Raw genomic sequence first — 72,089 nt, 5'->3', positions numbered from 1 at the left:
GCTGGGCAAGTTTTCTGTTGAGGGCCACTGTCTGGATTGTTGCAGTCTTAATGAAAAACTATGCATACATGTGAGTTGTATGGGGTGCATGTAGAGCTGGAAGGAATGTCTGGTGAGGATTTTAGAAAGATCTTGAAACAGTATTTATCTCAAAAAGGCAGGCATGAGCCTTCTCCCTTCATTATTTCCCAGCTCCAATTTTTGTCTGGGTCTGACAAGAAGGATTTTATCTTGGTATCAGCAACTTTCACATCACGTTTTCCTCTTAGAAATATAACTCTGGCCATAGAAATAAAAGATGACTCTGGCAACTGGAATTAAGATGAATTGGAGGGAGAAAAACTGTGCAGTCTTGAAAAAAATCATTTAACCCCTCTGAGCCTTAGTTTCTTCATCTTTAAAATGGAGATGTTACTTATCTAGTAGGGTTTTGTGACATTAAATAAAGAGAGATCCATCACATGGCTCTGACATTACCTGGTCCTTTGTACTCTTCATGTTTTAAGAGGATTCCTTTTTAAGAAGTCCAGGTGCTGAGTGGATTTCAGGGAACAAAGTTTGGGAGAGGAACCAGGGTGGGGTTACAGACTGAGGTCAGGGCCACAGACATTCAGCACTTGGTTCAGAAGAGAATTAGTAACAGCTGTTCTGTGTCTAAGGATTATTGCTGTGTGTGTATAGGGGAGAGGGAGAGAAAAATTGCTACACCGAGACAAATCATTGTCCAAGAGGGAAAAGCCCGTGTTTTAGAACACACTATCATGGGTACGTTCAATCTCAAAGTGGCTCTGTGGCATATCCCGGAAGAATTTTGGGAAAGAGAAGAAGGGAGATCTGGATAGATACAAAAGAAATGGGGATTTGGAGGCTTGGGAGCAGATAGGGAAAAATTGGGGGTGAGGGTGGGTCAGAGAGCTAGGGATTCTGAGAAGAAATTATGCAGTGAGAAATTCCCAATTGCAGGGTGGGCCAGGGGATTTCAAAACCAGAAATGTCTATTGGCCTAATTATGACTCAGGTTATTTCCTGTTCTGTTCTGTTTTGTATCCATCTCTCACTGTTCTTCTGTATTTTAAGTAAACTATTCAGGAGTGATGTTTGGGGTCAATCAAGGAAAACAGGTGGAATTTTGCTTTTGAGTCATCACAGAACAGAAAGAAGATGGCAGGTATAGAAAATGGAAAGGGTAAGCAAGAATGGGATCTGAATTTAGCAGAATTAAAAAAAAAAGAAGAGAAGTCAGAGATTAAGAATGTATAAACTCTGGAATCCCCAGACATTTGGGGGAGAGGATTAGCTCTGGAATAGTGTGGGCAGAGCAGAATTATTACAAGTTGAAAGGACCAAAGTGATTCCAACTGACCTTTGAGGATATGAAATTTGTCTTGACTATTTCAAGAAGCACAAGGACTTTGGGAAAGATTATGTGGCCTTTTGGGGAAAAGCACCATACAAGTGCCTAACTGAGAAACTTATCCACTTTATGTACAACTAAAAATGCCTGCCATCCATCCATCCATCCATCCATCCATCCATCCATCCATCCATCCATCCATCCATCCATCCGTCATTTCTATTTATTTCTCTTATTGCTCTCTAGACTCCAAACTGAAACAAATGAAAAAAAAAAAAACAAAAAAAACAAAAAAACAAATCAGGAAATCCTCTCCCAATCCTTATAATTTCCACTGAAACATGTGAAACTGAAGACAGTTTTGGCCTCTTTCCTTGTTTTATTGAAGAGTTTCCTGACAGTTACCCACACTGCCAATAGTATCATCCTGAACTAATGTGGTTGGCTTCTTCCTTCACAGTTTGTGGTCTAGATATGGATTAGACCTTAGGATTTATTTAGAACTCATTTCTGCTCATTTTAAGAAGCTATTAAATAATATAAACTACATCTTCAATTCTCTTAGCTAGACCTGAATCTGTTGTAATTTTTCCTTAACTATTGAGATGGGTTTCGATACTTGGAAGATTATGTCCTAAAGCCATTGAAAGAAAATTATTATTTTTTTTCTTGAAAAAAAAAAAACAACTCATATTTTTATCCATCTTCATTTCATTCCAAACTACTTATATGGATGACCTCTATTTCTTTACCAAGTCACTGAAGCTCCCAGTGTGGGTTCGAGCCAATTGTGGTGAGCAGATTTTTTTTTTTTATTATAACCCCATGAGTCTAATCTTGGACTTGAAACTCTAAAGCACAAATAATTAAAAAAATAAGGAGAAGCCATGATTTTGGACTGATGTTTGGAATGTGGAAATCCATAGTGTGGGAGCCTGAGGTTATATAATAAAGGCAGCAGCAAACCTCAGCAAGGCCAGGGGAGAGAAGAACCTGGAAGCTGTAATGATCAGCTTCCCTTCCTGTCCCTGCGGTCCCCTAATCCCCCAGGTGCAGCCACTCAGTCTGCACCTGTGGGCTCAGCCTCGCCTAAGGATCTGGAGGAACTCTAGGCCATTAGTTCAATCAACTAATGACTATTACCCAGTGACTCAGATTGGCATCCTGATTCCCCTGGATTTTCTAGGGTTTATTCCATCCTGACCTTCTGGTGCTGTCTAAAGTCCAGTTTCCTCAGAACCTGTTCTCCCTTCCCTCACCCCAGGCCACCTGCCTGTCTGGATATTGCCACTGTTGTTGAGAGACCCTACTAAAACCAGGATGTCACTTAGAACTGAAGTTTCCAAATGCTAGCTGCTTCTCAGCCTTCGTTTCCCCTACCTCAAGCATCTTCTTTATTTGTCCCCTTTAGCTAGGGTTTGCCTGATCTCTGGGTCCTAATCCATTTTCACCTCTTATTTGGAAACATCTGTGACTTGACCACTGTGTTAAGTCTATGGATACAAAAAGGAAGAAGACTTGTCCTCTGGAAGTTCCCAGCCTGGCAGAAAAAAAACAGCCATGAAAGTGAACAATATCACTCAGTGGGTGAAACATATAAAATACAAGGGAAGACAAGAAGGGGTGTCCTGCCCCTTGGAGGTCTTGAGCTCCATAGAGAACACTTGACCCTTGGAGGATGGGTAGGAGCTGGCTGCATAGATAAGCTAGATGAACATTTCCACAAAGGAGCAATAGCAAGCACATGTGTTTGGAGGTATTCAAGCAATCAGGGAAGGCTAAAGTGTGGGACTGGTGGAAGGTGACGCTAGTGAACTGGGAAGGGGCCAGGCCCTTGAATATAATAATAATGACTTTAGCAATGGTAAGAGTAGAGAAGGATGTTGTTAATGGCACCAAACCCAATGTTTCTTTCCACAATATTAATATAAAATGAATAACTTATAGCATAAAAATAAATAGCATTTATTTCCCCAAATGAGTTTCCTGGGACATTCCTGGGTATTTCCAACATCCATGCTCAGATGTTTGGGAATTTCTGGGTTAAGCTGAGTTAATCAGGCTTGTCAGAACCTTTGATGTATGGAGGTGCTTTGTCACAGGGTGTGCCCAACTTATTTGACTACCTTGTTCTCTCTTTTTGTAATATTGCAAGGGACTAGAGTTTAGAGCAAGATACTCTGGGGACAGAATTAGGGTGTTTATCACAGTCTTGTCCAGTTCAGAGCATTTACAAAGCGCCAATTCAGGAGCCTCGTAAGCCGGAGGGTGCTCACCTCCACCCTGCTTTGTCCTATCATTCATATCCTGCCTAAGATGCCCCTGCTAATCTCTTTGACATTGTACAAGGCTAAGACTGTTGAGTGTCACAATTTCCAAAAGTGAAATACTGGGGAAAGTGACAAAGAGGAAAGAGGTGAACTTTATAAGAGGGCAGTACTAACAGGGGAAGTAGAGAATGGGGAAGAAACTTTAGAATGAATAAAACACTACCATTGAAAACTGCATATGGAGCCCATGCCCCAAAATATATTCTATGTCTGGGCTCATAACATCTGAGTAAAAATGATTAACAAATTAGTGTTTCCTAAACCCTGGAAGGGGAAGATGCTACTTTACTCATTTTTGTAACTCCAAAGTGATCCCCTGTGTAAGGTAGGTGCTCAATAAATATGTTAAATTAAATTTGGATTTTGTCTCTGAGACTCAGTCTTCAGTAGGCTTTCCGGTTTCTGTTGATGTTAAAAATAATCTTTCTTTGAAAAATAGCAATTATTTTTGGGAGATAGGATTATGACAGATTTACATTTTGTTCTTTTTTTTGATTTGCATTAACCATTTTATTATAATAAATGAATTACTTTTATAATCAGGAAGTAACAATGATTTTTTTTTAAAGATGTGACATTATTTCTCCTTTCAAGCAATTTTATAAGTAGGAAGAATGGAAGATTGAGAAAACTCAAATGAATCCAACCATTTCCCCTTCATTTGGTTGGGAAGGGTGGAGGGAAAGGCTGGGGTCTTTGGATCTCACATTTCCAAATATAGAGGCCAGTGTAGAATCTGGCATGCATAACTGTTCTAGAAATATCTGCAGAATTAACAAATATCAGGGGAATTGGTAACACTTACTACACCATCATTCATTTCCCCTCCTAAACATCTTGGCTGTTACAGGATTCCTCCCATGCCTATAGGTGGAGAATGGCTGAGACATATACAAGGCCTAGGCAGATTAAGTGACCTGTTAACTGCCCGGGTTGGGAGACAAATTTAGTTTCAGAGCTAAATCCAGAGATCTGGGCTCAACCATGGGCAGGCCCACCAGGTCCTGGAGGGTCTTCAGCCAATCAGAGCCATGCATTGCTACAGATCCTATGTGTGTGCTGCTTTCCATGAACTATGGTGTTGTTGTTCCAAGCATAAGGCTGCTTGTAACAGATCGCAACTACACAAAACATGGAACAAAAGTAACTTTGAAAAAAAAAAAAAATCCTCGCACACTAGCACCCTTCCTGCCGGCCCTGTTGTGATTTTGCACCGAGGGTGCATTTTAATTGATGGAATGTGCTACACAGCCCAACCAAATTGAAAAGTAACAACCCTCACTTACCATTTGGAGATGTGACGGAAGTGCCAGAAGTTAAACTCTGAGGACTAAGTGAAATAACAGAAGCTCCCTATCCTCTCTTGAAGAAGCTCATTAGTTTTTGCTTTCTCACATTCTGTTTGCTGTGGCCTGTTGCCAAAAATGGCGACGGCAAAGATAATAAGTGAGAGTTAAAAATATGCGGAGAGGAGCTCGCTGCGTGGGGCCCCAGACAGCTGGGGGGAGTGGCTCAGGTGGGGAGGACCCCCGGGAGGGAAGCAGCAGGGGAAGGAGGGCTGAGAGAGACAGAGAGACAGAGACAGCCACACACAGAGACGCATGCAGGGCACTGGAGAGATGACATGAAGGAAACAGAGAGACAAGAGAGGGTCAGGGACAGGGTAGAGTAGATGAGCGGTGGTGTGCACTCTCAGATGGAGAGAATAGGCTTGCTTTGAGGGTGGGGGGGACAGAGAGAGACCTGGGAGATTGAGTGTGCTCTGGGCAGAGGTCCACAGCACTCAGGGCAGGTTCAAAGGTCAAGGACGTGCTGTGGGGACAGGAAAGGGCAGTCACTCACATGATATTGATCTCTCCCAGGAAACTGGACTTAATGTGAATTTTAAAGGTAATCATCAGAATGAAAAGTAGGAAAGAAGATGTCTCAAATGTGGCAAACTGACAGCTGGATAGCCAGCCGTTGTCCCCTCATCTATGTTTAAATTTATATACAGTGCTCCCTGCCTTCCCTCTGTACTCACCAGGTAAGCTGAGAGGCTCACCTGTGGCTCGCCTCACCTTGCCACTAATTCCCTGCATCCTCAAGCCCTGCATCCTCCTGGACAGAGCAGGCTCTTGCTAAGGAAGTGCTGGTTGATTGACACACGGTGTCTCCACTTCCTTCCTTCCTGCAGCTTCCTGCTGCCCCAGCTTTTAGCAAATGCCTGAGCATCTACACTGGCAAGCAGGCCGAGTCCCTTTCCCCAGGGGATTTCTGTTTTCCTGAGAGAGACACGAGAACATCAGGAGCTCTCATCACGCACACAGCACACAGGTCCAGTTAGCGTGATTTGGACCAGACTTTGAAGGATTGTATGTGCCTTTGACAAATGCCACAGTGTTCAGGCAGACTTGGGTCTGAAAGGAAATGTCAGGGAACAAAAAAGGAAAAGGAAAAGAAAGGAAGAAGCCGCTAGCATTTACTCTCGTGCCAGGCACTGTCACATATGTTATTTCATTGAGTCCACACAGTAACCCTAGCATGTGGCTATTTTTATCCTTACGATTTTTTTTTTTTGTGTGTGTGTGTTTTGTTTTTGTAGATAAGGAAATGAAAGTTCTGAGAGGTTAAGGAACCAGTCCAAAGTCCCTCAGCTAGTCAGTGACAGAGCTGCTAGCTTGGGTCTGTTTTTCTACTTCCCCAGATTTCTCTTGAGGCTTCATGAAATTCATCATCCACCCAGGAGACAAAGGGCTGCCGTTAACATCGAGGCAGGCCCGAAACCCAGCCAGGCTCTGGCTGCCACTGCCCTCCCCTCCCCAGAAATGTATTTTTCAACAATGAGGTTTTTTTCCTACAAGTTAGTGATTTTATGGCTCTCAGCAAAAATCTGTGACACCAGATGTTAAATGCAGCAGGAGAAAGTTATTTTCATCATTGGTGAAATCTTGCACAGTGCACTGAGTCTGGTCACAGATCTGACTTCAGGCAACATGTGATCTGATTTCTGTTCACAGAAAGAGGCCTAGCAAGGGCTGTCAGAGACATGCACGGCTGTTTGGGCCTCTGAGTGTTGGGAAAGGAGGCAGCTCAGCCTGAGACTTCTCTTGTGACTGGCTGGTAAACAACACCTGGCTTTGTCTGAGGAACCAGGTCCCTTGGCCAGAAATCCCACAATTACTTGCAGGGGGCTTGACAATAGTGTTCTTGGAACTTGTCTACCCTATGGTCATCAAGTCCTAGCTGTTGTGTCAGTTTGACCCCCTCCTTTATCTCACCTCTGTCTTCTCTGTTCACTCCTACCAATAAGTTCAATCTTATCTGGGTTCCTGGGCCAATGCTCATAGAGACAAGAACTATGAGGCTGAACCACATGAAATTACCATGTTTTTTTATTAAGTAAACAACAGCCAATTACTGCAATTGCATAACATTCATGCTAATATATTGATAATAGTATTAGGCAGTTTTCTGTTACTATAATAAAGTACCTGGTATTATCAATTTTAAAAGAGGAAAGGTTTATTTCAATTCATAGTTTTGGAGATTTCAGTCCACTTTTGGATGGCCCCATGTTGAGAGCCACAGCAGAAGGGGCCCCAACAAACTTCCAGCTGCCAGCTGATTGGCTCCTCTGCGGTGATGCTCATTGGGCTGTTTCCCCACCCTTTCAGACCACGGAGCTGCTCACTGGGGGACTCTTTTGGCTCCACCCACACAACCCAGCCAATCCGCCTCAAGAGCAGGAGGAGTGGGGGAGGTTGAGAGGCTTGTGGGAAGCCAGTGGTGGCAGTTGGGCTCTGAGGGAATTCCTGAAGAGCCTGTGTGGTGCGGCGTGTGTGTGTGTGTGTGTGTGTGTGTGTGTGTTTTAAAAATAAAGTTCGTTTCTGCTTGATAAGTGGCTCGTGAATTGTGCCCAGCCAGACTGCGGCATTTGGTGGCCTGCACTGGAACGACTGAGGGTAAGTGATAAGGTAAACTGCTCGCTCCTGAGGGCAGGGCGAGAGGATGGGTAGCCATTTTAAGATTCTTCTTTCCTTTTGTTTCGCTTTTGTTTTAAGTTGCCTGTCCCTGGAGATGAGTGAGACGGAAGAAAAACCGCTCACATCTGAGGAAAAACTATTTGCGTCTGAGGAACAGATAGGGAGAAAGGAAGGATGGACATTTCAGGAGGATAGAAAGGCTGTCATAATGATTTTTTTTGTTCCATTTTTGTTTCATTCTGTCTCGGTTTTGTTTGGTGTCATCTTGTTGGGTTGTATTATAGTAGAAATATGGGATCAGAAATTAGTAAAAAACAAACCAAAAGAGTCCCCCAATGAGCAGCTCCGTGGTCTGAAAGGGCAGAGAAACAGCCCAATGAGCATCACTGAAGAGGAGCCAATCAGCTGGCAGCTGGAAGTTTGCTGGGGCCACTGTGAGCCAATCATCAGCTGGCAGCTGGAAGTTAGCTGGGGCCCCTTCGGCTGTGATATCAACAGCCCCATTGCATTTGGGCCTGTGACAAGACATCACATCATGGAGGGGAGCACATGGTGAAGCAAGCTACCTACCACTTGGTAACCAGGAACCAAAAGAGGAAGAGGAGGGGCCACGGTTCCAATATTCCTTTTAAGGTTCCCATGACCTACAACCTTCCATTTAAAGGTTCCAGCACCTCCCAAAAGTACCAATCTTAGGACAAAGGCTTTAACACATGGGTCTTTGGGGGACATTTAAGATACAAACTATAGCAGCAACCTTAGTACTGTATCCAGATGGCTTCCCATTGTAAATTGGGGCTCTGCTGTTACCTAGAGCATAGAGCTATTGAAAAGATACATTAGATAATGCCTACAAAGACATTATGATACTGATTGGAGCATAGTCAGTGCTCTAGAAGTCAGTATTGATTGGAACATAAATGTTCAATAACTAGAAGCCAGTATTAGAATATGATGATTATTGCCCTACGTTCTTACCCCATCTTTCCCCATACGAAGACCTGCGCCAAACTCCCGCTTAAGGCTTACTTGTCCTATTCTCCATGATTTAAGTCTGTCTGATAGCCAGACCAAGTGTCAAGTTCCTACCTCAACAAATGTCTCCATCCTGTCTGATTTCCCTTGGCTCCCTTGCTGAGTAGCCCACACCTGCATCAAGGACATGCCTTTATCATCCGACCACCAGAGCATAGCCAGCTTCTGGGCTGGGCCAGTTTCTTCCTTGAGTTACGAGTCTTAGGTTTGCTTCCCACTGCACTCATAGGAAGCAAGGCAGCAGTGTCTCACTGGTCCTTCTGGGGGGACCAACAATCATTCAAGCAGGGCCTTACCAGGGAGTGTGCTTTGCCGAGTCCAAAGGCCTGGTTCTCAGTTCTGTAAATTTAGAAACATGGTATTTGTTCTTAAAGTCAGAATAGAGCAGGGTTTCAGGACAGATTCCTACTAGCCTGGTGTGTGAGCTGGGCCAATTTATTCACTTTCAATGAGAAACAGAGCTGCTGAAGGGATAGGAATGCTTAGGTCAGCACATGGTCTGCCTTTAGGAAAATCTGCAGAGGAAGTTTATGGGATGCTTCCTGAAGAGTGGATCTGAGGAAAGGCGGCCAGCATCTTGAGGGATGAAGTGGCCTGGTGAATGGCACCTGCTTGCAGTAGGGAACCCCTCTCCAGCAGCCAGCTGGAGTCCCTGACTAATTCACTCACTTTCCATTCAGACAGACAAAACCAGCCAGTTCTTCCCTTTAAGGTTTTTTCTTTCCTTCCTTCCTTCCTTCCTTCCTTCCTTCCTTCCTTCCTTCCTTCCTTCCTTCCTTCCTTCCTTCCCTTTCCCTATCCCATGACTCCTCCTCCTCTTTGGTAAATACCATCTTCCACTGTACATGGCAATGCTATTTAATACCACTCACTAACGATTAGCTTTCCAGAATACAATTCACCTTCAGTGCTGCCTTTCTGTGATTATCCAAGTCACAATTCATCTCCATGTGATGGATATTTACTGTGTACCTACTACATGCTAGGCCTGCCTGTGATTTTGCAGGTCATATTAAATTCAGTCTCTTCAATCAGCTTTAAATTGGAAAGCATTTATTGAACTGGGGCCTTATTAGGCCTTGGGGATTCAGTGGTGGACAGTGTATGTGTCGGTCCTCACCTAGTAGTACTATTAGGGGGATTAAGAAGGTAAGCAAGCCATTCCACAACTGTGTAGAAAGGACCAGATAAGGACAAAGTGCTACAAGAACTCATGAGAAAGGTTTTGAGTGTACACCGAAGGTACCTTTGAAAAGGCTTCCTGGAAGAAATGACATGTGGCCTGGTGCCTGAAAGAAAAATTGGAATAGGAGGGAAGGGTGTGTTTGTGCAGGTGTGTGCACCTGTGTGTACATGGCACAGTGGAGACTGTAACTGGAGAACTAGCTGAGGCAAGATTGGTAAAGTGGACAGGGACCAGAGACTACAAGTTCCTGTCACTGATGTTAAGGGTCTGGACACTGGGAAGCTAAGGAGAAGTTAAATTTTTTTAAAATTCTAATTATTATAATGTATTTCTTATGCCAAATAATGAGTTTCTGAGTGGCATTATCATATATTCATATAATGGACTTTGGTCATATCCATCCTCCCTATTACCCTGTCTTAACCCTCATCCTCTCTCCCCCAAGTCCCCTTCGTTGGTAGTTCCCCTTGTACTTTTAGATCATTGTTTTTTTTCCCTTGATTCCACATATAAGACAAAATGTGATAGTTGTCTTTCTGAGTCAGGAGTATTGCACTTAACACGATGATCTCCAATTCTATCCACTTTCTTGCAAATGGCATGATTTTCTTTCTCTATGGCTGAATAATACTCTATTGGGTAGACATACCACATTTTCTTCCCTTTATCTGTTGGTTGGCACCTCCACTTGTTCTATAACTTGGCTGTTGTGAACTGTGCTGTGACAAACATGGGTAGGCAGATACCTCTATTGTATGCTGATTTTTTAAAAAACATTTTTTTTTTAGTTGTAGATGGACACAATATCTTTGTTTTATTTATTAGTTTTTTTACATGGTGCTGAGGATTGAACCCAGTGCCTCATGCATGTGAGGCAAATGCTCAACCACTAAGCTACAACCCCAGCCCTGTATGCTGACTTTGACTCCTCCTAGGGCAGGAGTAGAATAGCTAGATCATAAGGTGGCTCTATTTTTAGTTTTTTGAGGACCTTCCATGCTGACTCCCATAGTGGTCATGCTAATTTGTGTTTATGGAAAAGTTTTAGGCAGGTCGTGAAGTAATCCGATCTGTGGTTTAGGAAGATAACTCTGACTACAGTGGGCTTCAGGGGATTGCTGGTGTCCTTTACTAATACTTTTATAGACAAGCCTCCATTTCTGCTACATATGTTCAATTTGTGGATTTTCTATTGTATTCCATGCATGATTCTGGAATTTGTGATGAGTTGGTGTGGGGCTGGGGAACATTCTGTTCAACCCCTGAATGGGCAGATGTCCCTGATTCCTCTCTCTCCTGCCTGTTGCTAGAAATGACCCATAATGCCCTCATCTGGGACTAGTAATTAAATATTTGAATAATGCCTGAACAAAAAAAGAAGTATTTCTATTAGTGTCACAACACTTTTTTGGAGGGAGAAAAATGGCCCTGAAGATGACATTAAAATAGGAATTATTAACTCTGCATTTGTTTGTTTAGTTTACTAAATGATTTCTTTGTTATAGAGGAGTCCAATGTGTGAATGACAATGGCATCTCTAAATGAAAGGTCATTGATTACTTCATTAATGGAACAGACTCTGGGGAAGGACAAAGATAATCCTGTTAGAGAAATCAGCATGTTCTAATTACTTCCAAGTCGCAGGAGCATCGAGCACCGCTCCTTCCCTTACAGTCAGCAGATTGAGGAAGCAAAGCTGGGAACCTCCTGCCTGGAACCAGGTTTTCCTTCCCCAGGAGGAGAAGAGGGACCCGACCCTGACCCTGACCCATCCTGCACCATTACCTGCCTGGTCTGGTCCTCCCTCCACAGTGAAGTGGGAATAAGGGAACAAAGCATAACTGGAACCGAGCCAATCTTCATTATTGTCCTGGCTTTAACACATGGAGGAATACCTGTGTCTAAATTTCCCTTCCTCTACCTCTTTGTTAGCCACAAGAGTGTGGGTGTGCATTTGTGCACGTGATGCACATGGACAGCAAGGAAATAGCTCACCATGGAACTAGTTCTCAACAACCCTGGGAAAACGGATTGAGAGTCCAGCTTCTTGGGCTGTGTGGGCCACCATCCTTGGCTTCTCTTTTTCCACCCATTGTTCCCAGGAGTTTTCTTCTTTCCCTTCTTTTTTCCACTTTTTCTTTTCTTTCTTCCTCTTTGCTATTCTCTCTTCTCCTTCCCTCCCTCCTTCTCTCTCTCTCTCTCTCTCTCTCTCTCTCTCTCTCTCTCTTTCTTTCATCTCTTTTCAGGAAATATCAGTAAATTTCAACTTACATCCATTCCATATTTATCTATGAAGTACCAACTATGGGGCTATAAAAATGAGTGAGACGTAAGCCATTCCTCCAAAGGGAATACACAAATTCTATAAGGCTGGATGTTTTGAGGGTTCTATGAGGAAAAGCACTAACATTTAATAAGCACCTACTATTGACTAGCTACTTTCTACACATTAATCTTTGAATCCTTAATTCACAGACAGTAGGAATTTTAATACCTTTGTATTCATGAAGAGGTGATGTTTAGGGGACCTGTCCAATGTCACAAAGCTGGGATAAGATCACAGATCCATTTGACTCTGAAACTTGTGTCTCCTAGAGTTTTAAAGTCCAGATATGATAGATTAACCTTTTTATGGGGAAGAAAGGTATCAGTAAAGGCTTTATAGAGGAGTAGTACTGGAGATGGACATCAAAGAGTAGAATACTATTTTTTAAAAATTTATTTTGAATTTTTTATTTTATTTGTTCTTTTTAGATAACATGCAGTAGAGTGTATTTTGGCACATTATATATACATGAGGTATAACTTATTCTAATTAGGATCCTATTCTTGTGGTTGTGCATGATGTGGAGTAACCCTGGTTGTGTGTTCAAATACAAGCCTAGGAAGGTTATTTCAGAATAATCCTACTGTCCTTCCCGTTCCCCTCCCTCCTCCCTTTTGTCTAATCCCATGGCCTTCTATTCTTCCCCTCCCACCCTCCTTTGTTGTGGGTTAGCATCCACATATCAGAGACAATATTTGGTCTTTGTATTTTGGGGACTGGCTTATTTTACTAAGCAAGATAACAGAAGAAGAAAAACAAATGGTCAAAAATATATGAAATATATTTGAAAAATATATTTTTTATATATTTTCAAATATATGAAAAAATGTTTAACATCTCTAGCAATTAGCGATTCCATCTCACTCCAGTCAGAATGGCAATAATTGAGAATACAAGTTACAATAAATGTTGTCAAGGAGGTGGGGATAAAAGTACTCCCATACATTGCTGGTAAGACTGCAAAGTGGTACAATCATTCTGGAAAGCAGTATGGAGATTCCTGAGAAAACTTGGAATGGAACCACCATTTGATCCAGTTTTCCCATTCCTTGGTCTATACCCAAAGGACATAAAATCAGCATACTACAGTAATGTAGCCCCATAAATGTTTAATTCACAATAGCTCATTTGACAATAGCTAAGCTATGGAACCAACCTAGCTGTCCTTCAACAAATGAATGGATAAAAAAAAAAAGTTATACGTTGGTATATATACACACAATGGCATATTACTCAGCCATAAAGAAGAATGAAAATATGGCATTTGCCAGCAAATGGATAGAACTAGAATACTATTTTAATATTTAAGAATTGAAATTTTAGGGGCTAGGCTGTAGTTCAGTGGTACAGCACTTGCCTAGCATGTGTGAGCACTGGGTTTTATTCTCAGCACTGCATATAAATAAATGAATAAAATAAAGGTCCATCAACAACCATATATATATAATAAAAAGAGATTTTATAGTGGAACTAGCTTTTTATTTTTATTTTATTTTTTTTAAAGAGAGAGAGAGAATATTTTAATATTCATTTTTTAGTTTTCGGCGGACACAACATCTTTGTTTGTATGTGGTGCTGAGGATCGAACCTGGGCCGCACGCATGCCAGGCAAGCGCGCTACCGCTTGAGCCACCTCCCCAGCCCTGAACTAGCTTTTTAAATGAGAGAAACAAAAAGCATACAGGGAAAATTTTCATTTTACATACATGTTAAAGGAGGGAAAGTGTCAAATATACAGTTTTGTTATGCAAATTGAATTTCTTAGCTGCAGCAAGGTATATTGGGAAAAATAGACTTTAAAGTCACCAAAACCTAAGTTCAAGTGTCAGATCCACTGCTCATTATTCTACTTCTAGAATCTCTGACAAAAGAGATGCTCTGAGACTTAGTTTCTACGTCTATAAAATGGAAATCATAGTATCTATCAAAATATCCATGAAGATTAAATGAGCAACATATTATAACATGTGTGGCAATAGTAGCTCTTAGTCAATGTTGGTAACTCTTAAGATAACAGCTATACAGTGGGGTCCATGTCCATGAGCTCAGTGTATAAAGAAGGGAGAGAATTCTCAGACCCTGGGAGTGTGGGTGACTTCTCTCAGAAGCAAAAATGGCTCTCTTTGTCTACGGAAACATCACTTGGTCATGTCTGAAAATTTATTTACACCTTTTACTGTATAGTTACAGAACTCAGTTTCCTAAGAAGGCAGTTTTTGAAGAGCTTACTGCCTCTGGTGCTGGCTGAGAGGCTGCTTCACTCCTCTTTGTACCTGAGCTACAATAGGGAAATGAGGGGCTAACTAGAGTCCCATGTGGGGAGCGTTGAAATGCTGTGGTTTGTTGCAGCCAGTTTGGTGTGTGCAGCAGAAGGTCTGTGATGTTCATCACCCAGGAGTCTGGGGAAGTGGATCTGTGGAATATGCAGTCTCCTCAAGTCCTGCCTTGGTGCACCAGGAGCTCAGGCCAGGGTTTCAAGGCTGTGAAAGACGGGATGAGCTCTGTGCATGCTGCAGAAATAGACTGTAACATCATGAGCATCGATTTCTTTATCCCAGGGACAAAACTTAGAGGAGAACAGGTTTTCACAAACCCATGAAGCCAGATTGTGCATACTTAAAGCACTCCAGTTGCTCTCCTTCCTTCAGTGGCTTATGCAGATAATTTGCCTCTCTGACACTCACCTGTCTGACCTCATTCCTACTACTCTCCCCTTTGCTCATCTGGCTCCATTCACACTAGTCCCTCAGCTTTCCAAGAATATTCCAGGCCCTCTCCTGCCTTAGAGATTTGGCTCTGGCTTTTCTTCCTTCCTGAAAGAGGCAGGGAGATAGGTGTGCCAGGACTTGAGGGGTGCCCTATTAAACAGAGTGGTCAGGCACCCCTCATTCCTGGCACTCCCATCTTCCTACACTCCCATCTCCCTAGCCTGTTTTGATTTATTCATAGCATTCATTACTTTCTAATGTTAGAGGTTGAATTATGTCCCCCCAAACTCCTATGTTGAAGTCCTAACCCCCAATAACTCAGGATCTGTCCTTACTGGGGGACAGAGTCTTTACAGAGGTAATCAAGTTAAAATGAGGTCATTAAGATGGGCCCTAATCCAATCCGACTGATGTCTCTGTGAAAAGGGGAGATGTGGACGTGGAGATCCAAACAGAGGGGAGACAATGTGAAGAGATGCAGGTTGTCTGTAAGCCAAGGAGAGGGGCTGGAACAGATTCTTCCCCCGCAGCCTTTGGAAGGACCCACCCTGCCAATACCCTGATTTTGGACCTTCAGCCTCCAAGCAAGACAACCATTTCTGTTGTCTAAGCCACCCAGTTGTGACACTCGTATCATAGTCCTAGCAAACTCCTGTATATTTTCTGCAATTTACTTTCTCAAAATTAAATTTATTCTCCAACTCCCCTGGCTAGAACATATGCCCCATTGGGGTTTTTGTTTTTCTTTTCTTTTTTTCTACTGTAACCCCAGGACCAGAATAATACTTGGCATATATTTCCTGTTCAATAAAAACTTGTTGAGTGAATTTATCAGAAGACAGAGAATTAATGAATGTACTCTCAGAGAGCTTCTATTAAGAGTGTGACCAGGAAGTAGGTCTCTGTCATAATTTGCTCAGTTCATCTCAGTAAGGGTGGGAGGCTTGGGCTGGGCTGTGGCCAGGCTGTCTTTCCTCTGAGCAGGTTTGGGAAACCTGAGCCATTGTTTGGAGGACCTTTATGGACAAGGAGGGTGCAGCCCTCATCAGTGCTCAGAGAGAGTGGCTCCAGATGGAGCATTTAGCACACAGCTCGGGATCCAGTTACACTCCACCGCGCTGCCACAAGCGCTAATAAGGCCCGACGGCTGTCCTGTGGTGAGGCTGTGTGGGGAAGAGGTTACCAATAATAAGGTTATTCTCTTGATGGTTAGCTTGGCAGGGGTGGATGGTGTCAGAAGTGGAGTTGAGTCAAGGTGTGCCGGGCTAGGCTTATGTGGGATTTCTGGGCTCCCAAGCCAGTTTCAAAAGGAGAACTGTCTTCCCCTTTTGCTAACTGGAACATGCCATGATTTCATGTCTTTAAAAGAGTCCTTTCCTTTCTTTGCCTTTTCTTTCATACTGACACAAGCAAAGAACTGAAGGCATTCTTAGAACAGCGTTTATTGAGCATCTACTGTGTGCCAATTGCTGTTCTAGATATTAGCTTGAAGTGAAATAAAATTAAATAGAAGATAAGGGATGGTGTAAAGGGCCCATTACAAGTCAAGCTTAGGGTGAGCATTAAAACAATATTTTTTTTACCCTCCTCTTTCTTTGGTTTTCATGGAGGGTAATTACCTGGGTTAGGAGGCATGGCACATAGAAACAAGCAAGTTTGTTTTTGGTGTCTCATGGTGGCAAAAACAATTTTGTGTTATATGGTATCAGAAGGAGATGTGCCAGGAAGAGCAGCATGGTTAGGGGGTCCTGAGCAGGTGCTGAAGAATGAGAGGGGCTTTGGTAAGGGAAAAGGCACAAAGGCATTCTGGTCATCTGAAGCCTATGTGTGCCATAGGGACAGAGGCACAGCCGTGGGAAGTATGTGAGTGTGGGAGGCCCCCAAGGTGAAGCCTGGGATTGGAAGATGAGGAGCTAGGCTTGGCACCAAGGGCTTAGTGTGCACTGTTTCTTTAAGAAGTCCCTCATAGAGGTAAATTGAAAAATTATCTCCATTTTATATGTAGAAAGATGAAGACCCAGAGAGGGAAGTAACTCAACCCAGGTCTCTCAGTTTCAATCTTGGCCTTCTGATTCTAAGAACAAACTGCCCTTCAGTAATTTGAGACTATATAAATATTATTCATACAACTTTCAATTTATTCATTTACTTATGCCTATACAGATCCATGGCTTATTTTGTTGAGTGTACTGTTATTTGTTAATATTATTATAAAAATTCATTTTTCTTTCAGAAATATTGTATTTTGACAATTTTAGCTTTATAAAAGTTTTATAAATTGAAGAAATCCTATCGTGTATTTAAAAAAATAAAATCAATAAAACAAAACAAGAAATCCTATGAAACATTCCCCAAAAGTTATTTTATCAATTTGATTTTTCTCTCTTTCTAGTAAATATAAATATAGGTATACAATAAAGTTTCTTTTTTTTTCTGCACCATTTGTAAGTTGCAGGTATGATGTTTTTCATTGCTGAATATTTGTATTCCTAAAAACAAAGGGTTATCTTACATATAATGTAATGATCAAAATGAAAAAAAAATTAGGTCATTATAAATATCGAATCCAAAAATCGGATTCAAAATTTGCCAATAATTTCAGCAATATTCTTTATAACCAAACTAAATCCAAATCTTGGGAAATTAAAAAAAAAACAAAAAACTGCCTCTCCATTTTTCTGTCAGTTGCTGCCTCTTGTGAACTCTCTGTTCTGCCCTGGGTGACCTCTCCTTCACTGAGACTGAGCAGGTACCTGTGGGTTTACCCCAGTTTGTAGGCTGCTGTCAAGCACCACATACTGTGGAGCTTAAAGCAGTGGAAATCAATGGTTTCACTGTTCTGAGGCTGCAAGTCCACTTCAGAGGTCCTGCAAGGGCCATGCTCCCTCTGAGCCTGTAGAGGAGCAACCCTCCTTGTCTCTTGGCTTCTAGGGCTTTCCTCGAGATCCTGGGCATTCCTTGGCAAGCAGCTGCCTTGCTCCAGTCCCTGCCTCCATCTTCGCAAGCCATTCTCCCTGTGTCTGTCTTCATGTGACATTTTTCTCTTACAAGGATGCCAGCCATATGGGATAAAGGCCCTCCCAATAACTGCATCTTAACTTTATCACACCTGCAGTGACTATTTTTAAATGAAGCCTCACCCAAGGTGCTGAGGGTTGGGGACTTCAACATATCTGTTTGCAGGGCGCATTACAACCCATAATAAAGTTCCCTAGCTAAAGTTGCACTGCTAGCTGGGATTCTATATTGGAGTAGATTTTGAATTCTGAAACTTCCAGCATATTCTTAGTACTGGTTCCCTACGTTCCTCTAAGCTCTGGTCCTTTCTCACCTCTTTGCTTTTGCTTATGTAATTCACAAGTGGGCTTATCCTGCTCCTTCCTTTCTGCTAGAGTTGGTCTCCTTCTTTCAGCCCCACCTCTGCAAAGCTGTCCCGCTCAATCCCAGCTGGCACTGGCTACTTCTTTCTCTGAACTCTGTTAATAGTTAGGGCCATCCTGAAGTTAGGTTGCCTGTTTTATAGTTCATGATTTCCTGCTTGCCTCTGTTCTTATTTGCTAACCAGGTTATAAATTCCTGATTCTCAGAGATAGAAACTAGTCATGACTTTGCAGCTTCAGGGGTTAGCATGTGCTAAGCACATAGTAACTCTCAAAAAAGCCCTGTTTTCTTTCTTTCCCTTTCTTTTTCTCTTTCTTTCTTCCCTCCTTCCCTCCCTTCCTTCCTTTTTCTTTTTCTTTTCTTTCTTGGTATTCATTTGTTTCAGATGCTACCTGTAGGCCAGGATCCTCTAGAATAATCTGACCACCCAGCTTGGTAACATAGTTGAGTATTGATCTGGTCAGGCTAGTGCTTACAGGAAGCCCAGCTGTGCATTCAGGTGTATTTGATGCATCTGAATAATTACCTTAACTTTCCACCTGACTTAGCACGGGGCCAACCTAGCCCAAATCGCTAGAGGTTTGGGTTTGGCTCATCTAAGGACTGGTAAACTAAAAGCTAAACTGATTGCAGAACAGTGCAGGCCCCAGAGAAAACTCTAAGGGCCCCTTTGTTTCAGGTGTCCTGAGAGAGGCCCCGCCCCTCACTGGCATCCTCCACTCCTGGGGAGCACAATGCTTCTCTCCCATCCCCAAAGGCTGGCAGGAGCCCCGAATACTGTCATTCTGTCCTTGCCAGCTGTTTCCCTTGCTGACAGCACATCCTCTGTGGGGCCCTGGTGTTTCCTCCTTTTTCCTAAGCACCTCCCCTGAGACTTTCCAGGGATGGCAGCAGGGCAGGAATGAGCAGAGCAGATGCTCCATCCTTCTCTTTGTTAGTGGAAGTGACTGTCCCAATATTCATGACTCCCAAGGAAGTTAGCAAGAAATTGAAATTTAGAATCTGAGAATTTTAGGTTGGATGGCATCTTTGGGATGACTTGTGAACAAATGATTCTTGGTTTGGTGGAGGGAAACTGACGCATCAAAAGATGAAGTGGTATGGCTTACAAGGACAGTGTTGGATCTGAGGCTAGGACTCAGGTCTGCCACCACCCAGATCAGCACCGCTTCTCTCCCATGTGCTTTGGAAATCAAAGACAAGCACACCACAGAGACTCGACCCATAACAGGGATGTGGGGAAAGGTTTCCTCTGTGTATGGGATTAAATCCACATACATTGCCCTCTGCTCATCCCTCCAGCCTTATCTTGCACCTCTAAATCCACATACACTGCCCTCTGCTCATCCCTCCAGCCTTATCTTGCACCTCTCTTTCCCTGGTTAACAATCTCTAGTCACCAATGCCTTCTCTCATTTCCAAACCTGCCCTACCTCTGGGCCTTCATGCATGCTGTTCTCACAAGCTGGAGCAATCTCTGGCTCACACTTTCAGTCACCTGGATAATGCCAATTTATTCCCTGAGTCTTAGCTTAGATGTCACTTCCTTAAAGCAGCTTTCCTTGAGCTTTGCCATATAAATAACAACACTGCTAATTGCATTTGTAGGACTATGCATTTACTTTCATGAAATTGTCCATTTGTTTGAAATCTGCTGTTCCCCTGCCTAACCTATACTGTGAGGCTCATGAGAACAGGAACCATGTCTAATCTTGCTGACTGCTTTATAATATGAGCCTGGCACATAGTAGGCATTCAATCTATATTTGCAAAATAAATGAATAAAGTAAAAGACTGGGTTTTTAAATATGATCATGCCAACCTTTCCATCTGTTCTATTTTGTAATTCTTACCATATTATAGAGAACCTACTAGCTCTCTGCTTAGGTGGGTCTGTGATGTGGGTATTAGTATACTCAAGTTTCCACGTAAGGCATCTGAGGCTCAGAGAGGATGAGTACTTGCCTAAGGTCATCCAGAATGTAAGTGCCTAGGCTCAAATGCAAATTTGGTAGGTTCTCAGCTGATTTTTTGAATTATTATTTAACAATGACTCCACTGTCTATCAGACACCTCTGTGTGTCAGAATGTCATGAGGTGCTCTTCACACATCAACTATCTCAGGTTTGGCTTTTGCAAGATTGTGCACTGGACCAGTGTGAGAACCAGGTCTTGGACAAAACTTTGCTCAATCTCAAATCAGAGCTCTGCACTTCAGCTTCACATCCTGGGGTACTTTCCAGGTATGCATTCATTGGGGTCACAAATTTCTCCAGAATCCTGGGTCATATGGGGCAAAAAAGAAGCTATCAACCTCTATTTACCCTGAGTCCTATTTAAAAATTTTTACTCTGAGTGACTGAGAACAAAGCTCATTTCAACAAAATGTTCTGGTACTAGGGGTCCCAATGAGACTCCCGTTTTCAGTCACTTGCACGTAGTTAAGTGGAGACAGTAAAAGCAGCCTAATTACTGAGCCGGTGGGTCGCCCTGACACCTGTAAGACATTTGGTGCAGTGCAGGAAGTAATGCTTCCTTTCCAGTTTACATCACCATTTAATCTAATTATTCCTTCCAGTTTAGCTTTCACGTATTCCATCAAAAAAGAGATTGCTCATTTCCTTGCGAAACCGTATACGTCCCCTGTAATGCTATTTTTCGCCTTGCATAAGTAATCTGAGATTTCCTAGCCTTCTCCCCCTACTGTATTCTGTGGCTAATGTATAAACTTGGAAGAAGTTTCTGGACTGAGAAGTCAAGAGGGTCTCACCTGTGGGACTAGCATTTACATTTCAGGAATTTGAGAGCTCAAAGGGGCCTTTCATGTTGTCAACTTTAAGTCCCTCATTTTCTAACTGAAGAAACTGAGGTCCCAAAAGGGGCAGCTGATCACTGGGCACACTCTTCCTGAGCTTCTGGTAGGAAGGAGTGGACAAATGGGACAATGCTCCTGTCCTCAAGGAGCTTGTAGACAGAGAAGACAGAAATAACTATCATTGAAAATAATTAATGAATCGTAGTGTGGAAATCAATGTGTAAATAAAGTATAGTTTTTTTTTTAAACAAACAGAAGATTCCTTGATTAAGTAGTGCTAAAAATGAGTCACAAAGAATGAAAAATATTTCACTAGGAGAAGAGTGGAGAACATTCCAGGTGAGGGATGGAGCATGCGCTTGGAGCAAAGGAGAGACGTCAGAACAGTTGGAGTGGGCAGAGATCACAGTTGAAGAAGGTGAAGAAGCAGGTGGGGGCTGGTCCACAAAGCCAGAAGGCTTCTAAAGAATATCTGCTTGAGGCTGCAAGGACACATGTTAGCCCCGCTCTTCGCAGGTCCCACCCTTTTGCACTCTGGTGTGCCCTGGGAGGCTGAGCTCTGTAAGTTTTCTTGATGGGTCTCTCCTGCCCTTGACTTCCCTTGGGTCTATCCAGTAGGAGCCCCATGGGAGACTGGAGAATGTGGGGTCTCCCACCATGGTGCCTCCTGATGGGTTTGTGGGTTGGTAGGGTATAGTACTGCCTGAGGCTTCAGCTTCTGTGGGGTCATCACTCCCTATAGGTTTCTCTTTGCCTGTCCCTTCAGGCTTGGGGTGGTGACAACTCTCTGCTCTGGCCAGGTTCAGGCCATTCTCTTGTTGGTCTGCTATTCCCTATCCACTCCTCTTTAGCCAGTTCATCACTAAACTCCCTTTGGTAACTCCCTCTGTTTTCCATCTTCTCCTGCAGGCAGGTTCTTTACAAAAGGGTCTCTGCTCTAAAGGGCCTGCTATGGAGAAGTCCCCAAAGCCAGGACATCAGTGGTACATATCAGTCACTTTGGCTGAAGGGGGTCAGAAGCAGCCAATTGATGGTGGGGCATGAAATCAAGGGAGAGGTGCTAGAGGACCTCAGCGAGGGACCCTCTGAGTCCCCATAAAAAGGCAGCTCTCAATTCCTGCCAGACCCAGAGGTCTCAAAACCATCGAGAAAGTACATGGTGAGGAAGTACATGGTGAGCCCCAACCACTGAGGGGCCAGAAATTAGTATGTGCAAGCCCAGGGAAAGCCAGGTACATAAAGCCAGACACCCCAAGTGCCAAGACAGGTACCCTGCCTGCAGCAGCCAGAGATTGAAATATCCATTGGTAAATTCCAGTGTCTAAGTTGAGTAATTACCTGTGATAGGTCAGAAAATCATAGGTTTGCCTGAAATTATGTCCAGGGCCAAGGAATGATTACTATCCCCACTAGGCAGATTTATAGAAATCATGGGAGATGAAACACCCATAATTGCTTTCAGGATTACCCTCTATGAGGTCTTTCTTTCTAATTCAACTGACCAGTTTTATAATTTTTAGAAAATGCTGCAAACCCAAACTCTATTATTTACAAGTTACCTATTTCACTGTTAAACTTATTTCACCATGAAATACCTTTTTGGACCAACTCCAGTTTAACTTTTGTTCCTTGTAATGTATTTTGGAAAATGTTGCTTTTGATACCATATACACAAGTAAATAAAAACAAATGTCCCCCCACCTCCCTCAGGAATGACATTGGAATGACTGGTTAGAGCTGATGTGATGAATCTATACCAAAGCACAAATTTATTCTACCAATAAAGTTATAAATAAAATATCTGTGCTTAAGATCAGGCCGTTGTAAAAAAGATCATCAGAGAACACTCTGCATGCCTGACATATTATATAAATGATAAGTCACACTAATAATGTGCATACTTTGTTTTCCTTTGATGGGCTTTGGGGCTCCACAGCTCATGCAGAGTTCAGGGGAGGGGCTTATTGGACATTAAAGGGAGAGTTTAATAGAACAGTGAGTATTTGTCTATCATTCAGTGGCCATCACAATGAAATAGGGTAGACTTTTAGTTTATAAAGTGATGCAGTTATTTTATGACCAATTTGAATTACTTGCTAGAATCACAGAAATGAAGCAATAAATAAAGCTAGGAAGAAAAAATCAGGTCCAACCTGGCCCAGAGAGGTTTTGGAATTCACCTATGTCCCAGTGCTGGAGAGAGGCCAAGCCAGCACACTTAGTCGCCTCCTGAAGTCCCCCAAACTTCCATCCTTTATGTTTTTTTTTTTTTTCAACAAGGAAACAAATGTTGAGGCTTGTGGTGTCGGTGCAGCAACTATCCCAGAGAAGACGCTCACAAGATATTTGCTGAATGAACAACCAGCCAATACCTTTGTTTCATAGAAGAGGAGGACACAGTCATTACTGGCCCAGGGACTTCTCAGCCTCTTTGTTTAATTCTAGAGACTTTATAGACTTTAAGTCTAACATCGTAAGATCCTCACAGGCAAGGGTTAGGATTCTTATCATATGGATCAGAATAATAAAACCCAGAGAGATCACATGACTGCTGAGTGATAGACCAAAACTTATCACCCTGGCATAAAAGCAAAACCCAGTGAAACTTGGGTTTGTTGGACTGTTGCACACTTAGCCGGAGGCAATAACCATAAAGCATAGAGGAAGAACCTTGGTCCCTTCCTAAAAACATTGGCTGTGAGAGTTTTGGGCTCAGTAGCTCCGACCACTCTGCAAAGCCAAGTGTAATAATCCTCACCGGGCATTTCCAACAGTGCAAGTTTCCGAGGTACTGGAAAGGAGGACTTAGAACTGAGACAGAGTTGACAGAGGATGAGGCGTATTCTGATATAGGACTTTTTGAAATAGGTACAGTTTGTCATCTTCAGAACCTGAGGGGCTACTAGGCATTTGACGGTGAAATTCTGGGTACTACACCAGGCAACGGAGCCATCCTTCTGGCTGTTAAATGCTAAAGGAGCCTCCTGCTTCCTTCTTATGAGCATAGCCCTTGCTATTCCTGTAGAGTTGCCCCATTTATCTTTCCACTCAAGATTCAAGTCCTGTAGTCCTAGTATTATTTTGCAAAAGCAAATCCTGAAGCTTGGAGAGCCAAGCAAGTCAAGGTAAGGGGTCAAAGTCATGACCTCTGGGCTTGTAAGGTCCTTGGCTCTTAGAGAATGCCATCATTTGTATTTTGTTCCTTTATCTGAGCATGCTGGGAATGTCTCATTAAATGACACTTACATGAACAGATCGTGGTAAAATCTCTCCCACCTCCCTTGCCACGCTGACTGCATCTCTTACTAACTCTTCCCCCGCTCATTGTTTTAGTATCTCAGGCTTCCCTGATATTCCTCAAGTACCTAGGTGTGCTTCAGCTCAGGCCTTTGCACTTCCTGTTCCCTAACCTCTCCCCAGATGCTCACATGGCTCATCACTTACCTCCCTCAGCATCCTACCCAAATGCCATCTTTTCAGACTCAACTCACCTGACCACCCTAAAACCGAGAGCTTTCCCTTACCTGCCACACCCTATCCCCTTCCTTATTGCTCTATCCTTAGCACTCAAAATAATGTCATGGAGAAGGTGCTCAGTAATTATTTTGAATGAATTCAGACATTTAAGTACCTTCTGCTTTAATAGTATTTTTTTTTTTTTTTTTTGCAGCCACTCAAAATTCTGAAGCGTCTGTACTTAGGTGGTGTCTTTGCTCAAATACCTTTCCTATATATCAAGCTCCTTCCTATGAGTCAGTTTGAAGTTAGAAGAAAGAGGGACCTTCTCAACCAAAGTGAAAATGATTTTAATTAGTCAACTTTCACTTATATCAGTTTTTATTCTTTGGTCAAGATGACAGGTTCTGGGGAAAGAGCATTTGGGTTTAAATTCTTGTTCTATCACATATTAGCTGGGTGACCTTGGGTAAGTTATTTCACCTCTTGGTGCCCTCATCAGCAAAGAGAGAATAGTAATATCCATTTGTAGGGCTGTAGGGAGAATTAGCTGGGCTAGTATGCATGACATGCTTAGAGGTGCCTAGAGTAAGTGTTCAGCGTTAGCAATTTCCCTTCTTACTCCTCTGGTGAGAACCCCAGTGTCTCCCCACTGACTATAAGTGTCTCCAGCTATCCACATTTGCTCCAGATCCTTGTTCTGAACAGGGGGGTAACAGTAATGATGTTTTGGGTTTTGTATCAGTATAACTAAACTAAACAAGGAAACAACCATGTCCAATGATGCTTGTTACTTAAAAATACAACCCTCTGGCCAGATTGGCAGGTGTGGGGATCATTCCTGCCCTCTAGCATGCTCTGGTAGCCAGTGCCTAGGTTGACCAGAGAAAAGATCAACCTGTGTTTGTGCCAAGGCATGGGTACCTCACCCAGCCTTGCAGCGCAGGAGCCTGTTGCCCCAACTAAGATAATTTTCTTGTCACCAGGCCTGAAATCCTAGCTGGAAGTCATCTTCAGACTGGTGTTCTGAAACAGGGCCAAGTCCCCAAGCCTGAGTTTCCGGGCTGGGGAGCGGGTGTTCCCTAAACTGTACCTTTCTAAGAAAAAGAAAAAACTTAATACAGTTTGCCAAGGGGAATTAAGTGTCATTGTCTTTTTCTTTCTTCTTCAATTTTTTTAAATGGCTATTTGGATGTAGACAGGAAGGCTCAGAATCTTTTGTGAAAACAGAAAAAAAAAAGGAAAGAAAGAAAAAGAAAAGAAGGGAAGAAAAAAGAAATCCCTCGCCTCCCCAGGGAGACATTTGAGGAATAGTCAAGCCGGAGGGAAGTTTGGATGCCAAGAAAACTGCATTCTGAGCTAGTCAGAATGTGGACAGGGTGGGCAAGATTTGGGCAGCTGCACAGCTACCGAGCAATTTCTATTCAAACCCACTCTGGCAGAGGGGAAATGTTCTTTCTTTCATTCTTTCAACACTCTTTTTTTTTTTTTTTTTTAAGGGAAGTTTAAAAAAAAAAGCCACAAAAGATCCAGAGACATATTGATGTCACCGAAAGGGGAGACCCAGGTCATAATCAAAAGTGGGTTTCAAGGAGCACCCCCTTACCCCACCCCCAACAAAAACAGCTTAGCTCTAAAAGGCAGCCTAGACAATGGATCAGATGCCAAACCATGTGAAGTGCCCAGAGGCAACTCTGAAACACCCGGCCCACCAGCGGGTGGAGGCTGCCAAGGAGCCAGATGCTGTAGCTTTAAAAATATCTTCGGCTGCTTGGCATCTGCAATTGCAGGCTGCTGTCTCCAAGAAGGAGCGGGCTAGCGCTGGGACAGGCCAGGCAGGCGGCAGCAACTGTGCTGTAGATGTAACAGAGAGTGCCTCTAACCACGGGGCTGCCCATTTGGCCTTGTTAAATCACCCCCAGCATATGGTGAGAGACATCTGCCCAGAATTTGGACCTCACAGACGGAAGAGGAGGGCTCAACAGAAGCATGCTGAAGCCCAGGAGGCTGCAGGGACCTGGGAGTCATTTCTGGAACCCGGGGCCTCATTTGACAGAGACTGAACTCTGAGAAAAAAGGCACAGGTTGGGGGTCATGAGACAGCATGTTGTCCACATGATAGGGAATGATGCTCCTATTTCTTTGAGCCTCTATTTATTTAACTGTGGAATGGGGTAAAATATATACCTTATGAGTTTGATATGAGGGTGGATAAAATAATTCGGATGACTGCCTCCAGTTTCATACATTTTAGTTAAATATCCTAATCTTCCGATTATAAAAGAAGAAAGCATCCTCTGACATTTACATTGTCAGGAAAAGATGCAGTGATTTCCCTAATCCTATCTACCAAGGACTGGATGAAATTCACCTGCATGGGAACTGTACCCCTTCCTGATTGCTATTAAAATGTATCCTTGGGCTGGGGTTGTGGCTCAGTGGTAGAGCGCTTGCCTAGCATGTGTGAGGCACTGGGTTCGATCCTCAGCACCATATAAATAAACAAAATAAAGGTATTGTGTCTCCATCTACAACTAAAAAAATTAAAAGAAAATGTATCCTCACTTCCAAGGTCAAAACTTTGCACAATGGAGAGATTGTCCTTGTGGCAGATTTCTTTTTAGGGATGGCCAGGAGTTACACTGTGTACGTATTTGGGAGACCTATAAAAGGTGGGGCCGGTGGGGGAGGGGCAGGACTAGAAGGGGAGCCAGGACTTCCTTAGAAAACAGCCCATTTGCCTCTCAGAGCCATTTAACTCCCCTGTACTTCCTATCTCAACTCCAAATAGCAAAACTAGGTTTACTTTCTTTCTTGTTTTGGCTTCCAGCTACTGGATTATCTTTGTACTACAAGCTTCCCATTTTATGAAACCACCAATCAGCGAGTCCTTCTGTGAGGCATAGGTCCAGCCTGGAAGGCAGGAAATTGATGCAGATATCCTTGTAGACACTGGCCCTGCATACTTGAGGTAGCTGGAGGTATACCACTTTTATACCTAGCATATGACTATTTCATAAATATCACTGAAGACCATGACATATCTTTGAAAGCATTTAAAATCTTTTCCAAATGAAATCCAAAGACTTTCCATTACAGTGGCATTACTGCTCTCTCTTCACATCAGTCTTCATTCCCACTGATCTCTGATCCCAACAGCCTCTGCTTACCTTTTGGAGCCTCAGTGGTTCCAGATCGCATATGGAACACATGAGTTGGTTACTTCAAGAAGTGTCTTCCATCCTGTGGTCACAGTTTTGGTTTAAGAATGCAACATAGGAACTACATGGACCCAAACTGAATGACTCTTAGGTTCTCTGCTGGGAATGCTAAAACTTTTTGCTGGAGATGAATAGGGAAGTAATGCAGGATGACTCTTGCTTTAAGATTCCAAGGAAGGCAGAATGTAGGAACTGGGTGAGTTGCTGGGTCAAACCACGACAATGCTATAGTTGAATTTTTAAATAAAAGTCAATATGGCCTCCTCTGCCTTTTTGACAGTTTCTATGGTTTTATTTAAACACAAATGAAATGTGAACATGAGCCTTCTACAATGAGAATTTGTAGAATTTCTTCTACAAAGAAAATGATTCTTTGCTGAGAAGCCTGACATTGGGATTGGTGACTGAGGGGCCAGCTGAGCTGCTCTTTCAATGATGGCTTGGCAGTTATTGTAGGGAAGATCATAAGCAATCTGAGCACAGTAAGATTTGTTACACAACAACAGGAGTTCCAGCTCCTTGATGTTGTAGGCCAGAAACTTCCGGAAGCCACTGGACAGCATATGTTTCCTTTTCTTGTTGCTTCCGTAACCAACGCTGGGCATCAAGATCTGGCCCTGGACTCCTGTCTGCACCCTATTGCCAATAGCTCTGAGTTTCTGCTAGTTATGCTGAGATTTGACATATCAGACTGATGGGTGCTGGACAAACTTTTTGGTCCTCTTTTTGACAATCTTGGGCTTCACCACAAGAGGTCTGTGGGTGGCCTTAACACCGAGTAGGAGACAGCTGTCCTCTTTGTAGGGAGAGCTGAAGTAGGCTTTTATAGTACATGTTAAGCCTCTATATCATGTTTTCCATACTTAGCCATTAAAAGCATCCAGAGATGCTCCAGAAAGTCCTAAAAAGTTGTACTTACAGATATTTGGCCTTGACTTATCTCCGACTGTCAATAAAGACTCAGTCTTTTTTGGCTTGCCACAGGTGGTAGGTGACAAGGCCATTAGAGCTTGGAGCAGACAGGGTTGTCTTGCTTTTACAGCATGAGAAAAAGAGCATCCCTGGCCTGGGAATGAGGGTCTATGCAGACAAGACTTCACTCACCAACAAATAATACTTTTGGGCTATCCAGTTTCTCGCTGGGATTGACAAGCGCAATGTGTTAAACAAGTTTGCTGAACTTCTGTCTTGCATCTATTATCCCCATAGTTTTTTTTTTTCAATATTCACCTGTGTTACTCAATATTTTACTTTAAGCCAATTCACTTTTTTTTAAGTTTTAGAAACCATTTAGTAGTAAGATAAAATGTGGATCATGACAGCAAATGGGAAAACCAATATTTAACACACATTTAAAGAAATATTTCATTAATAAAAAGTGTTTGTGGACCACTTAAAAGAAGCTTAAACATGATCAATTTCAAAAGTCTAGGAGTAGAACAGTGCTTTTTGTTGTTGTTGTTGTAGAAGATGTAGATGTGAATTTCACTTTATAACATATTTTAACTGTTTTGTAAATTGAAATAAAAATCCATATTTTAATGTTAGTGTAAGTTTTGCGTTCCTTATGTCTGATTTTCATATTTCCCTTAAAGAATATTCTTAAGTTTATGTGTGTGTGTAGATATATGCGTATACATAACATATATATATATATATATATGTACAGTATACATATATAATATTTATATTAGAGACCATCAACATAATTAATTGTTCAAACTGTTAAGCTAATAAATTTTGTATGAGCTCAGAAAATAACTTCAACAATCTCTGTCAATATATTTAATTAAAAATAATTTTCATCATATTTTTAATAGAGAAAAGAAGAAAGGGCCAACAATCCTATGCCCCGTAAAATCCCTTTGATGTTAAACAAAATAACAATATGTCTGCATATATCTTCTAAGTTCCTGCAATATGTCATTGATTAGGAAGATTGTAGTCCTGTAGTGTGGTCATTCTAGAATTCCAACATTTAACCTAAAATTTTATGAGTGAGTTACAGATATCCCAGTAAACACCAGGCAAATAGCCCATAGGTTGCTTGACCAGTTCTTCTGTGACACTTTAATAATCAAATTCATTTTCCTGCGACTCATGAAGTCTGATCCCCACAAATTGTTCCTATAGACAAATTAGTGCAAATTTGGGGCTCCTAATGTCCGAGTGTAATATATAACAAGAAATAGAGCCATCATAAGTATCATTACAGGTTCAACTTTGAAAGGGAAATGTCTCATTCCCCTGCCTCTGAGCTTCTGGCCCCAATAAATGAAGAGTATCTTGAGATTATAAGTCAAGCTGTTAACAAAAAACAAACAAAAAGCCTACAGATGTTACCACTTTGACTACTTATCAGTGCAATCAATTTGCATGAGGCAGGGCATTCAAAACAAAGTGCTGAAATAAAGACAATACTGAGGCTGATCTGTTGGCGAATATGATCCACAATTCCAACACCCAATGTTGGAGTTAATCAGAATTAACTAATTTCTCTTTATGGTTGAACTTGAAAAAGTAAACATTATCAATTTAAAATTCTAAAAAAAAAAAAACTCAGTGGTAAAGCGCTTGCCTTGCATATGTGAGGCCCTGGGTTCAATCCTCAGCACCACATAAAAATAAATAAAGATACTGTGTGTTTATCTACAACTAAATAAATATTAAAAAAAATTTCTTTAAAAAATTATCAATAAATTAGGAGCACACATATTATTCCACAATATCTGAAAACAAGCGGATCAGATCATATTTAAAATGTTCATCCCACTCTAAAAAATAAAGCTCTTGTTTCCCCTTGGGTTGACAGCCTTGAAGTTGTGGCTGTGAAAAATAACAGGGAAGTGACAAGTAACATTTTCACAGAGCTTTGTAGATTCACGAAGTGCTTTGACGTAAGGGAGGAGTATGAATTTCAGTCCTCAACTCTAACCTGGAGCTTACTGTGCTGTTTTCTCTCAGTGTTATGAACTTCACTGCCTAGGCTCGCGGGCCCTTTGAATCATAATTTTGAACTGTCCTGCTACTCTATTTTACAATTATTACTTCACATGATTGCCTCTGCCCCTGGATTGTGAACTTCTCAAAGGAACTGTGAAAGAAATGTGAAAGTAGACAGAATCAAAATGGAGTTGCTTATGTCAACCCTCACACACAAAAAAAGTAAATTAAGCCAGGAGGTTATGAAGGAAAGGTTCTCACACATGATTGCCTGATAGTAACTATCACAAAAGACTGCCAAACCACAAGCTTGCAGAGAGGCCACCGCAACCTTATATAAAAAGTACTTCTACAAGGACATCTGCCCAGCAACTGTCTGTTCAACCTCCATTGACGCCACTATTGTAATTAATCATTGTGGCTGAGGATTATTGTTTCAAAATAGCTGATGTAATCCTCCTCATTTTGGCCTTTAAAAACTTCCCCTGGCCCCAACCTCTTTGAATATACCCATAGTTTACTCTGATGTGTGTATTCCCGCTGTAATGCTCTGCTGATCCAAAATAAATATCGTTATTCTTTGGAGAATCTCTAATTGCTTGTTTTTTAGATTGACAGAACAGACTATGTCTTGCTCATTTTTGTATTTTCTGTGCCGAGTCTAGTGCAGAGGTGCAGGGTATTTGCTTAATAAGTGTTGGATTCCTTGGGAGCCCATAAAAAGACTGAGCATTGGGTAATTTTTTTTTCATCAGCTCAGCACATGCCTTCCTCATCAGTAATATTTATTAAGTAACAGCATATGTTGTCCTCATCAAGGAATATTTATTAAGCAACAAATTTGTGCATAAAATTTGGCAAGGTACCACTGCCTCTAACATCTTCTTTCAGTCCTTCCAATCTCCAAGTTTGTGTGCTCATTAGCTTTCTTTGGGTCTGTTGCAAGAACTTTGAACTCTGATCAGCACACACCTGACCCACTCCTACCTGTAAGCCTCTGCTCATATGTTTCTCTCCACCTCATCATTTCTGCACACTCATTATCATTTGCACTTCAAGCCCTTCCTTGATGGTCTCTTCTGGCACCGTTCTAGCGGGGCGGGGGTGGGGGGGAATGGAGGTCAGAAATACCATCTCCTGATATTCCCTAATGTGATATGTTACTCCCCCCCACTCCCCCCCACCCCCGTGGCTACTTATAAACAGGCTTTCTTTAATCTTGTAGATTTTCTCATTGAAGGAAGAATTTGTGTTGAATTTTATGTCTATCAGAGCATCCAAACCACATAGTCAGTTTTGAAAAAAAAATTAGGTGAAAGACTAATTTTTGTGATGTTATAGCTCATTCTGTCTCTTCTGAAATAGCTTATAGTGACTCTTAGTCGCTGTCAGAATTGGAGTAAAATCCTAGAGTCTTGGATCGAGAGAACAAAAGGAAGGGATTCCTGTCTTTCATTGATTCGGACACACTCCTAGCTGCGTATTCCTGTGCAGGCTACTTAGGGTCTCCAACAGCCTTTCCAGATTAGTTTTGTAATCATGCTTAAAAGCATACTTGAAGAATAAAATGAGATAATAGTTGTGAAGGCATTATTACAGGGCCTAGCTCATGGAAAGTTTGAATAAACTGTCATTACTTTACAATTGTTGTTGTTACTGTGATTGCCAAATGATGCTGTAGAAAATCTTATAAAAATTGGAAATTAAAAGGCATGTGAGTGGAGGAAGAACGTTGCAGCTATTTTGTGGTTGTTGAATCAGTATCTGCCAATGGAGAACTCCCTGAGGGCCAGTTCTGTGTCAGATCTCTGCTTCCTTAGCTCTTAGTTCAGTACTTGGTACAGAAAAGGATGCTTTAAAAGCCTTTTGGATGCAACCATATGCATTTGTTGATTGTGATAACAATAACCCTAGTATACTGAGTGATTACCAGATGAGTAGTCTTAGACTCTTTACAAACCATCTCACTTAGACTACACCACATTTTTGTTAGAAATGAGCTACTCTCCTCTGGGTTTTCATGCCTGTTATCCCAGGGACTCAGGAGGCTGAGGCAGGAGAATGCAAGTTTAAGGCCAGCCTCAGCAACGTAGCGAGACCTTGCCTCAAAAATAAATAAACACATAAATAAAAAGGGCTGAAGATGTAGCTCAGTGGTAAAGGGCCCCTGGACTCCATCTCCAGTACCAAATAAATAAAAGAAAAAAAATAATGAACGGCTGTTCTATTTTGTTATTTTGTTGCCGAGGCTGCATAACTCACCCTGGGTCACCGAACTAGGAGTCTAAGACTGAAGAATGCAGGACTATCTGATTCTAAAACCCAAGCTCTCAACCACTGCTAGGTGTGTCCCCACAGTGTTAGAAGGTTCATGCAGGGTTCTAGGCCCTGAACTAAGAAGTGGGTAGAGGTGAGGCTGAAGAGGCAGCAGCTGTCAGTTGACTTTGGTAAGGAAATCCGGGTTGGGGTGGGAAGAAGAAAACCGAGGATCACCAAAAGAATTTGTGTTGGAGGCGCGCTGGCAAGCCCGATGGCCCAGTTTCTAGCACTATCCACTTCCCAGCACCCCAGGTTGGTGGCGGTTTCCCCAGGCAGGTTTCCTAACAGGCCAACCACAGCCGGCCTGGGCAGGCTGCAAGGCAGACCCAAGGTGTAACAGCAGTGCTAATGGGAACTTGGCCCTGCCCCAAAGTCTGTATGGAAAGAGGCTGTTGGCTCTTGTAAAAAAAAAAAAAAAAAAAAAAAAAAAATCCTTGGTCCAGGCCATTTTTCCACAAAGAGAAATTCACCGCCCCCCAAAGAAACGCCCTTGCCTGCTCCCAGTGCCAAACTCGAGGAAAATCAAGTCGTGATTCTCCCCTGCCTGGGTGAAATGACAGATAGCAAAAGAGCTTTCAGTTTCCTCTACCCCCAAAAAGTCTGCCAGAGATATAAATATTTAAAAACAGGAGCTAGACTGAGAGGGTTCGCTTTCACGGTGTCTTCTTTGGCAGGCGCGATCCTCCCACCAGATATCATTTTATTCCGTGTAATGGAATGGCAGTTCTGGGTCGCACATCCCAACTTCTGACACGCTGAGTGGAAGGAAAAAAAAAAAATGACTGTGACCCTCGTAAACTATTTTTGTAGTTTGAAACAGACACGGACCCTGGTTGTGAATGCCAGATCGAACAGAGCTGTGACGGCTTTGCTCTATTTTTTTTTTTCCTCCTCCGGCTGTTTCCTTATTTTTATCTCCTGCAAAGAAGTCCTCTCTCAGATTTTGGCCAGTAGGATGACTCCCTTTCCTTGATACAGAGGAGGGGGTTCTCATTTAATTATTTATTTTACTTTTACATTAAAAAAAAAAAAAAGAAAAACCCAAAACCAAAAAACAACAACAAAAACACACCCCAACTGTTCTCATCTCAAAATGGTTATGCAAGGAACAGTTCTATAAAAGAATGTAGTCCACATCTCTTTGTTTCTCCCATACTGCGGTCTCCCAACCTGCAGATTCAGAAGACAAGTCGAAGTTATTAACTCTCTTTCCGTATAGAGAAGTGGTTACAACCTCTGTGAAATTAAGTAGGTTTGAGCGTCCCAGTTGACCTTCACGATCTAGGCCTTCATAATTTTAGGTGGATTAGAGGAAACTAATGAGGATTTTGAAACAGGCTTTGGACTAAAACTCTCATCATGCAAATCCACTGAAAACCCCCATAACTTTAAAGCACAATTAACCTGATCCCCTGTCCTCCCCCTCCTGTCTCTGACTCACTTTATTTCCTCTTATTCTGTTTTTCTTAATCAAACCACAACAGCGGCATGGTGGATATTTTATTTATTTATTTTTTTTTGCTATTTTTCATTACATTCTGCAGCCCTTTTTCTTTCGTTTCCTTCTCTCCCCCCACCTTTTTGTTCTAAATTGCTCTGTCCTCAGAGTCTTTTTAAATGTGGTTTAGGACTCACAAGAGTTAATAGGCACAGGGGGAGGAACCCACTTGTTTTAAGCCTGGAGCCTGTCACCTTTTCTTGGCAATTACACTGCTAATGGCTGGGTCCCAAGCAAAGTGGCAAAGAATATCTCTTCTCACGTTCCCAACTCACAGTGCATCCCCAAATACCAGATGGTGTTTTTGGAATCCATTTCACTATGTTTGATATGACAATACTTTTGTATAATGTTAAATTATATATAACTATTGCAAATAGTTGAGATCAGAGCAACCAAGAAGCGAAAAATTAGACACGAGAAGGAAAGATAGAAACTAAAGACTGTGGACTTTCATCTGCCCCCCTTGTACCCTGTCCCCTTGGATTTTCTTTTAATCTGGAGAGGATTGGCAGGAGGGGTTGGGGTGTGGGACGGAGGGGGTGCAGCATGGGGGGGGGAGCATGGGGGATGGGGAGGAGCAAAACGTAGCGCTGCTGTGTCGTTGCGATGAAATAACACCGAATTGGGATCCTCTCCCTGCTGGAGTTTGGTACATATCATGAAAAACTTGCCAGACATTTCGCGAGCAGCGTCATCTCCTTTCAATGGCCAAAAACCTCAAAATCAGCCAAAGAAGACTGATAAAGCCCCACAACCAACCCCTTTTTTGGAAACCGTGTGTGTTTTTATTCTTTGTTGAGGGACACACAAATGAATTACCAGACCTGAAAACCTGAGTCACTGCCTTAGGAGTCATTAGAGGGACAGTGAATGAGAAAACAAATAGCGACTCAAAACAGTACAAAGGAATTGGACAGAAGTAGTGCAGAGGCTTCCCCTGTTTGGGGGCACGTGGATATACTAATTTTTTTTTTTTTTCTAATGTCAGTAGATGGACCTGGACCCTTGCAGTAAAAACATCTCAAAGAGTGCTCCCTTGAAACACGTGAGTAACACCCATTGAGCTGTATTCCTACCCCAGCTGGCCGCATGGGGTAAACACATCTCCTTAATTTTAATTTTCTGGCTATTTGACAATAGGCAACCTCTGGTCCTCTTTCCTCAACCTTCAAACAGGCCTTATCTCCACATTGCAGGACTTATTGATTTCAGCCCAGAGCGAATGCATTACAGCCAAGTGATAAATTGCTTAAAATTATTCTTAAAAAAAATAAAAATGCTGGAAACCTCTGGTGCTGCTTTTTGAATGGAGGGTGGGCAGGACAATTTCCAAACTGCATATATCAGATTCTTTCAGCTGACTGATTCCTTCTTCCTCAGTCACATTACCAACCTTCAGAGCCCATCCTCAGAAGCAAGGGCTCACCCTATTCATGCCACTTGGGATTTACGTTGCAGATGAGCTTCCCCTCCACCACCAGTCCCTGCTTCATACCCGACCCCTTCTCTCAACATCTCACCCTCCCCCACTTGCCTCTCCCAGCATATAGCAGCACTGTCCTCCCCGGAAAGCTCCTACAGCTCCAGTGACTACTACATAATTAACAATAACTTGTAGCAATGCAATTTAAGAGTCCTTTTAATGGGCAGCGATGGTAGAATGTATAGCCCATCTTTCTTTGTCATCTGAGAAAAGCGGCCCCATGCAGAGCTGCTGGTTGCTGAGTGACGCTTTGTTGTCTGCACCAGACACAGTACCAGCTGCACTGGCAGGTAGCCGAAGTGCAAGGAGATAGCTGCCAAACTATGCTATACAAAGGGAGCCGTGCCAGAGAGAAAGGGACCTTTGCATGCAATGACCTCTGACCCCTGAGCCAGCATGGATCCCATATTCATCCCTTCCAGACAATTGCATCTTTCATTCCACCACAAACTATGATTAGAAAGGGACTGTTTGTGATTGGGGTTGGTTAGCTTATAAGTTCCCACCAATGGAGTTATTGCATTTTCCTTCCATTTTTAACAGTGACAATATTTTTCTTAATCTGGGGGTAAGAAGAGATAAGCAATTAAACAAGGGGAAATAAGAAAAGCAAAACAGTAACCCAGCCAGTGGTATGGGGCAGGGATTCAAGGAAAGTGAAAAGGGTTTAGATAATGACCATATGGCATTTAAAAAGTCAAACGGAAATTGAACTCTCACCTGATCAGGGGGAAGCTTCCCATAAGGAGACCAATGGAACTGTGCATTTTTAAGAAAATTGCTAGCATCCTCGACACTGCTATATAATACGTCTTTCTTTCTACCAGCAGAGCTTTTGTTTGGGCAACTTAGATTAATGAGAAACTAACAGCTTGTATTTGAATATGTCTTAGCAAGTTCACTTTTGTTCTTCTTTGAAAAACATCAGCGATCTTTGGAAAGTGGCTTTTATTTCGTATTTTAAAGCCATTCTACACCAGGACCTATGAAAAGAAGCCCACAGGCTCAAGTAAGGACCACCTGAAAGCCAGAGCAGCCTTTTTGAACCCCAGTCTTTACCATCATCCAGTGGGCAGAGAAACTAGTTGTTAGCACTTTACACAAACACAGCTGCATACCACAGCGCACCTAGGAAACACTCTCACAGTGGCCAAAACATAAGGAACAGGGGTTTCCAATTCTACATCTTCCAGGAAAAAAAAAAAAAGAATCTATGGTGTAGGTGGGGGTGTACTCTAAGAGCTTTTCCAGCAGCAGAGGCCTTTCTGGAATAATTCTTCTTTGATCTACTTCCCTATCAAAGGCCCTGTTCCTTGGAGGCAGGGGAAAGAAAAACAGGTACCTGCCCACCAGCCTGGAGGAGCTGCACCTGACTTCAGACTCCCACACGAAGCCGTCTGTTCTTTATTTTCACTCTGTATGAAGCTAATGGAATTTGCAGTTGATTAACCTCAAATCTGGAGAAGTGATCCAGTCTGGAACTGCAGCTGGCAGTGCTAAGGCTCCTTGTCCTTCCTAACTGAGTCAGACAGCAACAAGTGTTGCTCCCCAGAAGCAGAGGCCCAGAGACATCGGTATGAGAGGGAGCATCCCAGGGGTTCAGGGACAGCCAGTAGGAGCAGAGGCAGACCGTGGCTAGCATCTGAGCTCCAAAAATAAAATGCTGCTGTCTAGATGACAAATTAAAGCAGGAACCTGAGAGTGCATAAGAAGAAAAACATCCTTCTGTGTGGAGTCTCAGCTCTGTGGAGAGGCAAATGTGGTTAAAGCATGAATGTTGGGCTAGACTGCCTGACTTTGAACCTGGGCTCCCTTACCTACCAGCTGTGTGACTGAACAAATTACTGAACTTCTTTCTCTGTGCCTCCCTCTCCTCATCCATCAACTGGGAATAATGGTAGTCATTGAGGAATTGTAATGAGAGCTAAATGGATTGATATTTATAAAGTGCTTAAGAATTGTACTTGGCCAGTGTATGTGTGTATGTGTGTGTGTAAATAATAGCTTGTATTTTTTGAATATGTTTTTTTTGTGTGTGTGTATCTCCTTAAAATTTTTTCCTTAAAAATCCATGGACTTTTTAAAGGAAATATGCAAATATGTATTTTTCTATTAGAGTCATTAATTTTACTCATATTGCATTAAGAGAAGTTAGGTATCTTTTTATCAGCTTATAAACCTAAAAGACAACAATAATATAGGTATCTTGATAATCTGCTAGACTAAAAAATTTACAAAACCAACTTTCATGTTAAAGCAGGGGTATAAGCAAGTTAAAGCCATAATAGGGTTGTTCTGTATTGTTCTGCCTCAGACAGTAAAGGTTGCTGTCGCATTTTCTGAGGGGAAGCTTCCACATATGGTATATTTAGTGCATGAAATGTGGCAGTTGGATTCCTGTGTGTTTTTTTTTTAAATTGTCATATAAACAAATAATTCCAAACATATTTCTTCTTCGTGGATTTGTTTCTATTTTGCAAATTGTTTCAGGCATCAATAAACAGGATTACACAAATGTGCATACAACTGCAAAACTCATTTAGTTTAGCAAGTGCTTCTCACATATTCATTTACTCAACAATGCTACTTTCAAGTCATGTCAACATTACTCCATTTCTGCCTCATGACTAATACAGTGTTACTTAAACCCATTTCACATCTTACACCCAAGGAACACCACCAACCTTTTGGTGGGCACCACCTGGTTTCTAATTAAAATCAAATTAAGAAAGGAACCTTCTGCAGAAGTGCAGATTCTTCCCTAACACTCTTACAGGCTGGTGTCCTTGGCCAGAGTCTACAACGTTACAACCACGAATGCGAAAGCTCATTATAGGGAAGAAGCAAGAAGTGAAAAGCACAGTAGACCAATTAAGGGGCTGTTAGTGAGAGGCATATGGCTATCCAAGAGGGCGATGTTTGCATTGTCTGTTCTTTTTTATCAAGGAGAGTGAAATGAATTTTTCACTTGTAAAGTAATACTCTGCCAATTTCAAAATACCCCAAGCTGGATCCCTAATATCCGGGGATGAGAGAATGGGGAGTCGCATACTAAAGACTCTCACCTTCCACATTATCATGAGAGAATCTACTACTTTGAGTGTTGAGTAAGGGATTTCTAAATGCACACAACCATCCTGAGCCCGGAGAACAGGAAAACAATACCCGTTATTCACTCAATTTTCTTAAGCTAAAAAAGGCGAGTGATAACAACATATGCTCTAAATGTGACCCATGCAGTTTAGCTTAAAGGCAAAATAAGATAAAAGTCAGCCTTGCACACAGAGTTTTTAAACAGAAACATACGTATCTATACACTTTCCTTCCCTCTCCATATGTTACCCTGTGGTAGGAACCTAATCCTGAGCATCACACCTTTTGCTCCTGGATCCCAAGCTCTTCTCAGGAAAGAGTGCCAGCCCCTGGAGCAGGTGGTGAGGATGGATGTGACGGTTTCACAGGTGGAGACACTTGGTGTTCCTGACTTCTAGTTGATTGAACTCAAGGTACTGCCACTCTTCATTTGGGAGGCAGGAGAATGTTGTCTCTCTTTGGAATCTCACTGACAATGAAAATGAAATGGAGTACTTCAAGGTGGCCTTACTCAAAGATAACACTGTGAAAAGGTTTGCTTCCTTTCTATTTAACTTCATTTGCCCCAGAACTGCCAAATATAATTGCAGACTCTGGGAGCAAACTTTCTTCTTTATGTGTGTCTTTTGGATAGACCTTGGAACACCAGGGAAAAAAAAGTCACCATCTGGGGGAACTGAGTTCCTGAAATGCATGCTTTTATAACCAAAAGTAAAGTGTGGACAGCTTAGAATTGAAAGCAAAATCTCATTCTCTATGATCCAGATTCTTTAGTGGTGGTTGGCAAGTCCTCACCTGTCTCCAAGGAGAGAGATGTTTCACTGCTGTGCTGCCCAGGACCAATTTCAGTTGAAGTCTCAGATGCTAAATTTGTACCCAAGCACAAGTGCTTAGGAACCTGATGTCACCCAGACATACAGGTTCCCCAAGGAAAACAGACCTCCAAAGTCTGAGAGCTCCTTCTGGCTTGAGGCTTTTCTTTTTACTGACTTCTGGGGATTCCATGTCCTCTCAAGTTGGGCTTTGACTATAGTCACTCAAGACTATTTGTAAGAAGTAGTCTTTAGTGACACTCTTTCTCAATTTGATAAATTAAATTCTTGGAGGGAAAAAGTTTTTAAAAATTATCAAGTCACATCGCTCTTCAGTTCATGTGTAATGGAGAAGCAATGATTTTGCTAAAATTCTATTTTTAAAATTTTGACTATGGGACATATTATTCTCATATTCAGGTGATGCCCAATACAGTGTTTACAGATGCTCTCCAGGGGAGGTGTGGGAGTCCTTGACATTTTAATTTTAGAAGGACCTCATGGGGAAAAAACAAACAATCCAACATGAGCCTTTTCTCCTTTCCTGATCAGAAACCAAACCAAAACCAAAAAATGAAAAAATTTCAAATAAACGAAGAAACGATATATTAATCTAATAGTAATGGTGATGATAGCTAACACATTTGAGTTTTTACTATGCATCAGGCACTATGCTAAGTACTTTATAAGTTCACACCCTTTAACAATTATTAGAAGCCAGACTCAGTGGCACATACTTGCAATCCCAGTGTTTAAGAAGACTGAGGCAGGAGGATTGCAAGTTCAAAATGAGCCTCAGGAACTTTGAATGCAGCAAAGGGGAGGGGGCAAAGAGATAGGAAAGTTGGTGGAATGAGAGGGACATCATTGCCCTAGGTACACGTATGGTTGCACAAATGGTGTGACTCTACTTCATGTACCACCAGAGAAGCAAAAAATTCTGCTTCATTTGTGTACAATGAATTAAAGAGTTTCCTACTGTCATGTATAACTGATTAGAATAAACAAAAAAAGAATTCACTATATATTAGAGACTAAAAAGTGTTGATATAATAACATATTTACAGATAAAATAATAGATGGTTGTATTTGGTGAAAATATTAGGTATTAACTATGAAAGTTATGTAATTATGGCTCTGGTTTATTTTAGAGTATAGGTTCAACCACACATCATGCAAATTATAAAGATACTATATTTAATGTTTATGTAATAGCATAGCATTTCTTCTAAAATAATAATAAAGGAAAGTATCTGTAATTAAATAAATGCTCTCTTCAATTACTGTAAAAAACAAAACAAAACAACAAAAAATAAAAACAAACCAAACCAAAAAAAAAAAAAAAAAACCAGCCTCAGCGACTTAGCAAGACCCTAAGCAACTTAGTGAGATCCTGTCTCAAAATAAAAAATAAAAGGGATGGGGATGTGGCTCAGAGGTTAAGTGCCCCTGTGCTCTGCCCCTTGCACCCAAAACAAAAACAAGACAAAACCTGAGGCTAAAAGAGTTTGAGTAACTTTGTCTAGTCACACAGGAAGTGCTTTTGGATCTTGGGCTTTTCATCTTTAGAGCTCATACTCTTAGTCACTATTTATATTGCCCTAGGACATTACTATTTATGTGGGTCACTATGGCCTAATTATAATAAGAATAGAATGAGGTAACAAATAAAGAGCTACATATAAAGTCAGGTCTTTGGTCTTCTGGACTGAGCTCATCTGACCCCCATTGACCAAGCCCTCCAAAGGCCAAGAGATGATATTGCCATTGTCTTCCTCTTCAGGCAGCTAGACCAGTGCTCCTCACAAGCACATACTCAAAGTTCTCTTAATGAATGGATAAATGACATAATTCTTGGTTCTCTGAAAACACACTGACCCGTCATTGGATTTTTTTGGTGACAACTTTTAGAACTGTGGTTGGCTGCCCCAGGCATAGCCAACTTCCCCTTCCTTCTAGTCTGTGTGTGCTCACAGCCTGCAAACTCACTGAGAAACAGACTGAAAAAAAACATGATTTGATCCCAGGACAGTGGGGCCTCTGATAGGTGACACTTGGAAAAGTATGTTGTTATAGCAGTTAGAGGAGGAATTCAAGAGAGACGTGTGCCCATTTAGAAGAGGTAGCCACAAGTGAGGAGAAGTTTAGAGAAGAGGCAAAGTCCTGGTTCAAAGCCTATCCTCTATAAGCACATGAAATGATGATCAATCAATAATCATTAGGGAAATGAAAATCCAAACCACGATGAGATACCACTTCACACTCACTAGGGATGGCTATTCATATGTGTGCCTATGCACATACACACATAAAAATAAGAGGCTTTGGTCAGGATGTGGAGACACTGGACTCCTCATGCATTGCTGGTGGGCATGTTCAGTGGTGTGTAACTTCTGGGAAAGGCAGGGTGGTGGTTTGTCAAAAGACTAAATACAGAATTACCATGTGATCCAGCAATTTTACTTCTAGTTATAGACCCCACGGTGTCAAAAACAGGGACTTGAACAGATATTTACACATTTATGTTTATAGCAACATTTTTTTTGAAATATCCAAAAGGTGCAAACAACTTACATATCCATCAATAGGTGGACAGATTGACAAAACATGGCATATCAATGCAATGGAATATTACTTATTCTCAGTGAGAATGGGAATTCTGACATACACTGCAATGTGGATGAACCTTGTGATTCTGCTTACATAAGGCAGCTAGACTAGTCAAATGCATAGTGGCGGAAAGTAGAATGGAGGGAGATTCCTAGACCCTGGGGGTGGGGGAATGAGGAGTTACTGTTTAATGGGTACAGAGCTTCACATGAAAAAGTTTTAGAAATGAATGGTGGTAATGGTTGGAAAGCAATGTGAGTGTACTTAGCAACATTCAATTGTGCCCTCATAAAAGGTTAAAGTGGTAATTTTGTGTTTTGTGTAAAAATGGTAATTTTGTATTTAATCTTTACACAATTAAAAAACAAAAAACCCTATTCTCACAGGCAGTGGGCAGCAGGATCCAGCTTGAAAATGATGGTAAGCTTGGGCCAGGTCTAATCTCTCACAATCCTTTAACAGATTCCCAGTGCCTACCTTCGTAGCAGGAGCGTGTTGGGTGAGGGTGCTGATGGCCCTTGGCAAGCTCCCAGGGTCGGGAAGTGTGTGGCAGCTGCAGAGCCCCAAGGGTGTGGTGTTTCCTGAGCCTGTTGGTGGGGTCCACCATCTGGCACACAGTGCTCAGGGTTCCCAATCTCTGCTGAACACCTTTTGAATTTGAGCAATCCTAGGGATGCTAAGCATAAAATCTCTGGGCTAAAATTGTTCCCTTTCATCTTTGCATTTGACGTTTAACATGGTTTCTGGGCTGGACAAGGCAATGCTTTTTGTCTTAGGCCAACTCAACAGACATCATTTTAGGCACATTCTTCCTAGTTACAAGGGGATTAATAAAGGCCATCCGAATCAGATGCCCAGTGATTTTTTAAAGATGGAGACCAGGTCCTTTTATGCTAAGTACTTGAAAGGATTGCCTAGTAATCTAGAAAACTTTTAAAGAAGAAGAGTCAAGGTGCAGAACTGAATTTGGGTTAACTTCAGACCTAAAGTATTAGGACTCAGAATTACATGGGTAATGACATTAATCTCTTCCTGTTTGTATCATTTTTCCATGTTGAACAGCTTTGCTTGCACATCTGCTCTTGTCCCTGAGATCCTCACCATAAACCTGTGAGGCAGGCAAGGTGGAGGTTTTGTCTAGTCCACACATGAGGAAATTGCTAATGCATTAGTTCCTTAGGCCCACAGTACCCTCAGGACCTGGTTTTTTCCCACCCCAGCTTAGAACATGATAGGTTTTCCATAAGCTCTTGCTGAATGGCTCAGGGAACGTCCAGAAAACTTCTAGTTAAGTGTTTGAAGTCCAGTAGAAATGAGTGGGGTCTGGGACTCCTTTTGAGTTCTGTTTTTTTTTTTTTTTTTTTTTTTTTTTAATAACAACACCTTGATATAAACAACAGTGTTTCCTGCCAAATTCCTTCTGGTGAATCTGTCCACCTGTGAGGTTAAATATGTCTTAACCAATCAGCCTTTAGTTTGGTGGGCTGAATGCCTCAATGGGTTCCCCATAAGTAAAAGGAGCACATCTCCATAGGAAGCTGGCGAGGTAAGGATGCTCCTAGCTGTCTGCTCCAGACCACGTGGCCTTTCACAACCCCTCCTTCTCTACCTAGCCTTCTGGTACTCTTCTGTCACCCTTTGCTGTCCGGATTAGGGGATTCCATACTTGCCTTCTAGACTTGCTGCAGCAGGCTAGACTTCTTTTATCACATGGCTTGCTATCACTATCTTATCAGGCAACCCCACTCCTGTTCCATCCTTTCAGGCCTTTGGGCAGGTCCAGACTGATCCCTTGGTAGCTGGCTGCCCCTCCCCCCTGCCCAGCTCCCATTCACACAGCTTCTCTCATTCCCCTTCTCTCTATCACAGTCTGCTCTGTTTCCTATTAGGGGAGCGTGCATTTTAAATGTCTCAGCAGTGTCTGTCTCCCTGGCCACAGTGCCTCTGCTCCCACCATCCCCCCAGCCCCTTCCCTGAGTCAGACACTAGAGCGGGGAGCATCAGTTTACAGTTGCTGGCCAGATACCAGATGTTCTGGGTGGAAGCAAATTGTCATAGAAAATGTTTGTCATTTCAGATAAAGATCAATGCTAAAAGTGGTAAGGATGGAAAGGAACAAAAAGGAGCTGCAGTTTTTATTGCTGTTATCATAATTAATAACAGTCTCAGGCAGTCCTCCACCCCTTTTCCCTCATCCGGTTGGAAATGATTATAAACTTTCTTTCTGAAGCTTCCCTGATAGACAGTCTTCATTTCATCCTGACATGCCACAGTAATGTGGAGGGGAAGTGGTGTTTTAGTAGATAATGGAGAAATGTGACAGGTAAAGCAGATCGAATATCTCTTATCTGAGGTGCTTAGGACTAGAAGAATTTCAGACTTTGGCTATTTTTGGATTTTGGAATATTTGCATATGCACAATGAGATATCTTAGAGACGGGGTCCAAGTCTCAACATGAAATTCATTTATGTTTCTTATAGCCTGAAGGTTGGTTTGTACGATATTTTAAAATTATTTTTTAAAAAAACATTGTGCATGAAATAAAGTTTCATAGTGCGGAATTATGTTGGTTTTCAAAAAGTTTTTGGGTCTCGGAGAATTTTGGATTTTGAATTTTGAATTTCCTGATTAGAGATGCTAAAATGAATCTCAGGGAAACATCTGTTTCAATGAATAAGTGTCATAGACTATTAGAGATGGAAAATGAAAGGAAATGCTGAAAGAATCTCATTTAACCTCTTAATTTTGGAGGTGATGAGACTGAGACCGAAGTTCATCAGAAATAAAGTAACTGGCTCTAGGTCCCCCAGCAAGACTGGGAAGTATTGCTTACTCTGAAGCAGTTCTTGGAGGATCACAAGGATGACAGCATGCTAGAGATGTTGACAGACAATAGGTGGAACTCTGGTTAGTACAGCAGATTCCTGTCCTGCTTAGCCATACAAATTTATTTTCTCCAGATATTTAGGAATTAATGTTTTGCAGAATATGTTTTCATAAAACCTGACTGAATATGAAAAAGACAGGCATGACCTCTAGTCACTTAAAGATCTTTAAAGGGTATATTTATACCCAAATAAAGATGCTTTAAAAATACCTGGAGAAAAAAAAATATATATATATTTTGCTACTGGGGATTGAACCCAGGGGTGCTTAACCACTGAGATACATCCCCAGCTCTTTTCATCTTTGTATTTGAGACAGAGTCTTGCCAAGTTGCTCAGGCTGACCTCAAACTTGCAACCCTCCTGCCTCAGCCTCGTGAATTGCTGGGATGTGCCACCACATCCAGCCTGGAGATATTCTTAAACTAATTTCAGGGAGCTTATAGCAAACGACTGTACTGCCTTTCTACCTTCTTTGGAGATGGTTGTTGGAGACAGGAAGCACTTAAATTAGGTTGAAGACTTATGTGACCTTTGTTGATTTCGTCTTCAAAGGGGGAAAACAACTATCATTTATTGTGGATTACCCAAATAAATGCTGCCTTACAACTCAAATACACTTTCTCAGACAACCTTGGAACTTCACTTCTTCAATAAAGAAGACTGATGATCCAGTAAACTAATTCACTCTTAACGTAAGGGACATGCTGTGCCCACTGGTGGCACTTTAGTCATGTGATAGCTTGTTATAGAAAGAATTTAGTGACTGTATCTCATCTATCCTGTGCAGGTGACTGCCTAACCCGCTTATGTGTGATGATTGAGGAAATAATGTAAACAAGTGAATTCTTTAGTTTTTACCACCATGGACTCAAAGAGTCAGGCAAGAAATAAATCAAAGAGAGCAACTATCTCCATATTCAGGAATGAAGTTAGTTCAACTGCAACTCCTCAGAGGCCTGATCCACAGTATAGATATGGCACAGTGCTCATGTTCCTTCATGAGCAAGGGAGAGGAACAGAGAGTATTTAAAATGAAAGGGGAGCAAAGGTAACCAGCTTTGCAGTCTTCTGTAGTACCAAAGCCCGTTCAGGTGTTCAATACATGAACAAATGAAGGAGGGAACGCAGGGAGAGAGGGATAAATGAATGATCCCTTAATCTACTACTGTATTCTAGCACATAAAGTACAGCATGGTAGGGGTAGAGCAGAGTGTGACAAACCATCTGTGTGCATGGGAGATTATTGATCTTCTAATAAGTTTATAGTGATATTGTAAGTTTAAGTTCATATTTGTAAATTTTGTTCAAGTTTAGCTCATTGTCCTCATTTAATCCACAGAACCCGTAGGAACAAGGTAATTCATTCTAAAGCAAAGCAAACAAAACACCTTGATCATTTTAAATGGCACTAAGTCGAAATGTGCATTGTTTCTTGCTTGCTGGTTATTTTAATAGAGTAATTGGTAACCACAAAGATATGAATTGAAATCAGTTTTTCTCAGAAGTATTACTTGATATATCAAAATAAACTGGGACAACTTCTCAAAGCATTTGTATTTTCCCCCTTTCCTGCCCCATCCTGGAAATTGTGTCAGAATGTGGGGGTCATGGATGGATTTAGGGAAGTCCCTAGTTACCAGGTATGCTGATGATCCCCTGTCTTGTAGGGGATTTCTCTCTAATTTAGATTCAAACAAAAGATATGGGATTTGGAGTCACCTTGGAGTAGTTTTACAACATGAGAAAATTTGTAAACTCTTTGAGTCTCAGTTTCTTTCTTTTCTTTTTCTTCCTTTAAAAAAAATTTTTTTAGGAGGTCCTGGAAAACGAGGCTAACAACACCTATACTTGGAAGGCTGTAGATGAATGTGTTTGGAAATGTCAGGCAAGTGCCTGGCACATGGTACAGTGCTCAATAAATGTTAATTTTCTCCTGCTTCTAAATTTAAAGTCGTAGATAGTCATAAACCAGTGCTCTGGACAATAATCTGTGAACTCAGCAAATCCTCAGACATTAAAAAATGATTCAGCATAACCCCTTGTTGTGGCAGAAAAATACGCTATTGTATTTTATAAAGAATTTTAGCCTGGAGAGTGAAAACTAAAAGGGTCTCTGGGTTAACTCTCACTTCACTAGAAAGTGCAATCAAGTAGACTCTCCAAAAATACTGATTGATGTATTTTTCAGATATTGACAAGCACCCAGAAGAACCACCTAAGGCAACAGATTGAGTCAGGAAAGGCTAAAGGTCTGTGCATAACATTAAAGTTCTCCAGAATTAACCCTTTCCACCAGTGTATGCTTCTTTTTAGAAAAGTCAGCATTTTAAGAGTTGAGCCATAAAGCAAATGTAAAGGAGGGGAGGGTGGAGAAGATGCCCACTGGGGGAAACAAAACCCATTCAACCCTTCATTTCTTTTCACAGCAATATCCCTAGAGAGCCAATAATTAACTAGTCGACTTAAAGAATTTGAGTAGTACAAGTGGATGAAGCACAGAAACTTAGAATATCACTATTGCTAATTAAATGCCAATTGAAAACGAAGAGCATTTCCTTACCACGGTCTATCCTCTACCTGCCCCACCAGCTCACGTCTTGCCAAGTCTTTGAACTCTGGTTCCGATTACTTTGGATGGAATCCACTGGGGCTCTTCTTTCATCTGGATGTTTCTGAAGGTGCTGTCTACTTCTCTGAGAGGTTCCCACTTCTTCCTGGTGAATTTCTAATTGGTTTTCAAGATTAAGCTTAGATCCCTCTCTTCTTGAAGTGTTCTCTGAAAGTCCCCAGATTGGGATTTTGGCTTCTTTTTTAGCATTCCATACAAACTTCTATCATGCCAATTATCATGTTGTGCTACAATTTATTTTTTTCCCCTGTTGGTGTCTCCTACTAGCTGGTATTAGTTCAATCTGTATTTGTAAGATTCATTTAGCCTACAAATATTTATTAAGTACCTACTAAGTGCCATGCACTTTTCTAGGTTTAGAAGATATGACCGGGAAGAAGTCTATGTTGCTGCTTCCTGTCAGCCATACTGAATTGATCGCTCTTTCAATACCTGGGCTTTCATCTGGAATTTTGTGCATTGTTTTTCTCTAGTAGTGGCCTCTACCCCCATGCAAATTTTCATATAATCCCACCACCCTTCAAAATTCAGCAATAATTATCACCTGTTCTGTTTTTAATCAACCCTCCCCTAACCTTACACTTCCTCCCAGACTTAGGTCTAAAACTAAAGATAAAAAGGGCTGGGGATGTAGCTCAGTGGTAGAGCACCCCTAGGTTCAATCCCTATCCCCCATTCTGCCTCAAACAAACAAACAAAAACAAACAATAATAACACCTTGAATTTCTGTTTTATATCTTTGGAGTTCATTAGAATTTCAGGAGAACATTAAATAGTAATGGCAATTGTGGGCATCTTTACATGATTACTGATTTTAATGGAACTTGTTCTTGTTTGCCATTAAGAATGATGTTGACCATTTTCTGTTATTATTTCCTAGCTTTATTGCATGTGGCTAGACAGGAAAGCCATGTGACCTTTACTTTTGGAATTACTGTTGTGTGTGTGTGCGCGTGCGTGCGCACACACATGCACAATGCCATGTATGTTTTGGAGATGGTTTTATGAATGCTCTAAAAGATGGCACATGTTATATTTGTAAGGGTCAATATTGTCTACTAGCTTTAATATTACTAATCTTATTTATCCAAATTCTCCATGTCATCACTTCTTGTCTAAGTGAACTATCAGATTTAGATAAATCTGTGTTCACATTACACACACGTACATTGTGATCTTGTCATTTTCTCCCTCCTGTTCTAACAGGTTTTACTTTATATTATTTGATATTAGGTTAATTGGTGCATAAAGGGATCAATTACTACTATATCTTCATTGTGCCAGTTTCCAGTTTATCAACAGAAATAATATAATGAATAATATAAACATAGTCTATTTCCCCTCTTTAATTGCTTTTGTCCTCAAGCCTAGTTTGCTAGAAATTAATATTATCTTTCCTGCTTTTCATTTTATTCTATTTAATAACTCTTTGTCCTTCCTTTTACTTTTAACTTCAACATTTTTAAGTATGTTTCTTAGAGGTGGCAGATATTTGGATTTAATTTTTTACTCCCATTTGAGAATCTTTGTGTCCCAATAAGGGAATTTAAATCACTTATATTTATTGTCACACAGAACATTTTGCTCATTTCTGTTCTGTTTAATTTGTCCCCCTGCCCCCTGTTTGCAGTTTTCTCTTGTCATATCATATTGATCTTTCTGCTATTCTGCTGGTCTGTGATAAGAATTTTTCTTACCCCAGTGCCTGACAGCCTAATATTCTGAGCAGATGGAACACACAAAAAAATCATCAGCTTGCTTGGACACTAGAACTTTCTTCATTTCTTTTCTTTTCTTTTTGGTTTTACTAGTTGGGCTGGTTTTAATAGCTGATACAATGAAACATCACTACATAGTTGTTTTGTGGTAGTTATGTTATCTGAATGGGCATAGAAACAGTGGCAAAAGACAAATGGATATTTCCATGTGTTAGGGATTTTTTTAATTAGTAGAAAGATAGTGTAGAAGTGACATTTTCCTACCTCTTGCCATAAACATGAGGGCCTTTCGCTTTATTATGTTTGGAGTATAGCAGTCTTGGGCCACTTAATCACATGCTTCTGTTCAATATCACAGACGTGTACTTAGTGGAACTTCCTCTCAGAGTTGTCCGTGATTGATTCTTGGCATTAGTTGTCAGTATTTATAAGACATTTTTATCTTCTTTTGTGTCTTAAGGAGGGGAATATTGGAAAGGGGTTCATCAGAGACTCCTAGGTGGAGGCCTTGGATTTGGAGGTCTGCCATGCTTTTAATTGACATGGCCCCTAGAGGAAATAGTTATTACACTTTAGTATTTTAGGTCTTTAGCCTTTGATTCTAGATCCAAAAAAGATTTGTGGGTATTATTCTTCATGTGGGAAAATGTTAACAATATGATCAATTACTAATACATATCCTAAATAGCAAACATTAACATAACAACATATTAAATTGGATAGTATAGCTAGATGGTTTAGAACATATATTTTGGACCAAGGTATGAACCCAGATCTGTCACTTTAATAGCTTTATGAAACAATATCAGGTAAGTTACTTAACAGTTCAGCTTTTAATCTGTAAAATTAAATTACTTCATAGGGCTATTGTGGGAGCCAGAGGATGGGAAGCAAGTGAAGTCGTCAGCCAAGGGCCTGGCTCACAGGTGCTCGAATATTTGTCATCTGTTATTATTATTTTTAATATTATAGAAAACATTCTCAGAGTTTCCTAATGTAGTTTTCTTGATAAGGAGATATTGTTTTGATTTTTTAATATTTATTTTTTAGTTTTCGGTGGACACAACATCTTTATTTTATTTTTATGTGGTGCTGAGGATCGAACCCAGCGCCCCACGCATGCCAGGCGAGCGCGCTACTGCTTGAGCCACATTCCCAGCCCTTGATTTTTTTTTAAATGGATACCTACTGTAAGCAGTTAAACTTAAGAGTTAATTGTATACAGGACACTATCTAACTCCCAAGAGAACAAGAGGTCACTGATTTTCCCCTGTGTTTTTAGGGTTGGAACCCACTCTTTCGAAAACCATTGAGTAAAGGTCATTGAGCTGAACTGGACAGGTGACAACTCTAAGTAGAGAAAACATGCTTGTAACTCAGCAGGACTTTCAGTTACACAAGAATTCTTCCAAGTCCTTCATACTGGGCAATTATCTAGGGACATGGAATCTTTATCTTGAGAAGGGAGCATGCTTGCTTAGATGAAGTTTTATCACAAAACGTGTGATTTCCGCAGTGCAGGATGAAGCTATTGTTAATTGGACATTTTTCCATAAATTCTCTGTTTCAAAGAAAGTATCTTAGCCACCTGGCACTTGTGTTACTCAAACTGAGTTGATAGGACTGGTTAAAGTAACACATTAGGAAAACAATTTCTTTGTCTACAAATCCAAATATGCCACCTTGAAAGAATTAGTTTATTAGATGTGTTTTAACTGCCTATTTTCTTAAATCCTTGAATAATGATATCCCAATTATTGATAGTTAACAAATTAATGATAATGAGAACAACAATGAAAATAATTACAACCTCAGTGATGGCTGACCCTTATTAAGTCTATAACACGGGCCAGGCATTTTCTCAATGATTTATAGTCATAATTTAATATTCATGGCAATCTATGAGGCAGGTGCTATGATTGGTTCACTTTTATGGATAAGCAGATTAAGAAAATTGCCTAAGATGGTATTGCTAGAAAGCTGTGGAGAAGAGATTCGATCCAGGCATTATCATGCTAGACCCTGGGTTCTTAAACTATATTTCTCTCTATTAATTTCTCACCTCCCCCGCTTATATTCTCATGCATATAGTTTCAATTATCAACTATGTGAAATCACTGTTTGCCAGGTGTGTGGAACCACTTCTCATTACTGGCCCCCTCCCCACCCCCGCCAAGTCTATCAGGAAGAGAAAATAAAGAAAAGGCCATTGGGATTTTGACTGAATGTCTACTTCATGCCTGTGTTTTTAGGGTTGGAAATAGTGGGTTCCACATTTATAGCTTGCTTTATAATTTCAAAGCAGATTTTCTCTCTGCTAATTCATTTGATCTTTAAAAGAGCCATGTGAGGAGAATGGGACTGTTATTTTAAAGATGATAAAACAACAATCAAAGAGGTTACAGAGTGTTTTAAAGGCCACATAGATCATTGGAGGAAACTTTGGGACTGTTTATAATGTTGATAGAAAGACTAAAACATTTACTTAATATTTACCATGTGCCAAGTACCATGCTAATCATACCAACTTATCAGTTCATTTAACCATAGATGTGAAACCACGTGGCTAAGGTGACAAAGCCAGGGTCTCAAACCCAGAGTTTCAAATTGAGTCTAATTTCTATTTTACTTGCAAAAAAGTGAATTTTCTTTAAAGACATATAAGGGAGACTTTATCCACTTTTAAATACCTTTAGGTGGAAAATATTAATTATGATAATAATATGTCAGTGTACTCTATGGAAACACTCTACTATTCATTTGCTCATTGAATCAATAAATATTTACCACCTACTGCATGCCAGGTACTGTCCTGTATATAAGGAAAGACATATGAGATAAACATTGCTTTTCATGAAGCTTACAGTGTTTTGGGAGAAACAGAAAGCAATAACATAATCATACATTTATGAATACAAACAGTGTTCTATTTGTTTATATATAAAGAAATGTATGGAGTGCTCTGAGAGTGTACAACAGACCTAGAGTTCTCTGACATCGCTGTAGGACCGAGGAAAGCTTCCTGGGGAATTCATGTTGGTATTGGGAATGGTCAGTATGGAATGGTGACTACAGGGAGAAACATTTTCTAGAGAAAGGAGAATGTGCACAGCATCTGAGATTTTGAGGGTTTTGAGGAACTGACAGAAGAGTAACTGGTTGGAATATATTCAGGGAGAAAAAGAATGTCTCAAGACAAGCTTGGAGAGGCAAAACAATGCAGGCCTTATGAAGGATTTTGTTCTTTATCTAAGCGCAGGGGTAATCCATTGAAATGACAGATAACTTGTATCTGAAAAGATCCCTTAGCGTTCAGTGAGAAGACTAATGGCAGGGTGCAAAGACAGAGGCAGGGAAACCAGTCAGGAAGCTATTGTGGTAATGTGGGCTATACAATTGGCACCTTGGATGGGGGAGAGTGGTGGAGAAAGTGGATGGATTTAAGAAATTATTTAGGAGCCAAATTTGATAGGACTTATTTTGAATTACATACATGGAGTAATCAAGAGGAAGATGTTTCTCGCTTGTGTAATATGCATCGTTTCATTTAATCAATATATTCTGGCTATTATATATCCAATGCAAAGGTCAAGAAACAGATTCAGAATGTTTCTGGACATTCCATTCATGGTCATTCAGCTCATCCACAGTAGAGCTAGAATTCAACCAGGTCGGCCTGAGTCTAAGTCTATGTTCTTGACCGCTGTCTCACTGGGGAATGGGAAGAGCTACATGACCAATGACAGGAAGAGGAGTCTTAAAAGCAGCAGTTAATAACGTGCAAATTATAATGGAGGAAATGGGCATCACTGGACTTTGAAAATATGCAATCCTCAAATCCACACTCTTAGGATGTCCATGTGTGTTTGCAGCTGGTGCTATTGCTGTTCTTGTGAGATCAATGAGAAGAGGATTTGTCTCCAGTATGATTTGGTTTAATATCATTTTTATAGATAAATAACACATGTTCACTTTAGAAAAAAACAAAATGAACACAGAAGAAAAAAGAAAAAAAAAAAGAAAGAAAGAAAATTTCCTGTTAACCGACCACTCTGGGAAAATGAAAATGTTTGCTTGATTTTAAAGAAATGATGCCATACTCTGTGACTAACCATCACTACTTACTAGAAAGATTACTAGACACCCCATTCTAGACCTGGGTTAGGTGATGATTTTGACTTTAGGGAACATTAGCCTCTAGGGCTCTAGTCTTCTCTATAAAATGGGATGAAACTTGGGCCCTGTTTAATGACCACAGTCTTTTTGAGCCTAAGTCAGAGTATGACAGTGCTAGGCACATTATCATCAGCATGGTGTAGGAGTGGAAATCACAGCTGCTGTTTGTCAATAGAATTACTGGCCTCTTCATCTTTAATGGACTCAGGTTCCCCATTGGTGCAGCGGGAGGAATGAGAGTGATCTCACAGGGCCTATGGAGGATGAGCTCATTGGTGTGTGGAGCACTGGTGGGGCCTAGTATCCACACACAGGTAGCAGGGAAAAAAATCTCCAAAAGCACAGGGCAGGGCAGCACTTTGCTGCATGCTCATGCTCTGGGGGAAGCAATCATGGAGAGCCCACTAGCCCTTCTGGCCTGTGTTTCTCCACCTGCTGAGCTACATTTTTCTGGGCACTTGCTATATGAAGAAGCGTAACTTAGACTCCAAAGGAACAAACAGTGCAGTGGGGGGGACGCTAATCAGAGAACTCCAATCAGAGTGGGAATTTAACCAGAGTGGGAATACAATGAGCAAAGGGTTGTGGGGTTCTTAGGGGAGGGAGAAATAGGGGAGTGATTTGATTTGCCCTGGAGCAGTCCTGGGAAGACTTCACAGAAGCCTTCGTTTGTATCAGGCCTGGCAGGCTGGGTGGAATTTGCTAGGTGGAGAAATGGGCATGATCCTCAGTCTGTGGCTTGTGTGCTAGGGAAGAATCTTTTTTGTTGTTGTTGTTTTGTAATTGATAGCCCACAAAACCCTCAGGATGCTATGGCTACTTTGGAAATCTGAGGCTGGAATGGAAGAACCTGGGGTGAGTTCAACAGTCTGGGTAGTCCTTAGGCTTCCTTTTCTGCATCCCATGTGCATCCCCCAATAGCTGGCAGCTCCCCAGTCTGCTAAGTGCCTTCCCTCCTCGAGGTCTCCTTTCCTATTTGACATACTCACATGGTACCCTGCCTCTCTACTCCCACCTATACCAACTTGCCAGGAGGAAGGGATCAGAGATGAATGGTTTGCCCTATAGTGCAGTTTGTGCTGTTTAAGTTGCTGTAATTCCTTTCCCAGGGGCAGTTGCTTTACATCTCTTGCCTGCTTTTCTTCTTCTTCTTTTTGAATGAACCACTTTAATTCTAGCATCTCATTCAATCTTCCGACCCCTGGTTGTATACTTAATAGCTTTTGACCCCCAGAGATGGAAGCATGCTATTTGGTTAGTGCAGTATTGTACTAACTGTTGTGGTGCAGTGGTACCAGGTTTATTTCCCAGGTGGTCACAGAATCCCCACTCCCCGCCATACTTTTGTAGCCTTATTATCTCTTCTACTTAGCAGACCTGTCTGGTCTGAAGATATTTGCATTTGTGACCCTCTCTTTTAGATTTTATTCTTTCTTAACAATTCAATTGAGAAATTATAGCAGCCACTTCTATCATTATTTTCCTTCTCAATTCTTTGCATTTAAAAAATTTCTCATACAATCCTACCAACAACACTGTACAGACTTGGACCTTAGTATTGAACAACATACTACAAGTGTTCAAGGATTTCCTGTTTACTAGGGAGGAGGTCAGAGCATAATACCTATTAACAGGTTATTTATCACATGCTTATAAAATGTGGACAAAGGTTACTGTTTTCTAAAAATAAGACGCAACCAAACAATGTATGATGATTTTAATTGATTCTTACATGAATGGATGCAATCAGTTATTTAGCTGACAATGTTTACCTTTCTGACATTTGAAGGGGGTGCTTATTAAACTCAGCTGCTAAGACATCACATCAGCAGGACTAAAAGGCATGTATCTGTGGAGGGGGATGGGGAAAGGCAGATGGGACTATCCTAGGAATGGAAGCATTCCCACTCCTTAGATGGGTGTAGATTTGTGTCTACACCTTGGCTGTATAGGGAGATGGACCGGTAATGTGGTCGGCAGCATGAATTGAGTGTCTGATTCAGCTTACCAGTGCTGGCCTCCTCCTTTGAGCCCCCCCACCACTCTGATTTTGTAGAGAGCTTCTCTGCTCAGGATTACACATCCCCACCTCTGACCTGGTCATTATTCCCAATTATCATCCATCTGAAATAGCCAGCAGGGTTTTAGCATGCGCACATCAAGGATCACAAAAGGAACTTGGATTATAAGGAATAAAAAAAATATGTCCAACATGTGGCATCATTAAGGAACTCTGGCTAAGACACGTTGTTTACAGTCAGCAGTTGTCTGGAAAATAGATGTTTACTTATAGTAAGTATATTAAGATCTTTGCCATTAGGCAATATATATCCTGCATTTTGTCTTCTCTTACAGAAAACTGCATTGGTACAAACCCTTAATTAGCAATTCTTGTGGCAAGGAAAAATATCGAACACCAAAACTGTTCTTTGTTGGCATTTCTGCTTATTAAAGAGAAGGGACGGGGGACACCAAGTCGGGAAACTTTCTGTGGAAAGATGGCCTTAAAAAAAAAAGTATGTCCCACTTAAAACTGTAAGTGAAATTTGCTAAATAAAGATTATAGTACTTGCAGAAAAATGTCCCTAATATTAGCAAGAACTTAAACACACTGAGTTTCCCTGAACCATGCAATTTCTGGTGAAACAGTGTATTTTCATATGACTAGATGAGTTCTTTGCAGATTCTCTCAGGTCTCTCTTGAGTTTCTTTAGAAGGTGATGACCCTAGATTTTTCTGTTGCATATCAGGATATGGACAACTCTTTTGGAAAATGAGCTGGGCATCACTATACTCGCGTCCTATTCTTTCTTTCAACACATTATACTTTTTTGGCCTGTATGATCTTAGCAAACAGACTTGTGCCCAACATGGCATCCATATTAATGGATAATCCTAATCTTGTAAAGTTCTGAATAGCACTGCATTCTAGTTATCCATTAATTTAAGACAAACTGGGCCAACGGGTAAGCAAGTGTACTCCACAGTCTGAGCAGCCCTCCTCAGCATAGGCATGATCTTGGGCAACCTTTTCTAAATCTTGGTTCTCTTATATGTAAAGTAGCCTTGTTATAAGAATTCCATGAAAAACATATATGAAGCACCTAACACCGATTCTAGCAGATAGTTATCAATCAATGTTATCTATTAGGGTGAAATATTCAGCTAGGTACCAAGGTTCCTTAGTACCTTTAAAGCCTGCATAATGGCAGGTGGCAGAAGCTGCCCTGATTCTGTACCCACTGGCCCTTACTCACCGATATGCCTTTGGTGAGTAAATGAAGGAATGAAGGACTGCCATAATTAGCCTTTATATTTTAACCCCCAGCTTCACCAGTTTAACCAATCAACTCATTTTGCCATATCACACTTTAGTCTTCTCTACCTTCTATTTATCTCAGTAGAGACCACTCTTAGAATCAGGAACAACTGTTACCTGTGCATCAAGAGAGCTTTCTGGAATCAAATCAGCAAATACTTATTGATGACAAGATAGGTGAGCAGAGTGAGGTCAGGAAAGAGAATTCTCAGGCTGGTTTCTAGAACACAGCTCTGCAAATGTATACAACACAGTAAAAATCTAGATCAGTGGTTTGTTTTATTATTTGTTTTTAATATTAAATGATCTGATGGCATAATATGAATCCTTATGTTCTGTTCTCATCTCTGATCTCATTGCATGCCAAGCACCCACTTCATAAATATGCTCACCTGAAACATTCAGACCTGCTGTCACTGTAAGAAAGAGTCCAGTCTTTCTCAGTTGGTGCCAAGGGATCTCAAAATGCTTTGGGGAGCTTGTTAGATTAACTCCCTCACACTTTTTTGGGTCCCCCCTACTCAAAATATGAGTATTTGCAATTCTGAGCAGACCTGAGGAGAGATGGACTGCATAAGTGCTTTTGTAATCTATTTTTCATTTCTGAAATAGTGCACCTTGCTTTTCCTCTTACAGTATATCACTATTTGCTTGGTTTTACAGAACTGTTTTAATAAGAAAGTTTCGTGAATATCCTGGGATTATAGTCTTTAAATGAACTTTCATGCCCATGATATAAGCCCTTTGGGTTCAAAACTATCCCACTTAAAAGCATCTGCTTATAACTACCAGCTGCTGGTTCTTTTCTCATAATACTCATGAGTGCACACACAAATACACACAGATATACATGCATGCTTGTGCATGTGCACACACACACCTTCACAGGCACTGTATATGTGCAAACACCAAGAAGAGACAATGTATTGTAAAAATCGTTCTGTCGAGTTTGTGATCTAGAGTGAGTTACTGAGTGCTGATAAGTAAAGGAAGTGCAACCAGACAGTTTAATCCCCCAATTTCCTGTCTTCTAATCAGCCCCTGATTCTTTTGGTTCTAAATTAGAAACATTCCTGACAATATTCAGGACAGGTGAAGGAAAATCAACTAGAAAATAAGACAAAGCATTTATTTCTCTGTCTAAAGTTCACAAGAGAAATATGAGCAACGGAAATCCAGATTTTAAAAAGATAGTAGTCGTACATAGGCTAGCTTAGGTAACCAATCACATTTCACTCTGGTATCATAATTAGATTTAAAGAAAAAAAAAGGAACATAGTTTAATGTATTTGCTTCTCCCTAAGAGTAGTAAATGCTATTTTAAAGGATGGAGTACAGAGCCAACCTAAAAGAAAATGATAAGGATAACTTCTTAATGTATGGGGGAGAAAAAAAAAAAGAAAACTCTATCTCATTCAGATTTCACTCAGAATTGATTATTTTTAGTTCTGTGAGAGAATAATGCTTAAAGTAGATGGAAACCTTTGAAGTTAATGCATATTCTTAGAAACTAATATAGATACACATATTTACAATGGTGGATAAAATTTAAAGACTGTGCATTTTAAAATAAGCTCAGATAGAGCCACTGCACTCTGCAAGAAATACTTAAAAATAAAGTGTGCAAATGTTTGAAATGCAAGGTATATAAATATATTTTCCATGGATTCTTTTAAAAATCTATCAGGTGCTGAGAATATGATATGCTTTATTATTTCCTGAATCTCTTCTTTTTGAGTCTTTTCATTTATAGCCATTGCAGCAATTTCCATGTTATTTTAATCATTATCATGAAAGAGTGTAAGTTTCTAGACAAATTTTTATTAGGCAAAGTCTTCAAAGGAATATTGAAAAAGCCATTTAACAAAAGTTGTTCAGTTGAGAATTAACATTTTAAAAATTAAAGTGGTAAATACAAATTAAGATGTGAACAACAACAGAAGGTTTTCATGAAATATGGGTTCTGAATTTTATGTCTGCAGCAGTTAAGGTTGCCAATCATTTGGCAAGTAGGCTGAAGCTGAGGTTTTTTTAATTTTTTTTTAATTGTTGAACACAGTAAGACAGTATTTTGTAGAAGTATCTTGCTAATTTTCACATGTATACCTTAAAAATGAACATCTACAACACAAGGCATAGCATATCCTTCTTGCCCAAGTATTTTCCTGGTATACAAAGTTTGAATTGTAAAAATATAAATCAGGTGACAAACAATTATTGTTTGGAAAATTATATGTCAATTTCTAAGGTGAAATGCTCCCATAATCAGTGCTTGGGGACCTGGCAGGGGGGAAGCGGGTTTTAGAGTGATTTAGTAGCCTTCATTCCATAGTCACCACGAGTTTTTAAGTTGAATGGCAGAAGAAAGACAAGTGTATTTTGGGATTCACACAAAATTCTCCCATAGACTAAATCAATTACAAAGAGGAGAGTGTTTGTTCTGCCTTCATGTTAGTGCTGTGTGGGTAGAATGGAGGTAATTCCACTGGACAGAATTAAATTTTGAAGCATAGACACGCATCTGGGGTGCTCCCATCTCATTTGGAATGGAGAAAAATTTCATGAGGGTTTTCTTTAGTTTACTATGGGAAGGTTTCAACTAGAGATGTCACAACATAGCTAGATTAAGTTGATACGTAATATCTATTTCTTGATTTGCATGATTAAAGCATTAGAGAAGTGGCTCAGATATCAAAAGATTTCTCCTAAGTGGCAGCGCCAAAGGTAATTACTGTTAAAATGTACATGCTCGAACCCTGGTCGCTTGTTAACTTCTAAGTAGTTTACCACTCCAGGGGTTTTAATAAAAGTTTTCATTTGACTTTAGGATATCAAGAGACCTATCTTGCTTCATTTGGATGTAATAAATGGATGTATCATTTCTTATATCCCACGTCCCTCAAGACAACATTAGGTTCAGCCAAAAAGCAGTGATAGAGGACAGAGATATTCCTTCTCAGTATTTCACATTATAAAATAAGCATTTCTCAAACAAAAGTCATTGCTTTAAGACAAAGCTAAAATTTATGCTTAAAAAGAATTAAAGATTGATCTAGACAACCGACTCCCAGTTAGTTATCAAAAAGTGTGCTTAAAAACCAACTGTAAACGGGAGTTATGAGAGGGGGTGGGGATAGAGAGGGAAAGAAAGAGAGGTTGTTATTCTCAGGCTTTTATTAACCAGTTTCTTTCATTCTAGTGTGTCTTTATTACTTAGAAAAATAAAAATGATCTGGGGCTCTATCCATTCTCACCTAAAATTCTGCAGTAGGTAACGACTGTCTACAACCTGGTCCAACATATGCCCCCAAACTAAAACAAACAAACTCATTTGCCATACAAATTGTTTACGATTCATTAAAAAGCAAAATTGCATATCCCGGAGCTGGCAGCTGAGGCCGAGCCTCCACGGGCGGAGGGGGTATTCACTGAGTTGCCTTTGTATGCTGGGACGACCACGCTGGAGGTTCCCACTATGAACCGGAGTCTGTGCAGCCAGATGACACATGAGGTAATTTTAAAGCTTTATTTGCCTTTAGTGTGAAACTCAGATCTTGTACTGTCCTTTGCTTAGAGAATCTTATCAGCCAGGGGGACGTTTAATTTTTTTTTCCAGTTATTTGGGGAAAATTATTTGGGGTAGTGAGATGGGGATGTGGAGGGAGAGGGCATGAGTACTATTTAAGGAAAGAGATCTAAGAGAAAATGTGAAATGTGTATTATTTTAATTAGTCCTCTCCCCCTTCATCAAAGTCCTTCCTCAATTTCCCATCCATAGTGGGAAATTTACATCAGAGTTATTTGTAACTGGTAGATCTAAAACGCTATGGCATGTGGTCAACTTTAAGGGAAACAAACAAACAAAAAAAATCAATTTATCTCCTAGGGTAACTTCTGTAAAGATTGCTCTGATTTCTCACCCTTTTCAAAGCAAAGCCCTAGAAGCAGAGAAGTAGAGAGAAACTTTCCTGCAATATGCAGCCTAAACAGCAGCATGTGAGCTTTCAGCATTGTTTATTTTTAGTCAACTGCATTGCTAAATGTTTCCACCACTTTTATATGTTATATTCCCGGCGGTAAAACATCTGTAAAATAATTTTAAATGAAAAGCAACTTCCAAGTAAACTTTACAAAAAAGAAATGACAGTTTTCCAAGTTTAAAAAAAGAAACATTTGGTGATCTTTGCAAGAAATGAAAAAGATGACACAATTTGCCATAAAAAGTAACAGTCTATAAAATCTAGGAGCTCTTGAAATGCAAGGAAGTAGAATCTTTCCCCAAGAATATGACATCAGCACGTTTTTTTTTTTTTTTTTTAAGCTTACAACTTAGCCTGGAAAATAATAGCCAAACCAATCAGTATATTCATTTCTAATGTTTAACAAGCTGCAGAAGGTAAAGCAATAGGCAACATCAGCATATACAAGTAAACCACTTTTTTTTTTTTTGGCTAGCAGAAATGCTAATGGGAAAATAAATGCCCTGAATAAAAGTTCAGGGTCGAAGTGGATAGTCTACCTCTAGTCTCATTAGCCAAAAGCTGCATGTAACATTGTCCTGAAATCACTGGTAAAGTTTCTAAGGTCTAGTTAAGAAATTGCAAGTTAAAACGCACATGTACACACATACCCACAACCACTTTTACTCAAGTCCTTGGAATGGACACACTGTATCCCAAGAAGCAGCCGAATAGAATCCTGCGGTAGTTCACTTTTAATTGTCTCTCAGTCCTCCGAATTCCTAAAACTTGCCAAAATGATACCACCATTGGTCCAGGAAGGGGAAGGGAGAACTCTTTCTGCAGCTTATACAGTGAAAGCGGCCATGCCCTGTTTTGTAATTCCATTCGCCAGTCTCCCCCTTCAACATTACTCTCTCTGTCTTTTTTTTTTTTTTTTTTTTTAAACTGATATCTATGTGAAATGAGCTGAAGTTCACGGTCCAGTTAGGAACGGATAATACATTCATTGTCCTGGCAGCAAACTTTTTTTTCACTCCCTGGAAGAATTCACGCTTGCCGCAAGAATAATAATTACGGAAAACTAGAAATGCACTGCTAACGAATTAATCCTTAACGGACACCACCCTAACGAGGGCAGTAATGATTTGAGGACTCTCTTCCTCACAGGACCTGCCTCTCCTGTGACAATGAGCTATTGTGCATCCTCCCAACCCACTCTACCTCTTATAGATCCAAGAAGTCAAAGGTTGTCTGGCCTGGTTGACCATGACATGTGAGTTAACTCATTCTGCGGGCGCATGATAGAACTTTATTAAAACTTTATTTGTATCCACAGTAACTAAAAAGATAGGATGGTGTGGGTCTTTTCCACTCAGAGCTAAAGTTCTTAAGAGAACTCTGACATAAATAAATGCAGAAAAGTTAGATGAGAGCTACTGGTTCCCTAATGGGAGACAGGGAGTGGGGGGAGGGCGACCCAGGGCAATTTCACAGGTGACTTCAAGCAACCCAATTACTGGGGCAAGACCAGGATTCACTCAGGGCTTGCTTCTCCCCAGTGCCCAACATGCATCCCAAGAAAATACCACAGCCAAGGAAAACCACACACCCGCTAGTCCCTGAAAACAAAACTAAAGGGGCCGTGAAACTAGAGAAAGGGGCAAAAGCTGAGGGGGGCAGAAGAAACATTTCATTTTCTACCCCAAGACCGGCTTGGCTAAAAATACCCACACTTCCACCTTAAAACTTCTGATACTCTTTAAAAAAAAAATAGCAACCTTCAAATACTGTCCCATGGAAAACAAGGGCAAGCATTGCTGAGAACTCAAGTTGCAGAGTGGCAGAGAGAGAGAGAGAGGGAGGGTGGCAAGAGGAAGCAGTGTGAGACTGCCTCACTGAAGAGTGTGAAAAAAATCAAATGTGAGTTTGATGAATGTGAGGTCTGGGACATTTTGTCAAAGAGGGAGGGAAAGTAGAAAAGGAAAAAAAAAAAAAAAAAAAAAAAAAAAAAAAAAAAGGCAGTCCCCGCTGCCAACTCACCATCCACCAAGTTCTGGCCGAGATGTCGTAGCAGAGCTGCCATTTGATGGAGCCGTCGGAAGCTTTCCCTGCCATTACGCTGTCAGCAAGCTTCATCTGATGCTAACTCACGGGAGATAAGACACCTAATTGAGAAAACATTTGCAGTGGCATGTGGGGCAACATGTAGTCCGGTCCATACCATATGGAATCATGGGTAAAAAAAAAATCTCCTTGACAATGAACCAATCTCTCACAGACCCAGTGGCAAGGTGAAGTGGAGATGAAAAGTCTTCTGCTGCTAGCACTGTCTCCTCTCTCCTTTTTAAAAAACAAGAGCCCACTGCTACACATCAAAGGGAGGTGGTTAAAATTAGGGCTTCATCACTCAGATGATTTTGGTCTGCAAGGTTTTTCCTTTCCTTCCAACAACCAATCCCCCCCTCTTTTTTTTTTTTTTTTTTTTTTAAGGAGAATAAAGAGATTTAATAGGACAAAGGCAGGTAGTGGACTGCGGAGGGAGATCGCCACAGGCTATTAGCCTAAAATTTCTGCTTGACAGATGGAACTGCTTAGAGACTATCATGCAATGTTTTGGGCTTTTTTTTTTTTTTTTCCCCTACCTGCCCCCCCCTCGACTTTAAGTCTGATTCAGTATCTGTTTTTCACAGCCACTTTTTTCAAGAATGTGAGCTGTGCATTTAAAAAAAAAAAAATGTTTAGTTCAGTTTTGCTGTCTTACACATCTCGGTTGGAAGCAAAGTGAAAAAGTCTAAAACTAAATCTGGGAAGAGCTGAACAGGTTTTCCAAGGAGTAAAAACAATTCCAGGGAGAAATATTTCTCCTTCTTTACCTTATTATTATTATTTTAAATTAAATCATTAGTTAATTTGGTTCTGAAAGGACCTGAATATGAGATGACAGCCTTCAAAGTCCTTTGATATTTTTTTTTTTTGGATGTGTGTTTTCATGTGAGTAAATAAATACTTTACTGACATGTTACAAGTTGTATCGGAGGCGAGGCACACCCTATATTTTCTGTTGCCTTTAAAAAAAATTAATTCTGGACTTCTCCATTCTTTGAAAATAATCGGTCATTATCCATTCAGTTTAACACAATTCAGGCTAAACTTGACATGGGTACCTCCTTAATCAGGGAAAATCACTTCTGATTTCCTTACTGTAACTCAGCCATTTTTTTTTTAATAGGGATTTTTAACCACACGTTATTTTTTTTTTTGAAGCATTAAAAAAAAAAAATCAACCAACCACAGTATGAACCTATCAATAAGAAGGGCTGTAAAAACAATTTTTTTTTAAGTGAGAAAAACTCTAGACAACTGCTGAATTTCAACCATTTTATTCAGGATCAAGGAATGGGGGTGGGAAAGGAAGTAAAGAGAATGACTTGAACTTGTTATATTTTATTCCTTTAAACCAAGTGACATGAGAAACTGCAGAAATAGCTTTATAAGAGCTGCGTACCAAACATCTCCTAATTTTTTCTGAACATAAGCAATTCTTTGATCCCCAGGAACCTACCAGTGAAACTCTACAGCTCTTACATCAAGACCTTCAATGTGGGCACTCCAGAGCATGGGAGAATTTACCTACCACTATTTCTCAGAGTGATTGAACTGTGATTATTTTAAAGCAGTTAAGCGCTGACAGCCCAGGTATCCACTGAATTTTTTTCAATCCTATTTTTGACGAGCAAATATTTTGATAAACTAATTCAGATCATAAATTCTAAGTTCCAAAGAGGTTAGATTTGGTGGCTTTTTGCTTTCTTATTTCTAATCTCTTCCTTAGTAGGTATTATTTTACCCATTTAGCATCATGGTATTATGGTAGATAGTTATTTTGACAAAAATAATTTCATTAAAGCAGATTTCATCCAGTTGCACCAGAAATGTTTTCTAATTTCAAGCCTGATGTGCCGAGCGCATCTAGGAGTAAACCACAAATAAAATAAATAAAACATTTTTTTTTTCCTTTCTCAGCTCTCATTGTAATTGGATTTCTTCTCATAGTAAGAAGGTAGGAGTTGGTACTGAGAATTAATATCAGAAGTAAATACTGTTATCACTCTTAGCAAGCCTCTTTGTATTCTTTATCACCTTGGTTTCCACTCTCTTTTCAGAAGTGGCTGCGGTAGCACAGGAAATTTTAGTTACCTTTAGTGCCCCCTGAATGGCACATGGTCCTTCTACCAGACACTTGCCCTGGGCTTGCCTGCTGGAACATCGATTGCCTTGTGCAATTGCAGTGTCATTAAAATGACTTGCCCTTTCTTCAGTTTTCCATCTAGAGAAAGATAAGGAAAGAAGTTGTAAATTTTATACAAAATGTAAAACAGCATCCCCCTAAAAAAAAATGGAAAAGAAAAAGAAGAAAAGAAATAAAGTAACATTCTGTCTTTGAACCAGCCTGCAATTCCATATCATCCACTCTGACTTGCCTCTGTCAAGTAGCCAAAAACCAAAGTTTCCTTGCGTTAGGGTCCCTTCAGCTTCCTCCTGGGGGGCATATAGGCACATGGATATCTTGGACATCTGAGCCCACAGATTTACAGTTTCTAAGTTTGTTCCACAGCAACCTGTGAAGTTGGTGGCATCTCTTGTGAGAGCCGTGACGTTTCTGAGCCAGAACATCCTATGTATGCCCATTATTTATGAATGAATGGGGCATAAAGTAAACTGGAGTCCAGATTTCACTTTGCCAGTGATGAAATACCAGGCAAGATGTTGCAGGAGATGGCACAGTAGTTTTGAACAAAGAAATGATAACTATGATTGGATAATAGTGTTTTAAATCCAGAACAATTAGGTGCATTTAACTTTATCATTGTTCTCTCTTCCCCATACCGCAATCAGTCCTTTCATAGTGTGGCCCGTTGTTAATAGCCTTAAAACAAGATTAAATAAAACATGTTAAATATTGCAATTATTGTGGGAAATAAAATTATTTGGTGAGCATAATGGGGAGCAATTCAAGCATTTAACATGATCCAGGAAACGCTACTCCAAACAATTGCATTTGCTTTATGCATTTTTCCCCTTTGATTGCTGACAGATGCCTTTTTGGAAACAAACATCTAAATGGTTTGCCTTCAGTCAGAAAAAAAAAAAATAACAGAGAGCAGCTACATGTTTTGAATTTAACTCTTGTCATTTGAATATTTCTTCCCAGTGTACGTGAATGAATCTAAGGCAAAAACAGCGCTCCCCTCAAGAAATAAGCCCGTCAGAATTTGGCTTTCTTATTTCCTTTGAGCACGCATTATAAGAAGTGAGATGCCCTAGCCTTGGAGTCAGGTGGCCAGGAACAGAGGGATGATGGGGAGTATGACAAAAGGAACTGACTTCTCCTGATGTGACACCCTGGGCATGTCACTTTCCAGCCTCACTCTGGTCATCCTGGCCAATGGTCCCCCAGTGAAGGACCTCCTTTTGTTTAATGGGAAGAATATCAGAGAGCTCAGAGGATGGAGGGTTCCCATCTGGGTCTTTCCTGCAGTGCATTTGGAAAAGACTTTGGAGATTCTGCCACCAACAGGTGTACAATACCAAGGAGAGGTTTTGGTTTTTGTTATATGTCATTAAAAGGCAATATGTAATGGGATGTAAGTGATTTTCAGAGGCTGGAGAATAGAGCCATTGAGACCACTATTTCTGAAGTCTTATAGTCTGGCTCTGCTGGTTACTGTGTAACCTCTCCCAGATTACTTGACCTCTCTGATTCTGTGTCCCATACTAATCAGGAAAATAAAAACAATAGCATTTATTAAGTTTGCCTTTCTGTGCATATATAATCATAGTTCAAAGCAAAAATATGCATCAAGTGACTGGTCCCTGATAGGTAATGAGTGTTCAATCAAAGATATCATATTGTTATTGATGTTTTGTTTTTATTAGACCCCTCTAGAGCAGAGGCCTCTGTCTTCTCTTCTGGCCCTTGAGATTCTTGAGGGCAGGGGCCATGTCTTACTCATCTGATTAACTATAAGATACAAGTGCTGGGGAAGTAGTAGGGGGCTCCTTCAGTGGTTTGTGAAAGCTAGTAAACAGGCACAGAACATTTAGTCAAGGTGAATTTGATTGCATTCTTCTCACACGTGCCCAGACTTTTCTTTAATGCTGGCTCAAGCTGTTGCCCTTCTAGTATATCATCTACCTTCCCAACTTAATGCCCCCAGTCCACAGGGACCTCTGGCTCCTTTGACTTCCTTCTGGCTCCTTTGACTTCCTACTGCCTCCTTATCTGTATCATCCACTGGTGCTTCATAGAGACTGTCTGTATCACTACCTGTCTTTGATGAACATATGTCTTTTATTCATTCATCCATTAAATAGCAATTTTTGCAGTGCAAGCAATTAAATTTTTTTCCCTCCTTTTAAAGTTTTGTTTCCAGGACCCTTGAAAATGTGAAACTCTAGAAGAGCAACTTGATTTTGAATGCAGCATACAGTTAACAGCTGACGTTTATTGACTGAGTGCTTCCTCTTGGGCAGGCACTGTTCCAAGAGCTTTATGTAATTTTTTCCAGGTAGGTTCCTATGAGGTAGGATCTATTATTAGCCTCATTCTACAAACAGGAAAACAGACTCCAGGAGGTGAAGTGACTTGTTTAGGGTTCCAGAGTTAGAGGTGGAAGGAAGCCCATGCCTAGGAAACATGAATCCAGAGCTTCACTTCTCTGGCGTTGCCTGCTAAATCAAGAAAGGAGGGCAATAACAGGATTGAGCGCCTGCTATGCACCTTCTTTAAAGGTGATTTACGGTATGATGTGCCATGGAACTTTCACAACATCCCCAGGAGGTGGCGATTATTATTTTCAATTGGCAGGTCAGGGTCCAAAGGGCAGGAGCCTAAAGATCCACACCAACCAAGAAGAGCATAGATTCAGCCCTGCATCTGCTTGATAAAAAAAAAAAAAAAGAAGAAGAAGAAGAAAAATCCCATGCCTTTTCTCTTCCAACCAGCTACAGCTAGCTCTCAGAAGATATTTTGTGTTTCTTTTGTACAGTTCAATGTTGGGCTCAACACTTTGAATAATCAGAATGTTAGAAGTGACGAAATTAGAAATGTACCCTGTTGCTGAGGCTATCGAGGAGTCCAGTTTAGGGTAATGGGTACCTGAGATAAAAAAAAAAAAGCCTGTACTGGATAGGGATTATCTACTGTTAACACCTAGATGTTTCCTCTAACTGTAGTCAGGTGGAAAATCCTAATGGCGTTCAGGACATCACTCTCTAACCCTTCTAATGAGTGTGTGCTCACACGTCAGCCCTGGAGTGAGAGGAAGAATCGTAGGAAGCCCCCAAGTGCCAAGCTCTTTGGTGGAATATTTATTCTTTTTTGATGAAAGAAATCTAGTCCTCTGCACAGGTATACATCATCACCAGGTGAGACTGTGGTGACTTAAATAAACGGGTGCACCAAGTCACCTGGCATGCTTTCCTCACCCTATGGCTGAAAAGGGTGAAATTGTCGAATGCCAGGGGGGTCCAGACAGCCACATCCATTTTAATGAGATGCCCAGAGATTGCTCAGATTCTTGATTGTGTATATTTTTTTTCTTGAGAGAAATATTGATAATGTTTTCAGGAGAAACTCTCCTGCCGTATCCTGCACAGAATGAGTTTTCTTCTTGGTAGCGGTTCTTGTGTCTCGCTTCCATTTGGAAATTCTTTGACTTTCTCTCTACATTTTCTGTTAGCCGGCTGCCACCCGAGATTGGACTAAACCCTCTGCCCCTCGTTAAAAAAGAAAAAAAAAAAGAAAAGAAAACACACACAGCACAACCCTCTAATAAGTATATTCACAACTTCTATGCGAGGCGCTTAAGAAAACGAAAAGGTTAATATATTCTAACTAGATGTTAGGTATAGAATGTCAGATCTGTCAAATTTCATTATAACTTGCTGCTCATTGGAAAAGATTTGATTTCTTTTGCCACTGTCCTACTATGTTCAAGTCACAGACTGCCAGCAGCAGCCCACTGAAGACCACAGGCTGGCAGTGAGTGGGCTCGAGTGGCAAACCAGCCGCAAGGACCATCTGTTTCCGATTTCTAGCTGAGCCAAGATGTGCAGCGGAGTGCATTCCATTCACCAGGCCAGCTTCTCCCCTGCTCAAGTTATTAGTGTTACAAGTGAAATGATCTTTTCCAAACAGCAGGGGAGCTATAATCCTTATGGAACAGGACTTTAAAACACACATGCACTCACAAAACACACACACATACACACACACACAACATTCAGACATCTTTTGTTAAAGTTGTGGGGAAGGCTGCTTGTAAAGTGAGTTACAGCCTTTATGGGGTTTATAAAGCATGTTTTATTAAGCATGATAACCTCTGAGGCAGCAGCATATACTTTGGCCTCATTTAGTCTAATTGAATGATCAAATATCTTTAGGATGCCTTTTGTGACCCTGGTTAAAAATGATAAGAAGGAGGTATTTAAACTGCCTTTAAATAAATGAACCACTTTCAAAATGATCATGGATTTTTGGGAATAATCAATGGGAGCCCTTGCACTCTGCTGGCCCGGGAGAACCAGTCTCATAGACATGGCCAGAGTGGAGGCTTGCTAGCCAGCTATTCTATGTCAAAGGATCCATGTGGCTGGGGCTGTTGTATAAGTTGAGCGGGGGGGGGGGGGGGGGGGGGGCGGTGTTCAATTATATCTTTTTTATTTGGTGTTGATCTTCTGCCTGTTTCAAGACTGATCATTTTTAGAAAAATTTGGAGGTGAAGAAGCAAGGCTGATTGTGAAACAATGTGATAGAAATGACAAGAGAAGACCTTGATTAATTATATTGCTAAAGCATGTATTTAGTAATAGGTGATCACTATTAGGTGCTCAGAGAAAAAAAGACACGGGGTTCACTTTCAAGGACCTCTGCAGCTCTCATTGAGGAAATGGATGCAGAAGCAAATACATATGTGACAGAGTGACAAACCAGAGTGGGGCACCCTGGGTACTTCCAAGGATGTGTTGCCCGACTCTGTGTTGTCACAGGTCCTCTGTAGGTTTCTCTGGAGAACGGGGATGGTGAGGGATGGTTATGAGAGTTCAAAGAACTATAACCTAGCATGTAAAAGGATAAAGGTCCCTCACGGACACCTGGCAGTTCTCCATGTATGGTGGTTTTTTCTAGTTTTCCCCCCAATACTTGCTGACTTATAAATCATGACAGGTTTCTCTTTTGTGGAGGAGAGGTACACTGAATCTAGGAAGGCTACCTAGGCTGTGACTCCCTGCTTGTGTCAGTAGCCTTATATCTCAGGTGTCTCGAGGACAAGGCCAGCTGAAGGCGCTGCATAGAGTCAGGAATAATGAGGTGCCTAATCAATGTTTGGGGTTCATGGTGAATGAGAGAATGAGTTTTGCAAAAATGGACTTGTTTTCTCAAAGCAGAGATCACATACATACCATTCATTTCAAGTGAGGAGGCGGGAGAAAAAAGACCAAGTCTCTTATTTTGCAGGTTAAGAAAATGAGGCCCAGCAGAAACAATTACTTGGAGTCATCGAGCAAGTTCATGTCAGGTACAGGGCTCCAATCCAGAGGTGGTAGTTGTCAGTGACTCTGTTGGACTCTGCACTGGTGGTTTCATAGTGTTTGAAGAACTGTGTCCTGAACTGCATTCAAATGCACATGAGCTCCTGCTAATGCTGCTGCTTCTACTGGTATTATATGCCTGGCAGTGTCATCAATGTCCTTACTCGTGTTTATGGACATTACTGGAGGTTATTAGCAGAGATCCTTTATTGAATAGATAGAAAAGCAGTGTCCCACATAGATTTCCTGAAAGCAAAGTTTGGGACTTGTGTGAGGCTTATGGAGGCATGCAAGTTTATTGGGGTGGCTGGATCCACATCTACAGGGGAATGCAGGAAGGCCTAGGCAGTTCAGTTAATCAGTTCAGTCCTAACCCAGGGTCAATGAATCCCACAGGGAACTGGAAGCTGAGTGCCCTTGCTGAATTACCCTGAATTGGGGGAAGGATGCCAGGACATGGTATTCCTGCAGTGACTAAGCAGCCATTGAATAAGAGCTGTCTCAGGGAAAAGGAAAATATCACACTAGGCAACAAACAGAGACCAAACCCAGAGGATTCCCAGTAGCTGGGAGAGCATCTGGATGCCACAGGACCCACTCACATACAGAGGAGTCAACAAGTTCCTTAACCCTGGGATACATAGTCCATGGCTCTACATGTTTTTGAATGGCATTTTGACAAAATATATCTGGTAGATCTGGGAGTATCCCTCCTTCTTCAGAAACAACAGGGAGCAGAAAAAGGTAGACAAGGCATTGAGGACAATGCTGGGCATTTCCTGGCTCCTCAAGTTGCCCAGTGACAGGTGCCTTTTATGGCAAATACAAAAGTTCAGTGAATGAATGAAAGGTGCATTTGGAGTGGGTCTAGACACAGGCAGTCAAGTCTCTGAGCCTCTAAAGAGTCTTGATGGAAGCATGTGCTGGCACATTCCTGGGACATTGCATCTGTGGAGAACAGGAGTGGGTGGGTGGGGGGGTGGGCAGGAAAGTCAGTAGGGGAGTGAAAATTGTTGTCTCTTATATTCCAGATGTTTTCATCTCTACCATAGAGCACCTGGTCAAGGAAAAACACACACACACAAAAGAAACCCCCAACTCTGAAGCATTCATGGTAGGCCATGACTAAATTCTTTACTTCAAAGATATACTTTGGAGGGTAAATTCAAGTCCTCATGGTTTCTTTTTTTTTAAATTTTTCATTTGTTCTAATTAGTTGTACATGACAGTAGAATGCATTTTGACACATCATACATAAAAGGAG

General features: G+C 40.9%; 1 pseudogene; it reads right to left on the bottom strand.

Moving 5' to 3' along the window:
- Positions 1–28,131: 28,131 nt before the first annotated feature.
- LOC114100282 (large ribosomal subunit protein eL32-like) lies at positions 28,132–63,346 on the bottom strand (annotated as a pseudogene).
- Positions 63,347–72,089: the final 8,743 nt, after the last annotated feature.

This window comes from Marmota flaviventris, chromosome 10 (assembly GCF_047511675.1).
Source record: "Marmota flaviventris isolate mMarFla1 chromosome 10, mMarFla1.hap1, whole genome shotgun sequence".
NCBI lineage: Eukaryota > Metazoa > Chordata > Mammalia > Rodentia > Sciuridae > Marmota > Marmota flaviventris.
The sequence above is the reverse complement of the archived record's forward strand: the minus strand, read 5'-3'. Positions and strand labels throughout refer to the sequence as shown.